The 72,089-nt window shown below is 41.8% G+C and overlaps 3 protein-coding genes and 1 long non-coding RNA gene across 4 annotated transcripts; 3 read left to right on the top strand and 1 right to left on the bottom strand.

Annotated features, from left to right (window-relative positions):
• Nucleotides 1–27,637: 27,637 nt before the first annotated feature.
• LOC135513833 (uncharacterized) lies at nt 27,638–47,204 on the bottom strand. Its single transcript, XR_010451582.1, has 3 exons — nt 47,016–47,204; nt 29,475–29,582; nt 27,638–29,371 (listed from the first exon to the last, which is right to left on the bottom strand). It is a non-coding gene; the product is annotated as an uncharacterized LOC135513833 (long non-coding RNA).
• LOC135513832 (serine/threonine-protein kinase NIM1-like) lies at nt 28,841–44,062 on the top strand. The gene is made up of 5 exons (XM_064936788.1): nt 28,841–29,203; nt 29,457–29,569; nt 40,852–40,973; nt 41,215–41,361; nt 42,219–44,062. Exons 1-5 carry the CDS (start codon nt 28,983–28,985, stop codon nt 42,972–42,974), a joined length of 1,359 nt encoding a protein of 452 aa, XP_064792860.1. The 5' UTR covers nt 28,841–28,982; the 3' UTR covers nt 42,975–44,062.
• Nucleotides 47,205–47,295: 91 nt separating the features above from the next.
• On the top strand, nt 47,296–55,317 carry LOC135513831 (cyclic AMP-responsive element-binding protein 3-like protein 3). The gene is made up of 10 exons (XM_064936786.1): nt 47,296–47,444; nt 48,611–48,748; nt 48,997–49,387; nt 49,855–49,961; nt 50,235–50,327; nt 52,163–52,269; nt 52,460–52,528; nt 52,655–52,739; nt 53,430–53,523; nt 53,742–55,317. Exons 2-10 carry the CDS (start codon nt 48,611–48,613, stop codon nt 54,149–54,151), a joined length of 1,494 nt encoding a protein of 497 aa, XP_064792858.1. The 5' UTR covers nt 47,296–47,444; the 3' UTR covers nt 54,152–55,317.
• Nucleotides 55,318–58,477: 3,160 nt separating this feature from the next.
• On the top strand, nt 58,478–60,206 carry LOC135513508 (growth arrest and DNA damage-inducible protein GADD45 gamma-like). Its single transcript, XM_064936386.1, has 4 exons — nt 58,478–58,654; nt 58,784–58,885; nt 59,012–59,222; nt 59,437–60,206. Exons 1-4 carry the CDS (start codon nt 58,596–58,598, stop codon nt 59,548–59,550), a joined length of 486 nt encoding a protein of 161 aa, XP_064792458.1. The 5' UTR covers nt 58,478–58,595; the 3' UTR covers nt 59,551–60,206.
• The last annotated feature ends 11,883 nt before the right edge of the window (nt 60,207–72,089 follow it).

Genomic DNA, 72,089 nt, shown 5'->3' with positions numbered 1-72,089 from the left:
GGATTTTCCCAAGGTTACTGTTGACGCATATTCCACGGTAGTTATTGGGGTCAAATTTGTCTCCATTTTTGTGGATTGGGGTGATCAGTCCTTGGTTCCAAATATTGGGGAAGATGCCAGAGCTAAGGATGATGTTAAAGAGTTTTAGTATAGCCAATTGGAATTTGTTGTCTGTATATTTGATCATTTCATTGAGGATACCATCAACACCACAGGCCTTTTTGGGTTTGAGGGTTTTTATTTTGTCCTGTAACTCATTCAATGTTATTGGAGAATCCAGTGGGTTCTGGTAGTCTTTAATAGTTGATTCTAAGATCTGTATTTGATCATGTATATGTTTTTGCTCTTTATTCTTTGTTATAGAGCCAAAAAGATTGGAGAAGTGGTTTACCCATACATCTCCATTTTGGATAGATAATTCTTCGTGTTGTTGTTTGTTTAGTGTTTTCCAATTTTCCCAGAAGTGGTTAGAGTCTATGGATTCTTCAATTACATTGAGCTGATTTCTGACATGCTGTTCCTTCTTTTTCCGTAGTGTATTTCTGTATTGTTTTAGTGATTCACCATAGTGAAGGCGTAGACTCAGGTTTTCCGGGTCTCTATGTTTTTGGTTGGACAGGTTTCTCAATTTCTTTCTTAGAATTTTGCATTCTTCATCAAACCATTTGTCATTGTTGTTAATTTTCTTCGGTTTTCTATTTGAGATTTTTAGATTTGATAGGGAAGCTGAGAGGTCAAATATACTGTTAAGATTTTCTACTGCCAAGTTTACACCTTCACTATTACAGTGGAACGTTTTACCCAGGAAATTGTCTAAAAGGGATTGAATTTGTTGTTGCCTAATTGTTTTTTGGTAGGTTTCCAAACTGCGTTCCTTCCATCTATAGCATTTCTTAATGTGACTCAGTTCCTTTGGCTTTGATGCCTCATGATTGAGTATTGCTCTGTTTAGGTAGACTGTGATTTTGCTGTGGTCTGATAGGGGTGTCAGTGGGCTGACTGTGAACGCTCTGAGAGACTCTGGGTTGAGGTCAGTGATAAAGTAGTCTACAGTACTACTGCCAAGAGATGAGCTATAGGTGTACCTACCATAGGAGTCCCCTCGAAGCCTACCATTGACTATGTACATACCCAGCGTGCGACAGAGCTGCAGGACTCTTCTTCTTACCACCACAGCAGAAGGACCTAGAGAGGGCAGCAGACAGACGGGTACTAAATGAGGGTCTCCTGGGCTTTCCTGTGACTGCAGCAGAATCATCTGTGCTTCTACGTCTGCATTGCTTGCTGTTTGGGGTTTGAGGCTGGGTTTCTGTATAGCACTTTGTGACATCTGCTGATGTAAAAAGGGCTTTATAAATACATTTGATTGATTGATCTGAAATGACACATTAACAACAGGGCCTGTAATCCACTGTATGCAAAAGATGCAGATGACCTTTCACTATTTACAGCGATAAAGGATTTCATCAAGAATGTTGACTTTTGATCACATTTAAGGAAACCCGCATTTTTGTTTTGTGAAGAGCTGCAATTGAAGTCGGAAGTTTACATACATTTAGGTTGGAGTCATTACAACTCGTTTTTCAACCTCTCCACAATTTTTTTGTTTACAAACTATAGTTTTGGCAAGTCGGTTAGGACATCTACTTTGTGCATGACACAAGTAATCTTTCCAACAATTGTTTACAGACAGATTATTTCACTTATAATTCACTGTATCACAATTCCAGTGGGTCAGAAGTTTACATACACTAAGTTGACTGTGCCTTTAAACAGCTTGGAAAATTCCAGAAAATGATGTCATGGTTTTAGAAACTTCTGATAGGCTAATTGACATCATTTGAGTCAATTGGAGGTGTGCCTGTGGATTTATTTCAAGGCCTACCTTCAAACTCAGTGCCTATTTGCTTGACATCATGGGAAAATCTAAAGAAATCAGCCAAGACCTCAGGAAAAAATGGTAGACCTCCACAAGGACGGTTCATCCTTGGGAGCAATTTCCAAACGCCTGAAGGTACCACATTCACCTGTACAAACAATTGTACGCAAGTACAAACACCATGGGACCACGCAGCCGTCATACCGCTTAGGAAGGAAACGCGTTCTGTCTCCTAGAGATGAACGTACTTTGGTGCAAAACGTCAATCCCAGAACAACAGCAAAGGACCTTGTGAAGATGCTGGAGGAAACAGGTACAAAAGTATATATATCCACAGTAAAACAAGTCCTATATCAACATAACCTGAAAGGCCGCTCCAAAACTGCCATAACAAAGCCAGACTACGGTTTGCAACTGCACATAGGGACAAAGATCGCACTTTTTGGAGAAATGTCCTCTGGTCTGATGAATCAAAAATATAACTGTTAGGCCAAAATGACCATTGTTGTGTTTGAAGAAAAACGGGGGAGGCTTGCAAGCCGAAGAACACCATCTCAACTGTGAAGCACTGGGGTGGCAGCATCATGTTGTGGGGGTGCTTTTCTGCAGGAAGGACAGGTGCACTTCACAAAGTAGATGGCATCATGAGGATGGAAAATTATGTGGATATATTGAAGCAACATCTCAAGATATCAGAAAATAAATTAAAGTGAATGGATCTTCCAAATGGATACTTCCAAGCATACTTCCAAAGTTGTGGCAAAATGGCTTAAGGACAACAAAGTCAAGGTATTGGAGTGGCCATCACAAAGCCCTGACCTCAATCCTATAGAAAATATGTGAGCAGAACTGAAAAAGCATGTGTGAGCAAGGAGGCCTACAAAAATGACTCAGTTACACCAGCTCTGTCAAGAGGAACGGGCCAAAATTCACCCAATTTATTGTGGGAAGCTTGTGGAATGCTACCCAAAACGTTTGACCAAAGTTAAACAATTTCAAGGCAATGCCACCAAATACTAATTGAGTGTATGAAAACTTCTGACCCACTGGGAATGTGATGAAAGAAATAAAAGCTGAAATTAATCATTATCTCTACTATTATTCTGACATTTCACATTCTTAAAATAAAGTGGTGATCCTAACTGACCTAAGGTACGGAATCTTTAATGGGATTGAATGTCAGGAATTGGGAAAAACTGAGTTTAAATGTATTTGGCTAAGGTGTATGTAAACTTCCAACTTCAACTATATGTAGCTATAAAATATGAAACATCTTAATTAATGGGTGTCATTTGGCTCTGTACTTGTGCCCTCTGCAATGTCTTCAGTGCACCATTAGCTGGTCTCCTGAGCCATCGTGCTCCCATTCCCTTTGTGGACTTCTGTCGCCTGGCTAGCCAGAGAGGCTACGTTTCTTGCCAGCGATGACGTTACAGCCTTGAAGGTGCAAGCTGTGCTCTGGCTGTCAGTGATGGGAGCCATCAGCTGTGATAGCCCTACATCCAGCAGAGCTGTGATGTCTTTACACACAGCGATCACTATGGCACCCAGGGCTTTCTCCCCTCTGAAAACTTTGCTTTCTTGATGAAAACAGATTATTTTAAGTTCCTTGTATGTGGCCAGATGCTACAGCAACTGATCATAGATTGTTACCGAGACCAGAATATGGCTGGGGTACTTCGAGCTGAAAATAACGATTAGGATCTTTCTAATGATCGTGCGTAAAGTCTCTTGACTCATGACACTGGAGCTGTCCTCCTCTGATCCGCTCTGTGTGCTTGATCCTGGGGCCTTCACCCCATACCTATCTAGGTTTAGCCTGTACTGCGATGAAGTCCTCCATGTCTGGGAATATTGGCAGGTCCGCTACTGCCTCTACTGCACAGCTAAGGGAGCTGGAGCTGCTCTCCACAGAAAGGTCAACGCTTCCTATCTGCTCTACTGTGGTAGAGTACAGCTGAGGTGTCGCCTAGATAGCCAGATATGCATTGTTTCTTGCCAGGGATGATGTTATGGTTTTCATAATGCTGGCTATCTTTTTGCTGTCAGAGATGGGAGCCTCCAACTGCTCCAGCCCCAGCCCAAGCAGGGCTGAGTTGTCCATATCAACAGCAGTGATAATGGTGTCAAAAACTCTGTCCCCTCCTAACACTTTGTCCTCAAAGGTTAAACTAGTCCTTTTTCCTGACCACACAGTAAAACTCTAGTTGGGTCACATGTTTTTCCTGGTCAGGTCACGTGGTCAGAAACAACTCATGGGCTGCTGTCCAAACACTTAAAAGACACACCATATCCCCTCAGCAGTGAAACCAAACATGAAGATATCCCGTGCTTGATATAGTGGACTGATATAGATGCCATCAGGCTATTCATTTTGGGTACCGTTAGGGATTATTTTTAGATCCCAGAACCCAGCAATATTATAAAGCCAATATTCTATAAGAGGTGTTGGAACTCAAGCAAAAGAACATTTGAGGTGCCCAAGTCAAGCACTGACGATAGCCTATCTAATAAAGTTAAGGCACTGCTGCTCTTTCTGATTTAATCTCCTCCTTTTGTTACAAAAAAAACAAACCTTATTTTTATTTTACTGTTACTGTTTTTATTTTACCAGGTAAGTTCTATGGTCATCCCTGTGTGGCTCAGTCGGTAGAGCATGGCGCTTGCAACGCCAAGCGTCGTGGGTTCGATTCCCGCTGGGATCACCCATATGTAAAAGTAGTGGCCCCAGCCGACTTGTAAGTCGCTTTGGACAAAAGCGTCTGCTAAATGGGATATATTAAATGGGATATATAAGTTGACTAACAACACTTTTTCATTTACAGCAACGACCTGGGGAATAGTTACAGGGAGAGGAGGGGGATGAATGAGCCAATTGTAAGCTGGGGATGATTAGATGACCATGATGGTATGAGGGACAGCTTGGGAATTTAGCCAGGACACTGAGGTTAACACCCCTACTCTTAAGATAAGTTCCATGGGATCTTTAATGACCTCAGAGAGTCAGGATACCCGTTTAACGTCCCATCCGAAAGACAGCACCCTACACAGAGCAGTGTCCCCAATCACTGCCCTGGGGCATTAGAATATTTTTTTAGACCAGAGGAAAGAGTGCCTCCTACTGGCCCTCTAACACCACTTCCAGCAGCATCTGGTCTTCCATCCAGGGACAGACCAGGACCAACGCTGCTTAGCTTCAGAAGCAAGTCAGCAGTGGGATGCAGTGGGATTTATCCATAGCAATGTAAGCAATGTGAAGAGGGCATGACAAAACCTATTCCCCCTCAGGAGACAAAAAAGATTTGGCATGGGTCTTCAGATCCTCAAAAGGTTCTACAGCTGCACCATCAAGAGCATCCTAACTGGTTGCATAACTGCCTGGTATGGCAACTGCTCGGCCTCTGACCGTAAGGCACCACAGAGGGTAGTAGGAATGGCCCAGTACATCACTGTGGCCAAGCTTCCTGCCATCCAGGACCTCTATACCGGGCGATGTCAGAGGAAGCCCTAAAAATGGTCAAAGACTCCAGCCACCCTAGTCATAGACTGTTCTCTTTGCTACCGCACGGCAAGCAGTACTGGAGCGCCAAGTCTCGGTCCAAGAGGCTTCTAAACAGCTTCTACCCCCAAGCCATAAGACGCCTGAACATTCACACACACACACACACACACACACCACTGCTACTCTCTGTTGTCATCTACGCATACTCACTTTAATAACTCTACCTAAATGTACATACTACCTCAATTAACCGGTGCCCCCGCACATTGACTCTGTATCGGTACCCCCCTGTATATAGTCTCCCTATAGTTATTTTACTGCTGGTCTTTAATTACTTGTTACTTTTATCTCTTATTCTTATCTATAAACTGCATTGTTGGTTATGGGCTCGTCAGTAAGCATTTCACTGTAAGATCTACAACTGTTGTATTCGGCACATGACTAATACAATTTGATTTGACATATGTTTTCTGTAAGAACAACTAACCCCCAAGCGCTACACCAAAGAGAATTAGCTTAAATAGTGTTTACAATATGTGTGTTTGTTTTTAGTTGATCACTTCTGTCAGATAGGTAGCCTACAGATAAATGAAACAACTAGGAGAGAAGCATTACACAGTTTAATTGCAATATTGGGGTGAAAAATTGGGGTGAAAACCAAAAAGCCATACATTAGATAATAGTGAATAATAATGCCAAGACAAGTGTTATGATATGGTAGCCTAACCAACCTGATGGTGAATACCTATCTATAGCCTACCATCACACTTTGGCTCCTTTGGGCAAGTTCTGTAGTACCATGGAGAGGCAAGTTCTGTAGTACCATGGAGAGCTCCCGTGGTGCTAAATCTATCCATGAGCTTGCATTCCAGCCAGCGTCCTGGTCATCACTTGTTACTACAGCCACAAATGTCTAAACCCCGCCTATTTCAACTATTTATTTTCTTGAAATACGATTTTAAACCTAACCCTAACCTTAACCCTAACATTAACCACACTGCTAACCTTATCCCTAACCCTAACATTTAATCAAGACCAAAAAAGCAAATTTTCATGAATTTTGTTTTCATGAATTTCGGGGATTTAGACCATTTTTACTTTGTGGCTGTGGTAACAAGTGACAACTGACGTTCCTCGATCGTGTTTTATGCACAGTTCCCATTGGTTAAAGAGAGCACAGGTAACACCCCATGCCGTACCTAATTCTTAACAGAAACTGTCACTCATTGGGATTCCTATGTTGCGAACTGGCTGGTGGGGAAGCGAAGTGGCAATATAGTCATCTGTGACAACGCTACAGGGGAAAATAAATTAATTATTTCGGGGATTTTGCACATACGCTCATTGAATCGCCGTCTGCATGTTGTCCAGTCAGAAAGGTAAGGGGATATGGGTGTTTCGTTGTGTCTTATGCAAGTGCATAGATGACAGGTTGTCCAACAGGCTTATGTAGCCTATGTAAATTGAATAGCAATATTCTGGGGAATGCATTCTCACGATGCTTATATCTAGATGACACCGCTTCTGGCTGGTTGGTTGCCTATACACTACTGGGAATTTAGCTAAAGCCAGAAGTTATGCCTATGTAATAGCATTGACTTGAGGCACACTGTGCCTTAGATAACGAAGATTAACTGAGCATTACTGATTAGACTGATGCTCCAATGTGGAGGAAGACTTTGTGTGTAAAATATGATGATGGGAATATTTGATTCAAACCGACCTCATGTGGAATCAGGAATGAGGATGGGGTAAATGATTTGTGTGGTCTTTATACCTGATTTGTGAACAAAATAGTGCAACTGCCCTGGTAGCAAACATGGGTTGTTTGAGAAATCTAAGAATGCCTTATTCATCCTGCTGAGCTAAAGCTTGGTTGTTAGGTCTGTGAAAAAGATGCTTCTGATCCACCCCATTATAAATACATAACCACTGCAGTGAATAGGACTACTATAAACACTAACACCTAGGTAGCCTATACTGTCGTGTGACGTAGAGGGAAATTGTCCACCAGACTGTGTGTACTGTTGTGTGTCTGTTAGGCAAACTGTCGGCTGTTTCCTTTGCCTTTGATGCTTCATCAGTCGGAGCACATTAAACATTTCTCTGACATGTCTTGGATAAAAGCTGCTTTGAAGTGTTCAGATTAGATAATAGAGGAGGCACAATGCAGCGGAAATGGCTCTTGTCACTGTTCAAAGAACGTAATGGGCCAAACGTCGGCTTCGTCCTGGATTCATCTTTTATCCATACGCAAAGCACTATGAAATCAAGGCACCTCATCATTTCTTAATCCTTTTTCTTTTTTTCTATTTTGTAGATCATTGCATTTATTCAAAAAGATGCCCCAATGAGATTCATGGTGAGGTATAGACCATAGAGCTGAATAGAACATGTGTATGTGTAACAGTATAACTTTAGACCGTCCCCTCGCCGGGCGCGAACCAGGGACCCTCTGCACACATCAACAACTGACACCCACGAAGCATCGTTACCCATCGCTCCACAAAAGCTACGGCCCTTGCAGAGCAAGAGGAACCACTACTTCAAGGTCTCAGAGCAAGTGACGTCACCGATTGAAACGCTATTAGCGCGCACCAGCGCTAACTAGCTAGCCATTTCACATCCGTTACATATGCTAAATGTAATGTAGAATATCATCTTCTTTAATCTGTTTTCATTGCCCTGGCTGGAAGTCACTACCGAATTTATGCTTTGCTGATGCATCATGTATAGGATACTGTTTATTGGACTTACTTGGTACAATGAATGTGTCACTAGTGATATCTCGTCCAAGTGATTTTATTTGGTGTGTGTGTGCTCCCCGGAGTAATTATAGCGGTGTGAAAACACCTCTCTCCATTTGTACAGTGTCATGGTAACTTATTTGGCGCCCTGAGGATATGTGTGTGTGTGTGTACACATGTAGGCCAGAATATCAGACTTGATGTCTTGCCTCTTACAGAGGGCTTTTTCTTTTTCTTCCATCACAAACAGGGCACAAAACCAGTGTTTCCCCTAGGAGTTTCTTTCCAGCAGTGGTAGCAGAATTAGGCTACTAAATGTATATCTGGGAAACACTGAAAGAACATTTGTATTTGTATTTATTAAGGATTTCTATTAGCAGCTACTCTTCCAACATTAAGGCAGTTATATACAACTTCAAATATTACATGGCATTACAATTCAGAAAACTTTACCCAATACATTTAGAATGTTCCTTTTAGGCCACTACTCCACTATCACATATGTACAATACAACATTTACAGTGCCTTGCGAAAGTATTCGGCCCCCTTGAACTTTGCGACCTTTTGCCACATTTCAGGCTTCAAACATAAAGATATAAAACTGTATTTTTTTTGTGAAGAATCAACAACAAGTGGGACACAATCATGAAGTGGAACGACATTTATTGGATATTTCAAACTTTTTTAACAAATCAAAAACTGAAAAATTGGGCGTGCAAAATTATTCAGCCCCTTTACTTTCAGTGCAGCAAACTCTCTCCAGAAGTTCAGTGAGGATCTCTGAATGATCCAATGTTGACCTAAATGACTAATGATGATAAATACAATCCACCTGTGTGTAATCAAGTCTCCGTAAAAATGCACCTGCACTGTGATAGTCTCAGAGGTCCGTTAAAAGCACAGAGAGCATCATGAAGTACAAGGAACACACCAGGCAGGTCCGAGATACTGTTGTGAAGAAGTTTAAAGCTGGATTTGGATACAAAAAGATTTCCCAAGCTTTAAACATCCCAAGGAGCACTGTGCAAGCGATAATATTGAAATGGAAGGAGTATCAGACCACTGCAAATCTACCAAGACCTGGCTGTCCCTCTAAACTTTCAGCTCATACAAGGAGAAGACTGATCAGAGATGCAGCCAAGAGGCCCATGATCACTCTGGATGAACTACAGAGATCAACAGCTGAGGTGGGAGAGTCTGTCCATAGGACAACAATCAGTCATATATTGCACAAATCTGGCCTTTATGGAAGAGTGGCAAGAAGAAAGCCATTTCTTAAAGATATCCATAAAAAGTGTTGTTTAAGGTTTGCCACAAGCCACCTGGGAGACACACCAAACATGTGGAAGAAGGTGCTCTGGTCAGATGAAACCAAAATGTAACTTTTTGGCAACAATGCAAAACGTTATGTTTGGCGTAAAAGCAACACAGCTCATCACCCTGACCACACCATCCCCACTGTCAAACATGGTGGTGGCAGCATCATGGTTTGGGCCTGCTTTTCTTCAGCAGGGACAGGGAAGATGGTTAAAATTGATGGGAAGATGGATGGAGCCAAATACAGGACCATTCTGGAAGAAAACCTGATGGAGTCTGCAAAAGACCTGAGACTGGGACGGAGATTTGTCTTCCAACAAGACAATGATCCAAAACATAAAGCAAAATCTACAATGGAATGGTTCAAAAATAAACATATCCAGGTGTTAGAATGGCCAAGTCAAAGTCCAGACCTGAATCCAATCGAGAATCTGTGGAAAGAACTGAAAACTGCTGTTCACAAATGCTCTCCATCCAACCTCACTGAGCTCGAGCTGTTTTGCAAGGAGGAATGGGGAAAAATTTCAGTCTCTCGATGTGCCAAACTGATAGAGACATACCCCAAGCGACTTACAGCTTGATTCTTCACAAAAAAATACAGTTTTATATCTTTATGTTTGAAGCCTGAAATGTGGCAAAAGGTCGCAAAGTTCAAGGGGGCCGAATACTTTCGCAAGGCACTATGTATATGTGTGTGAATAGTGAGTGTCTTATCATGTGTAGTGTAGCACCCCGTATTATCGGCATATTCGGCATATTCAACTACATTGTTGGTTAAGGGCTTGTAAATAAGCATTTCACTGTAAGGTCTATCTATACCTGTTGTATTGGGCGCATGTGACAAATACAATTTGATTTGTTTATATTATATATTTCATATATATAATATATAACCTTCAACAGTGTTATCTTGTGATCAAGCCATCAAATTTTTGTGATTATTGGTATTGTTGATTAATAATAGTGATTATTGGTTAAAATGTTAGCGAATGGGTTAGTAATTAGCATGCTTGACATTTCAGTGGAAATACTACTACTATCCGCTTTTTGATAAGCTGATTAGCACAAACAATAAGTCCCGTATTATCGGCATACGGTCACCATTTATTGGCCACCTTACTATTTTGTTCAATTACAAGATATACCCGTTTAATTATGTTACCAACCTCATATCCAAAGTGTTTACTAGATAGTTGACTAGTTGGCTAGTCTTCTGGTAAAAACATATATACTTGCCTGAAATCCTTTATTTCAGAGGTAAAAAGAGGTAAAAAGTTGGATATTAAATGATGATGTCGATTTTTACAATATAGAGCGTGTCCCACAAAATGTGTATATATATATAACTTTTTGAAAACTCCCAAAACCTAATTTTGCAATAAAATTGATGGTCAGCTATCTAGAAGGGTTTATTTAGTCACAAAACTTCCTGTTATTTTCCAGTCCATTTAAATGTTGAACTCGAGGTGATTTAATTCTCTAACCGCTAGAGAGGTTCTGAAGTTAGGGGTGTCTGATGTTGGGGGAAAATTAGCTATGTGTGTGTCTGTGCCTGTGTGTGTGTCTTCGCAGTCCCTGCTGTTCCAAAAAATCTTCTTAGGGATAGCCCCCTTTTTTTCAATTCATGCCTTAATGACATACCCAAATCTAACTGCCTGTAGCTCATGCCCTGAGGCTAGAATATGCATGTTCTTGGTACCATTAGAATGGAAAACCCTTTGAAGTTTGTGGAAATGTGAATTGAATGTCGGAGAATATAACACAATAGATCTGGTAGAAGAAAATACTAAGAAAAAATCAACCTGTTTTTTTCTACCACCATCTTTGAAATGCAAGAGAACGGTCATATTTATAGCCGGTTGTAAATCCGATAGTGTCCACAAGATGAAGGCAGTGTATGTGCAAAGTGTCAGATAGATAACTTAAAAAATGACTGAACAGCAAGACGTTTAGTGTCAAGTCCTCAGGTACATTTGGGCAAATCGTGAATGAGACATTCACATTCATATTACATTATTACATTTTTCTGCCAGAATATCATCAAATTTGTCTACTTGGACTTTGATTTAGCTTTCCAAGTATTAGTAGCCATATTATAAGTTTAACATTTGCAAAAAAAACAGTTTTTATAACTTCATTACTCTGAATATTCTTCTACGTTGTGTCCAAAAGGAAAAGGCATGCTGTCGCAAAAGGTTAGCGCCTACATTTTGAGACGGGGTTTCCGGATACTCCTGTAAAGCCCAGCTCATTGGCTATATAGCTAGCTTTGTTTGACCCCGATTAGTGCTTATTTGACAAAGATACAGTCCTTCAAGTGATGGCTGCCCGCGTCATCTACGTGCCATGAAGGCGTCGCTCTCTGACCAAATATGGTGTCCTATAGGATATACTACAGCCCTAATGAAATAGTGAAATCTTGTTACCTTCTAGGATCTCTCAGGAATAAATACGGATGTGATTTGACTCGTTCAAATAACGTTTAGGGTGAGATTTTCACAGATTCGTTTCTTCGCAAATTGAACGAGTGGAAATACAAAATCGATCACACGTGCTACATGGACCTTTATAGGATATGAAAAATAATTTTATCTAACAAAACGACACTTCATGTTATCTCTGGGACTCTTTGGATTATAAATCAGAGAAAGATTTCAGAATGTAAGTACACATTTCACCTTCAGACCTGAAAAAGCTTTGTTCTTAGGAGCTCTCCTCAAACAATAGCCTGGCATTTTTCCTTACAGTAATAGCTACTGTAAATTGGACAGTGCAGCTATATTAACAAGAATATAAGCTTCCAGCCAATTTAAGACACTTCTATGTACCGAAATGTGTTGTTACTCTAAGATCTGCGATCTTGATATAACGTGCTGCATGAGTTACAACTGAACGCCAATCCTTAAATAAGGTGTATTTGTATCCGTTTTTTACATCTGATTTTACTGCTTGCATCAGTTACCCGATGTGGAATAGAGTTCCATGTAGCCATGACTCTATGTAGTACTGTTTGCCTCCCATAGTCTGTTCTTGACTTGGGGATTGCGAAGAGACCATGGCATGTCTTGTGGGGTATGCACGGGTGTCTGAGCTGTGTGCTAGTTGTTTAAACAGACACCTCGATGCATTTATCATGTCAAAACTTCCTACAAAACAAGTATAGATGAAGTGAATCTCTCCTTCACTTTGAGCCATGCAAGATTTACATGCATTTTGTTTATGTTAGCTCTCCGTGTACATTTAAGTGCCAGCCCTGCTGCCCTTTTCTGAGCCAATCGTAATTTTCTGAGGTCCCTCTTTGTGGCACCTGACCACAGGGCTGAACAGTAGTCCAAGTGTGACAAAACTAGAGCCTTTAGGACCCCTGCCTTGTTGATAGTGTTGTTTAAAAGGCAGAGGAGCACATGGACAGACGTCTCCCCATCGTAGCTACTGTTGTATCAACATGTTTTGTCCATGACAGTTTACAATACAGGGTTACTCCAAGCAGTTTAGTCACCTCAACGTAAATAAGTTAAATAAGTGGCCAAGACCACTGCCCTGGGGAATTTCTGATTCTACTTGGATTATGTTGGAGATACTTCCATTAAAGAACAACTTCTGTGTTCTGTTGGACAGGTAACACATTAATAACAATATAGCAGGGTGTGTAAAGCCATAACAAATACATTTTTGATTGATAATGTCGAAACCTGTACTGAAGTCCCACAATCTTCTTATCATCAATTTCTCTCAGCCAATCATCAGCCATTTGTGGAACTGCCGTGCTTGTTGAATTCCCTTCCCTATAAGTGTGTTGAAAGTCTGTTGTTAACTTGTTCACAGTAAAACAGCATTGTATCTGGTTAAACACAATTTTTTCCAAACATTTTCTAAGGGTTGGTAACAGGCTGATTGATCAGCTATTTGAGCCAGTAAAGGGGGCTTTACTATTCTTGGGTAGCGGAATTAAGTCAAATAGGAGTGGCAATATTGTCCGCTTTTATTCGTTTTTTCACTTCTTCCACAATAACTTCACGAAATCCAAAATTACAATGCTTGTCTTTCATAATTTAATAAATTATACTTGGATGTGTAGTGCCAGCGTTTGTTGCTGGCATGTCATGCCTAAGTTTACTAATCGTGCCAATGAAAAAATCATTAAAGTAGTTGGCAATATCAGTGGGTTTTGTAATGAGTGATCCTTCTGATTCAATGAATGATTGAGCTGAGTTTGCCTTTTTGCCCAAAATGTCATTTAAGGTGCTCCAAAGCTTTTTATTATCATTCTTTATTTATATTTGTTTCATAGTATAATTCTTCTTTTTTTTATTCACTTTAGTCACATGATTTCTCAATTTGCAGTACGTTTGCCAATCGGTTGTGCAGCCAGACTTATTTGCCATTAATTTTGCCTCATCCCTCTCAACCATAATATTATTCAATTCCTCATCAATCCACAGGGATTTAACAGTTTTACAGTCATTTTCTTAATGGGTGCGTTGCTTACTAGTAACTGGAATAAACAATTTCATAAATGTGTCAAGTGCAGCATCTGGTTGCGCCTCATTACACATCACAAACCAACAAATATTATTTACATCAACAACATAGGAATCATTACAAAACCTTTTGTATGACCTATTATACACTATTTTAGGTCCAGCCTTTGGAACTTTGGTTTTCCTAGATTTGGCCACTCTATTGTAATCACTACGTCCAATGGATTTGTATACTGCTTTCAAGCACATTTCTGCAGCATTAGGAGAGATGTGATCAATACATGTTGATAATTTAATTCCTCTGCTGTTTGTAACTACCCTGGTAGAATGACTGATAACCTGAATCAGATTGCAAGCACTAGTTACAGTTTAAAGCTTTTTCTTGAGTGGGCAGCTTGATGAAAGCCTGTCGCTATTTAAATCACCCAGGAAATATACCTCTCTGCTGATATCACATATATTATCAAGCATTTCACACGTGTTATCCAGATACTGACTGTTAGCACTTGGTGGTCTATAGCAGCATCCCACCAGAATTGGCTTAGGTGAGGCAGATGAACCTGTAGCCATATTAGTTCAACAGTATTTAACATGGGATCCTCTCTAAGCTTTACAGGAATGTGGTTCTAAATATAAACAATAACACCTCCACCTTTGGCATTTCTGACTTTTCTGTAGATGTTATAAACATACATTGATACTACTGTATTATCAAAAGTATTACCTAAGTGAGTTTCAGAGATTTTCAGAATATGAATGTCATCTCTTACTAGCAAATCATTAATTGTATGAACCTAGTTTCTTAAGCTACATATGTTAATGTGGGCTATATTTAGCACTTCTCTGGGATGCTTGATTGTATTCATTGCTTTACTGGGAAGCTTAGCAGAAGTAGACATGCTCATGTTCTGTATGTTAGTGCAGGGTGAGCTGCTCACAGTGGACTTCCTACTAAGGCACACCGCCTCAGTGCTAACAGTATAACTCTAGTTCATAGGCACATGATTACTGTGTGCAATAGCTGTAGAATCAGCAGAGGCATTCAGGGCATTTAGAGGGACATAAATTAGGTTACTTATGCTGTGTCTTTTAATGCTCCTGGGATAATGTACATTTTTATAAAGCATTATAAAACTCAGCAACACAATGGTAGGGATTAACTGAGCTGGGCTTCATAATGGCTTCATAAACTCAGCCTCATAATGCTGTGAAAGGATACAGGAACCCATTTTTTGGGGGTGGATCCCATCCTCCTTATAAAACAAGCTTTGTTTCCAGAAGGTATATCAAAATTGTCAATAAATGTTACACCCACAGAGCTGCAATAGTCTTGTAGTCAGTTATGGAGGGATAAAAGTCTGATGAAACATACAATGCCACGATTGTTGGTGTCAAGCAGAGACCCAATCAGTTCTTTAAAATCCATCTTTAGCTGTTCTGAGCTGCCCTTCATAATGTCATTGAATTCCACATGAACTATGATAGACTCAATTTCCTGTTGCAGGTCTAAAATGTTTGGGAGCAGCTTATTGATGTCCTGTTGCAGGTTTAAAATGTTTGGGAGCAGCTTATTTATGTCCTGTTGCAGGTCTCAAATGTTTGGGAGCAGCTTATTGATGTCCTGTTGTAGGTCTAAAATATTTGGGAGCAGCTTATTGATATCCTGTTGCAGGTCTAAAATGTTTGGGAGCAGCTTATTGATGTCCTGTTGCAGGTCTCAAATGTTTGGGAGCAGCTTATTGATGTCCTGTTGCAGGTCTAAAATCTTTGGGAGCAGCTTAATGATATCCTGTACTCGTGATCCTGGATAGCACAGCGTTTTTGCTCCAGTGACTGAGGCATTTCTCATCATCGAACTGCCCAATACAATGGCCGGAGAACAGAATGGAGAAATCTGCCCATTTCTAACCCTCACACAATTCGTTGAACCCTTCACAGGCCAATGAGAAGAAGGACAGCATAAATCCTCTGCTCCTGACAATAGGTCTACAGCAGGCATTTGATCACAAATAACGATGAAACAGCCTATAGAGAGGAGGTCAGAGACCTGGTTGTGTGGTGCCAGAACAACAACCTCTCCCTCAACGTGATCAAGACAAAGGAGATGATTGTGGACTACAGGAAAAGGAGGACCGAGCACACCCCCATTCTCATCGATGGGGCTACAGTGGAGCAGGTTGAGAGCTTCAAGTTCCTTAGTGTCCACATCACCAACAAACTATTGTGATCCAAACACACTAAGACAGTTGTGAAGATGGCACCACAAAGCCTATTCCCCCTCAGGGGACTGAAAAGATTTGGCATGGGTCCTCAGATCCTCAAAATGTATTACAGCTGCACCATTGAGAGCATCCTGACAGGTTGCATCACTGCCTGCTATGGCAACTGCTCGGCCTCTGACCGCAAGGCACTACAGAGGGTAGTTACTAAGGCCCAGTTCATCACTTTGGCCAACCCTCCTGCCATCCGTGGACTTCTATACCAGCTGGTGTCAGAAGAAGGACCTAAAACTTGTTAAAGACTCCAGCCACCCTAGTCATAGACTGTTCTTTCTGCTACCGCACAGCAAGCTGTAACGGAGCGTCAAGTCTAGGTCGAAAAGGCTTCTTAACAGCTTCTACCCCCAAGCCATAAGACTCCTGAACAGCTAATCAAAGGGCTACCCAGACCCCTCTATGTATAGTCACTTTGTCTCTACCTACATGTACATATTACCTCAATTACCTTGACTAACAGGTGCCCCCGCACATTGACTCTGTACCGGTGCCCCCTGTATATTGCCTCGCTATTGTTATTTTACTGCTGATGTTTAAATATTTGTAACTTTAATTGTAAAATTTTTTACTTATCTATTTTTACTTCACTTTTTTTCTTAAAACTTCTTAAAGCATTGTTGGTTAAGGGCTTGTAAGTAACCATTTCCCTGTAAGGTCTACACTTGTATTCAGTGCGTTACAAATAAAATTAGATTTTATGAAAAAGAATATTTAACCTTTATTTAACTAGGCAAGTCAGTTTTTGATTTGACTTGATTCAAGTTCAAATCTTATTCTGATCAGCTCTTCACCCCATCCTGCGGGGACGGGAACTGGGTTTAAAAATAAAAATAATATATAAATATAGGACAAAACACACATCACTACTAGAGAGACAACACAACACTACATAAAGAGAGACCTTAGACAACATCGTAGCAAGGCAGCAACACATGACAACACAGCATGGTAGCAACACAACATGACAACAACATGGTAGCAACACAACATGGTAGCAGCACAAAACATGGTACAGACATTATTGGGCACAGACCTCAGCACAAAAGGAAGGAAGGTAGAGACAACAATACATCACGCAAAGCAGCCACAACTGTCAGTAAGAGTGTCCATGATTGAGTCTTTCTGATCCTAACTGATCAAACTCCTCTATCCTCTGAAGGTGTTTCATATGATTGTTCTAATCAAGTCTGCTGGGTTATTGTTTACGTCCTCTGTTCTTTATCTGGAATGTTCACAGAGATATGGTCATTCTGATGGTGTGGATGACTACTTGTGTCTGTCTAGTCTATATCTCTACGTTCATTTGTCAGTAATGCTTTATTTTACAGTCCTGATTCAGATGGAATTTATTTGTTTTGTGGATACTTTCTGAGACTTACTTCAAGCCTGGCAGTGAGTGTATAATAAAAGTAATAATACTGTAGTTTCTGAATATGTATACCAGGTGTATGCTATTTGTCTTTACTTGGTCACATTTACATAGCCTATGGATGATCTGTTCTGTTGACAAAGAGTAAAAACAGCACTGATAACATCCCCGGGCCTCGTGTACCTCACAAGGCCTGTAGAAATGCCCATATAATGTTGCTTTGGCCGGGACTCCGTGACTCAGAGCAAAGGGTTGGGGATTAGAACATTGTATGTGTGTATAACCCCAATAGGTGTGTGTCTTTAACCCCAATAGAAGAGGTTATAGCAGTAGGGGGATTGGGGTCAGTCCTTTTTGGAAATGTGAAATATTTGTCCAACAGATTCCAGAGAGGCCTGTCTGTCTGTTCCTCGGGCCCACAGCCCCTATTGTCCCTGTCCTTTCACCACTCAGCTCTTTATTCTCCACTACTTTGCGTCTCAATTAACACACAGGGGAGCTTTGTGTGGCCAGAGTGCTGTGTGTGTGCGTATGTCTGCTAGTGTGTGTTTGTGTGTGCGTGCGTGTGTGTGTGTGTGTGTGTGTGTGTGTGTGTGTGTGTGTGTGTGTGTGTGTGTGTGTGTGTGTGTGTGTGTGTGTGTGTGTGTGTGTGTGTGTGTGTGTGTGTGTGTGAAAGAGATAAAATGACAGTGAAAATTACAGACATACACAGGCAGACCAAGAGAGAGAATGCAGAGAGAGGGAGCGAGAGAGAACTCAGAGAGAGAGAGAGAGAGAGAGAGAGAGAGAGATAAAAAGAAAGAGAAAGTGAGGGAGAAGAGAGAGTGAGAGAGACATGGAAAGAAAGAGAAAGTGAGAGAGAAGAGAGTTTAACCGAGAGGAAGAGGAGCTACCTGGCATTGTGAGCTGCAGTACCAGTGTCCCTCTCAAGTAAAGGACATCCTCTCATACAACTGGTAGCCTACATGTAGGTAGAGTGCAGTGCACTTCAGATCTGTGTTACGTGCTCTATATCGATTCTTATGTTATGGTTATCATCATTGTTATTGCAGAATAAAGGAAGAGGATATGATGCTAAGAGCCTGATCAGCAGAGTTTGGACCAGCTCTCTACCACTAATCACCTTAAAGGATCCTTAGCCACTGTCTGCTGCTATTGGACTGGTGAGTTGACATGTAGCCTCCTCTCCACATGGCTTGTGAATGTCCATTGCCGTGCTGATTTCATCCGAAGTAGGTAGTACCATAAAAAAAGGTAACATCATTTAGCTAGACAGTTCTCTCTCTCTCTCTCTCTCTCTCTCTCTCTCTCTCTCTCTCTCTCTCTCTCTCTCTCTCTCTCTCTCTCTCTCTCTCTCTCTCTCTCTCTCTCTCTCTCTCTCTCTCTCTCTCTCTCTCTCTCTCTCCCTCCCTCCCTAACAGTGGATGGTTCATTATCATGGTCCAGTCAACAAAGTTGTTGTGAAGATGGGGAGGGGTAGCCTATGTCTGTTATAAAAAGATTTCTGCGTTTTTGTTGTTCAGGCTCTGGTCTTGTCCCATCTTGATTACTGTCTGGTAATATGGTCAAGTGTAAAGAAAGACCTAGCAAAGCTGCACCTGGCTCAAAACAGAGCATCACGCTTTGTCCTTAACTGCACATACAGAACTAACATCAACAACATGCATGCCAGTAAAAACAGCACTGATAACACCCCAGGCCTTGTGTACCTCACAAGGCCTGTAGAAATGCCCATATAATGTTGCTTTGGCCGGGACTCCGTGACTCAGAGCAAAGGGTTGGGGATTAGAACATTGTATGTGTGTATAACCCCAAGAGGTGTGTGTCTTTAACCCCAATAGAAGAGGTTATAGCAGTAGGGGGATTGGGGTCAGTCCTTTTTGGAAATGTGAAATGTTTGTCCAACTGGTTGAGGGTTGACAAGAGATAAACTACTCCTCTTCTATTTTTTCATGAGTATTTTCAGAGTGTCTGCAACAACTTACAGCTCAGACACCCATACATACCCCACAAGACATGCCACCAGGGGTCTCTTCACAGTCCGAATTCATGGCAACGAACAATATTATACAGAGCCATGATCACATGGAACTCCCTTCCATCTCAAAAACTCAAGCAAACCTCAAAATTACTTTTCATTTTCAATTTAAAGTTTGATTCAGTTTTCTTGTTTTCAAATCAACAAACTAAACACATTCGACATTCCCAGAGGTGGCAGACATAAATAATATAATCCAATAAAAAACAAACAAACAAACTTGCAGCAGCACTATCTGTGATCAGGTTATCTGTGTCCTGCTTTAGCTGAGACAATGAGCAAATACTTAGTTTTACAGCACCTTACACAACATGTATGTACACACATATTTCCTTAGTCACCCCATTCACTCTGTCGTTTGAAATATAGTTGAGTAGTGGAGACCAGAGTCTATCAAACCTGAGATGTCTGTTGTGGAGGTCATAACTGAGCTTTTCAACGGAAGAAAGTCAACAATCTGTTCAATCCACATTTTAAATGTAGGAGATGAATTAGAAGTATGTGATAGTCATAAACAAATGTTCTCTGTCTGAATCAAGAACAAAGTCCTGCTGGGCATTAAGAAGATAGATACACGGGGTCATATAAAACTGTACATTCAATATTTTCTGTGCAGCAGTATGTATAGATCTCCAAAATACATGCATATAGGTTCCACTTTCAGAGGTACATCTTTTACAAGCAGGATAAATGTCTGTATCCATTCTATGGAATCTCACTGGGGTATGATAACATTTTTACAAAAATGTGTAATTATAATCTTTCATTTTTATATTAGTAGAGGAGCAGTATATCCTGTCGCAAAAACATCCGCCCATAGCTAATCACTGACAAAGGTCCAATTTCCAGATTACTTTCAAAGGAGTAGCCCATATTCTCAGAAAGGAGTTTGTAGATATATGAGAATTTGCCTTTGATGGATTGTGCTGTAGCAAGAAGGGTCTCAACTTCATTCAGCTGAGCTCTAAACCTCCCCTTGGAAGTGAATGAGGAAATTACGTGTGTAATTTGAAGATAAATATTATTTTTTTATCCTGGCACATTGAATTCACTGCAGAGCTCTTGAGAGTATTTCAGTGTAGTTATGTTCTGATGAAACAGGTCTGAAAAGGTCCTGATCCCTAGAGGATGCCAAAGATGAAAGTTGGCATCACTCAGGGTTTTTGGCAAGTCTGGCTTGCATTCTATAGGCAAGTGAGAGCATATCTGGGAGGAAATGCCAAGGAAATTGCCAAGGAAATTTCCTACAGTCCTTCCATGCTACTAGGTTCTTGTAAATCACAAAGGTTTTGGGTATGTTTCCCACTTCACTAAAGGTATTAATGAATATAATTGAGCATAGGGGCAATGAACCACAGGATTGGGTTCTGAATCTACTTTGAATCTTGCAGCCGAAACGCGTCAGAGTTTTTGAACGTTGTTTCTATTGAACATGTCATACAAACAAAGGCATGTTAATTAAATATATGAAGAGTGCTTTGGTCCGCCTTTCTTTTTGATGACCACATTGAATCTTGTCTGTTTGTGATCCATGTTGCAGATTTGGGCAGACCTGTAGTACAATTGAAAGCAGGCAAGACCACCATTAGTTTCCGGTTTCGATAGAGTGTAGAACTTGATCCTAGGTTTTTTATTGACCCATATAAATTTGGTGATACTTCAAATCAAATCAAATTTTATTTGTCACATACACATGGTTAGAAGATACCAAACAAACTGGTTGTTTGTTTTGGAAAAAGAAACTGGGAGATACCATGGGAGCATCTGAAATAAATAGTTAAATCTAGGGAGGATGTTCATATGGATGACATTGATTCTTTCCGACTAAACTAATTGGGAGGGAGATCCAGGTTCGGAGATCATTCTTGATTCGATCCAGGAGTGAGAGATATTTTTTCTTGAAAAGCCAATTCAGATCTGGTGTTCCAATTCCAAGGTATTGAAACCCCTGTGTCTTCCATTGGAACAGCCAAAGCGTCTTCATAGAGCTGGTGAGGGGAAGATTGATAGGGCAAACAATGGACTTGTTAAAATGTATCTGAGCAATTGTGTCTGAATTGGGAGGGATTTCTCAGGGTTGGATATGTAGAGCAAGACATCATCCTCGTTGAGCGACATCTTGTGCTGAAGGCCGCCTGCAGAAACCCCTCAACTCTGCTTAAGGCTCTGCCCCCAACAAGTAGAGCAGGGGGGACAGCGAGCATACTTGTCTTGTGCATGTCCCAAAGGGAATCTGTCAGAGTTCAGTCCGTTAGTAGTCACCATGGCATTTGGATGAGAGTATAGTGATTTGATCCATTTAAGAAAGTTTGTGCCCATATTGAACTTTTCTAAGACTGAGAACAGAAAGCTCCACTCCATCCTGTCGAACGACTTCTCAGCATCCAGTGAAGCCAACAGGACAGGGGTCTTCTCTGCGTTTACTTGATCAATAATATCAAAAGACGGTGAATGTTTTCAGAAGAGTGTCTGTCTCTAATAAATCCAGTTTGGTCCACTTTTATTATTTTGGGAAGAAGAGTGTTTTGTCTTTTGGCAAGCAATTTGGTAATTAATTTGTAGTTGAAATCCAACAAGCTTATGGGCCGGAAGGATGAACAGGATAGAGGGTCCTTGTCTTTTTTGAGCAACACTGTAATGTGGGCTGTGTACATAGAGTCTGGGAGAGCTCCGTTTTAGCAAAAATCCTCCAGCATTGGCATGAAGATAGGGCTGAGCTGGGGCCAAAAAGCTTTGTAGAACTCTCTGGGGAATCCATCTGGGCCTGGGGACTTATTAGGTGACATGGAGGTATTTGCCTCCAGGATCTCCTCAGGAGTGAAGGCGGAGTTGAGATATTCTCTATGAAGGAATGGAGTTCTGCATCTGTATGTTTTCTCTCAGAAGTATAGAATTTGCAGTAAAAATCATGAAAAGTTAAATGTATCTTATTTGGATCAAATGTGACGTTGTCATCTGCTGTTTGGATTACCCATGATTGTACGCTTTGATTGCTCTTTTTTGAAACGGTATGCAAGCAATCTGCTAGGCCTACTGCTATACTTATGCTATTTCTGTTTCGCAAAGAAAACGTTTTATTTTATGTCTCGAGTATAGTCCAGGTTTTGTTTGGCTGGCTGCTTTAAGTTGCCTCCAGGAGGCGCTGTCTGGGGATTGATTATTTACATTTTTGCAGCGTTCCAGCTCCCTCTCAAGATCGAACTGGTGCTTTTATTGCTTTTCTTAGAGGAAGCATATTGTGGCCAGAGAAACAGGAGAGTCTTTGTTGTTTTGTGTGTAGTTGTCTAACCATGTTGTGACCAATGTACAGAATGGTTCATTTGATAAAATGAAGGTGTAGAATTTCCAGCTCTTTGACCTTGGTTGTTTTTACAGTGGACAAAGGCATGTTCTGAAAGTGCTATGGGTCCAATTGTACAAGTGGCAGAATTTATGAAAATGTTTGGGATGAAAGTGTAATTTATACGAGAGTAGGTTGTTATGGATATTTGAGTAGTGTTTATAGTCCATAGATAAGCCATTAGTCTCTCTCCAGATATCTATCAGTCCCAATTTTTTGTAAGAGAGTTCAACATCTTTGCCGATCTAGGGTTTGTGGTGGGGACTTGAGATGATTTGTCGAGAGTTGAGTTGAAGGTACAATTAAAATCTCTAGCCAGCACTCCAAAGGAAGCACACAGGGCTATATTTTTTTTGACATGAAGGCAGCAGTATCTGTGTTAGGGGCATATATATTTAAGATAGTAATTTATTATTTGAGTAAATCTCCCCTCTGGAATTAAAATAAATGGTGTACATAAAATAGCAATCTCTGAACACCCCAGCCGAATTCTCAACAACTCAGTCACAATTCGGTGTTCCAAAAAACGGGAACAGTTTGCAACGCACAACGTCTCCCGAGAGAGAGAGTAAAAAAGTCTCATCCTCTCCATTAAATGAGTGACAATGTAGCCCCCGTCCAGACCACATGAAAAAAGAGAGGGAGGAATATACATAAAATCAATATCCCAGCCTACAAATACATCCCCCCATATGATATAGGCCGAATTATTTGGACTTAAAACACAGAAATTTGTGAGCAAATGTTTAATAGAACAAAGTTATTCCTTAGCTCCTATATTCAAGGTCCTCTGTTTTCTCATCCATATGCTCTATTTGCTATTGTTTCCATGGCATTGTCAGGCATATGTGTATAGGTGGCAGAGAAGTCAGGCGCAGGAGAGTCAAACGGAGTGTAAAATGGAGTCTTTTAATAATGTCCTAGTAACATGCTACATAACACTAAATAGACAAATAAATATGGGTACGAACACCCGTCGCGCACCTATACAAAACCACTACACTGACAATAAACAATCTCTGACAAAGACATGAGGGGAAACAGAGGGTTAAATACACAACAGGTAATGAATGGGATTGAAAACAGGTGTGTGGGAAGACAAGACAAAACCAATGGAAAATGGATCAATGATGGCTAGAAGACCGGTGACGTCGAACGCCGAGCACCGCCCGAACAAGGAGAGGCAACGACTTCGGCAGAAGTCGTGACAGGCATCTGCCAGTGAGCCTCATCTAGGTACTCCACGTGTATGGTTATCGTGTTGTTGATGTCAGGCAAGGCATTTTCCAGGGTTGTCACCTTGCCCCCAATCACACTGAGCTGAGAGTTAATGCCATCTAGTTTGATGTTGAGTTCTGTACGTTGGGATCTCAGCTCAGAAAGGATGTCTTCAAGAGAGGATTTTTTTTAAAGGCACACGTAGCCTACATCTCAATATATACACACAAACTATCTAGGTCAAATAGTGGAGAGGCGTTGTGCCGTGAGGTGTTGCTTTATCGTTTTTTTTTAAACCAGGTGTGCTGTTTATTTGAGCAATATGATATTGAACGGAGTTCCATGCAACAATGACTCTATATAATAACTTAATCCAGAATAGAGATTAACATGCTCACTGTCCATCGCCAAGCAACCAAGTGGAGTTGTCAACCATACTCTAAACACAAACATTTCCAATTTATTTACTGAGGTGACTTTTTATATAATCTGTACTCTCCGGTGTATTAGCTGCTAAATAAAATGCAAAACAACTCATTTTCAGTGTGTGTGTGTGGGTGTGTGTGTGTTTGCGTGTCTGCCTATGTTTTGCACCACATATGCCGTGTCTGCGCGCTCACATAAAAGGCTAATTTGCAGAACAGTGTTTGCTTTGTGCTGTAAAAGCGAAGGCCTCTTCTCTCTTGGCGAGTCCTTTTAGCCTCCCTCAGATCAATGGCTAGATATTCATGCCAGAGATACACAGGAAGGCAGGGAGGTGTTTGAAGGTTGGGCAGACGGGAGAGCTCACAAAGGGAATCACTTTGATTTGCTATGCTCCACCTCCACTACTCCCCTTCAGTAGAAACAAGTGATATCCTGTATTGCGATATCACTCATTATAATGAGGTGTTTATATAAGATTATTATTATTTAGATTGGTTATGGCTGCGGAATTGTATGACAGTTGTATATCCTCGAAATTCAAACTAAGATCGTCAATGCCGAGGATTGGACTGAAAACCTTCATATACAGGCATCCCTCATCTATTGACTTGGTGATTCCGCTTTATTTTGTCTGTGAAGGTGTATGGCTGGTCATGTCTGAGATACATCAGTGTTGTATTAGAGACCACCAGTCTGGTTGTGTGGTGCTTAGGCTGATGATAGAGGAACGAACCCCCACCTATGGTGGAGAGCGTCAGGCTGCATTACTTCAGGATGCATTACTTCTGCTCATTTAGAAGCTATAGGGGTTATAGATAGTGATGGGGGAAAAATTGATTACATGACATATCACAATATTATTAGGGACAATATTATATTGATACTGTGACTCCATGTATCAAAAACATGTTTTGCAAAGCTTTGTTAGCTAGTGCTAATCAGATGTACCTGAATGAAATCTGAATGAGTTACATTTTTGAATGAATGAATGAAATTGTATTTTCGTGTCAAATCTCCAATTGGCAACCCATCCCTTATGGGATTAATTTACACATAAACAAACATTACAATAATCCACTATGGTAATTAAATGATCATTCTTATTCCGGTGTTCTCTGCTTTCGCATTGCATAAAGAGTAAAACATTTAAAAATTAAATAAAGAAAAAGTAAGGTAAAAATCAATACATAATAGTAAATGACATCCCCAGAGCAGTGAAATAATATACTGTACATACATAGATATAACGCAACGCAACGAAAAAAAAAGAAACAGAGGTCACTTGAACCCAGTCTGGCACAAAGACAAGTTTCATGTGGGAAACAAGCCTATACACATTCTATATACACATGCCATTAACTTCTGAGGGCTAGGTGTTCTGCTAGCGATGGGAAACAAGCCTATACACATTCTATATACACATGCCATTAACTTCTGAGGGCTAGGTGTTCTGCTAGCGATGGGAAACAAGCCTATACACATTCTATATACACATGCCATTAACTTCTGAGGGCTAGGTGTTCTGCTTGCGATGGGAAACAAGCCTATACACATTCTATATACACATGCCATTAATTAACTTCTGAGGGCTAGGTGTTCTGCTAGCGATGGGAAACAAGCCTATACACATTCTATATACACATGCCATTAACTTCTGAGGGCTAGGTGTTCTGCTAGCGATGGGAAACAAGCCTATACACATTCTATATACACATGCCATTAACTTCTGAGGGCTAGGTGTTCTGCTAGCGATGGGAAACAAGCCTATACACATTCTATATACACATGCCATTAACTTCTTAGGGCTAGGTGTTCTGCTAGCGATGGGAAACAAGCCTATACACATTCTATATACACATGCCATTAACTTCTGAGGGTTAGGTGTTCTGCTAGCGATGGGAAACAAGCCTATACACATTCTATATACACATGCCATTAACCACGTAGAAGAAAGATGTTTTTTACAATTGAATTACAGGTAGCCCTTTTTCTTTTATTCCTGGCTTTATGTAAATATTAATCAAACGGAAATACACAATACATTTTCTCATGCTCTCTCTTGTCTCTTTGCAGTAGACATAATAAAATCGCAGTATCGAATCGCAATACATATAGAATTGTGAGAATCACAATACATAACAAATCAAATACATTTTTCACATGCGCCAAATACAACAGGTGTAGACTTTATCATGAAATGCTATCCTACGAGCCTTTTCCCAACAATTCAGAGATAAAAAGTAAGAACAATTAGCAAATAAGACAAAATAGTAACACAATAACATAACAATAATGAGGCAATATACATGCAGTACCAGTACCAAGTCAATGTGCAGGGGTATGAGGCAGTTGGGGTAATTGAGGTAATATGTCCATGTAGCACAGGAGGTTGGTGGCACCTTAATTGGGGAGGAAGGGCTCGTTGTAATGGCTGGAGAGGAAAGAGAGTAATGGTATCAAGTACATCAAACACATGGTCTCCATGTGTTCGATTCCATTACATTAGCTCCGTTCCAGCCATTATTATTAGCCGTCCTCCCCTCAGCAGCCTCCACTGACATTTAGGTAAGGGTAAAAGTGACTAGGCAATCATGATAGACAATAAACAGAATATCAGCAGAAAATAGTGAAAATAAAGAAAATCCCTTGAATGAGTAAGTGAGTCCAAACTTTTGACTGGTACTCTATGTACACATAAACAAACTAATTATGCACATGCACTTATACTGTTTTGTTTGCTCAAACAACCCACCCCTGCTCACACACATGATTAACAAAGCCGGGATTTAAAGATGTAGTAATTGTCTTCATTAATCCCTCAGTAAGTGTGTCAGAGCGAAGAGAGGAGAGAGTGGGAGAAAAGTTCATTATTCGACTGACTTCATTGTTCAAGAGAGGGACAACCTCATGGGGCATTTAAGGCAGTACCCCATGACAGTACCTTAACGTCAGTCATATCCCCTTACTCCATCCTCCCCCCTCCTTCCCCTGCCTCCCCACTATTCCCCCAAAAGTGGGCTATATATAGAATCAAAGAGCCAATTAAAATGCAGCAGCACTGATGTGAGGGCCAGTGGACTGAGAAACTGTTGCTCGCTCTCGAACAACTAACAGTCTTTATTAAGCCATCCTCTGTTTCAAGGAACTGTCAGGGGTTCACCTTGAGGTCATGATAGGGGCTGTACCAAATGTTTGATGTATTATAATAATTGATTATGCTTAACTTGTATTAATAGAAGGGGAGGGGGTAAAAGACACCTCCCTCCGTACATGTATAGGGTCCTAGACTACAGATTAACAATATATATATTCATTATAAAGGTTTAATATTGTTCCACAGTCTTTTCTAATCTCTGCCTCTTATAAAGAAACTATCTGAGAAATGTGTGACTGTGAGACAGAACTCTGCAGGGAGTGTAAGAGATAAGAGACTAGTCAGACATTCACTATAAATCAACTTGGACATTTACTGCTGAGCTTTTAGATAACACTAAAACTCTTGTTTATATAGCTGTGTAGGCATGATTTTGGTCTCATGAGTGGAAGGTAATGACGTAGGCAGTGACATCACTAAGTTATATGACTGTTAGAATAATAAAACAACTCGGACCCTTTTCTATTTTGCAGAACTTACTCGGAAACATGCGTGCTATGTTCCTGTTGTCATCTTCTGCCTGCAATTGCATAAATAAAGGTTTTTGAATGATTTAATTAAAGATATTGTCTGAATGCTAATTTCACCAATGAGCCAATGATTGACAAGGAACAAGTAACGAACCCCAAAAGAATGATATTGAGGAACAAGCTGTGCTTACAAACATTCTTGAGATACCTTCCTTGAACATACTTGAGCTACGGATCAAAAACCAACATCAACTGCCTTGGTTAAGGCAGTATTTTCATACTGCAGTCCATTGAAGGTCTGGAGAAAGAGACTAGTAGCCTGTTTTGGGTTGGACCCTGGCTGTGACCCCATTCACCCTAGGGGTTCTTCGGGAGAGTTGGGATATGCAAGAAACACATTTCCAATTCACACATGCATGAAATAGGACAAATATAAGCACCCACCAAATTATCATAAATTATTTCTTATCTGTCATTGTATGGACACTCGGTGAAGCAGCAAAGCTCTCTACATGGACCCTATGTATAAAGGTGAGATTCCCACATTTAACATGTTTTTGGTGCGATTGTGAATACAATACAAGACATTTGCATTTTGTAGCGCAGATAATGGGTTTGACAGGATGAATTGAACAGGGCTCTGGGAATTTCCCTCATCAGCACAACAAGTTATTGTCTGTGTCTTCATCCATAGGTGGTGCCTTGCACCAGAACCCCTTCCAGCCATGAGCTAAGCCTTCCCTATCCTAGGCATCCTGGGTAGGATGACGGCTGTGTGCCCCACTGGGGTGGGACCTGCTGGGGCTACAGTGGGGTGCTCCAGGGGGTCTGGGGTTTTGACTGGGAGCACAGCGGGTCAGGACAAGAGATACGCACGCTGGAGCCGCATGGAGAGCTCGGACATCACTACAAATGACCAGGGGGTCCCTGGCCACCGCATCACCCCCCTGGAGAGGCTAAACCTGGACATGTGCCAGGACGACAGGTAGGACAAGGATGACAGGTAGGGCCAGGACGACAGGTAGGGCCAGGACAACCGGTAGGAGCAGGATGACAGGTAGGAGAAGAATGACAGGTAGGAGAAGGACGACAGGTAGGAGCAGGATGACAGGTAGAGGAAGGATGACGGGTAGGAGCAGGATGACAACGCTCTCTAAGAAAAAAACATGAAAGAAGATGAATTACGACATGTATTGTTATTCTGGATCATTTGTAAGTGCTGTTTATTTTATTAACAGGGTGGTCCGTGAGCTTACCTTGGGCCGGCGTATCAGCTTCTACAAGGTCCGTGGAGAGATCGGCTGTGGAAACTTTTCCCACGTCAAACTGGGGATCCACGCCCTCACAAAAGGTAAGGAAGACACCTGCCAGGCAGGAAACACATTAACTGATATTTAACATAACACACACAGCCCTGCTATACTACAGATGCTCACCAAACCTTTGAATTATGCATTCATGGACAATAAAAAAGTGAAAAGATATGTAGGCCGCCTGGCCAATCTTCACTAAATATGCTGGCTTGAGTTAAATATTTATTGGAAAACCCAGCTCCTCTGCTGCAGCAAAATCTCAAAGCGTAGTGATGACTGACAAGCTGTTTTCATCAATGAGCTAATAATACATTTCCTTGGATAGCTGTTTGCTATTGAGCCAGTGGTTTGCCACTGGGCACAGACGTCATTTCAACATCTAGTTTTGATTTAGTTTTGGTTGAGTTGTCTACTAACGTGTATTCAATGTGAAATCAACAAAAAAAATCTACGGATTTGGGTTAAGAAGTTTAAAAAAATACTAAATTCCCTTATGTTGATAACTTTCCACATTGATTCCATGTCATAACATTGATTTTTTTAATGATGTGGAAACACTTGATTCAACCAGTTTTTGACCCAGTGGCCTGTAGTCTGAATCTGCCACAGAAAGTCAGCCTGTCTGACTGCTGCCCTGGAAAATATGGATTGATTAGAGATCTTGTGTTTGCCTAGCGATGGATGGAATTCCTGCCTGCTTCATCAAAGACTGAAGTGTGTTTTGTGTGTGTGCGTGTCACGACTTCCGCCGAAGTCAGTTCCTCTCCTTGTTCGGGCGGTGTTCGGTGGTCGATGTCACCGGTCTTCTAGCCATCACCGATCCACCTTTCATTTTCCCACACACTTGGTTTACATTCCCTCATTACTTGTCATGTATTTAAACCTCTGTTACCCCATGTCTGTGTATGAAATTGTTTGTTATATAGTGCTTGTGCACTTTGACTGGTTTGCGACGGGTTATTTTGTACCCATATTTTGTTGTTCTGTGTGCTGTTGGTTTTGCTTATTAAACTGCTCCGGTTAGTGCCCAGTTCTGCTCTCCTGCGCTTGACTTCCCTGAAGCCAGTCACGCACCCCTTACAGAATTTCACACCGAATATGGAGTCAGCAGGAGCTAACTACCCACAAAACTCATGTGGGCAAGACATACCTAAGTATGGTTCCCAATCAGAGACAACGATAGACAGCTGTCCCTGATTGGGAACCAATCACACCCTGGCCTAACCAAAATAGAAAATAAAAGCCTCTCTATGGTCAGGGCGTGACAGTACCCCCCCAAAGGTGCGGACTCTGGCCGCAAAACCTGACTCTCAAGGGGAGGGTCCGGGTGGGCCCTCTTTACGGCGGCGGCTCTCGTGAGGGACGGAGACCCCGCTCCACCTCTGGCTTGGCCCTCTTAGGTGGTGCCTCTGGAGCGGGGACCCTCGCAGCGGGCCCCGGACAGAAGGGCGACTCTGGCTGCTCCGGACAGGAGGGCAACTCTGGCAGCTCCGGACAGGTGTGCGACTCTGGCAGCTCCGGACAGGACACAGACACAGGACTCACCAGGCTGGGGAGACCTACTGGAGGTCTGGTCCATGGAGGAGGCACAGGATAGCCCGGGCTGTGGGGGAGCACTGGAGATCTGGTGCGTAGCCTTGATACCACTCTTCCAGGCTGAATGCCCACTCTAGCCCGGCACGTTCAGGGAGCTGGAACAGGCCGCACTGGGATCTCCTGGCGAGCTGGAGAAACCGTGCCTAGAGTCGGTGCTGGATATCCTGGCCCGAGGAGACGCACTGGAGGTCTGGAGAGCAGGGCTGGCACCATCCGTCCTGGCTGGATCCTCACCCTAGCCCGGCAGATGCGGGGAGCTGGAATGTAGCGCACCGGGCTAAGAACGCGTACTGGAGATCTGTAGAGCCAAGCTGGCACAAGACGTGCAGGGCTGGGGAGGCGCACAGGAGGCCTGGTGCATGGGGCTGGCACAGTCTTCACCAGACGGCTAGCACGCACCTCAGGACGAGTATGGAGAGCTGACTGAGGTGGCATCAAATCGAGGAGACGCTCCGTCGGGTGGATGTCGTGCCTCATGCACCAACACAGCAACTCTCTCATTACTCTCTCCTCCAATCTCCCCATCAACTCCTTCACTGTCTCTGCTTCGCTTCCTTCGCTTACCTCCAATTTCACCCTGGCTGGCTCTGGTTCCATCCTCGGCTCCGCCGACCGTCCCGTGTGCCCCCCCATTTTTTTATTGGGGCTGCCTCTCCTGGCCACGCTGCTTGGTCCTTTGGTGGTGGGTAGTTCTGTAACGGCTGTTCGAAGAAGAGGACCAAGGTGCAGCATGGTACGTGTTCATGATTTTTAATAAAACTGAACACTTGAACAAAAAATAACAAAGCGGCACAAACTAAACAGTTCTGTCTGGTGCAGACACACAAAACAGAAAATAACTACCTACAAAACCCATGTGGGCAAGAGCTACCTAAGAATGGTTCCCAATCAGAGACAACGATAGACAGCTGTCCCTGATGGAGAACCATACCCGGCCAACAACAAAGAAATACAAAAACATAGAAAAAGAACATAGAATGCCCACCCTAATCACACCCTTGCCTAACCAAAATAGAGAATAAAAGCCTCTCTATGGCCAGGACGTGACACAGTTCAACACATACAACAACACAGAGTTACACATGGAATAAACAAACATACAATCAATAATACAGTAATACACACGATGTCGCCAGTGTTGTGATTTCGATTCAACTAAATCGTTGGTCATATGAGTAATAGCCACATCCGGTTGTCAAGTCCACAGCTGTAAACAATGGAACCGGAAAAGTTGACTACGTTTCCCAAACTTGTGCCTATTGAATACAGATCGCTCCGTGATCAATTTGATTGTTTATTAACGTTTAGTAATACCTAAAGTTGGATTACAGAAGTAGTTTGAAGTGTTTTGTCAAAGTTTATAGGCAACTTTTTTAATTTTAAAAAACAACGTCGCGTTTAAAAAATGTGTTTTTCCTGGATCTGATGGTCTTCATAAATGGACATTTTGGGTACACAAGGACCGATTTAATCGAAAAAAGACCCAATTGTGATGTTTATGGGACATATAGGAGTGCCAACAAAGAATCTCGTCAAAGGTAATGAATGTTTTATATTTTATTTCTGCGCTTTGTGTAGCGCCGGCTACGCTAATTCCTTTGTTTACGTCCCCTTCTGGCATTTCGGCGTGTTGCCTGCTATCAGATAATAGCTACTCATGCTTTCGCCGAAAAGCATTTTACAAATCTGACTCGTTGGCTAGATTCACAACGAGTGTAGCTTGAATTGAGTACCCTGCATGTGAATTTTAATTAATGTTTGAGTTTTAACGAGTGCTATTAGCATTTGGCATAGCGCATTTACATTTATTGTTGGCAGGGGGTGCGGTTGCGTCCCGGGTGGGCCAGACAGGTTAACTAGCAGAGACTTGTAGATGACCTGGAGCCAGTGGGTTTGGCGACGAGTATGAAGCGAGGGACATCCAACGAGAGCGTACAGGTTGCAGTGGTGGGTAGTGTATGGGGCTTTGGTGACAAAACGGATGGCCCTGTGATAGACTGCATCCAATTTGTTGAGTAGGGTGTTGGAGGCTATTTTGTAAAAGACATCACCGAAGTCAAGGATCGGTAGGATGGTCAGTTTTACTAGGGTATGTTTGGCAGCATGAGTGAAGGATGCTTTGTGGCAAAATATGAAGCCGATTCTAGATTTCATTTTGGATTGGAGATGTTTAATGTGAGTCTGGAAGGAGAGTTTACAGTCTAACCAGACACCTAGATATTTGAGGTTGTCCACATATTCTAAGTCAGAACCGTCCAGAGTAGTGATGCTGGATGGGCGGGCAGGTGCGGGCAGCGATCAATTGAAGAGCATGGATTTAGTTTTACTTGCATTTAAGAGCAGTTGGAGGCCACGGAATGAGAGTTGGATGGCATTGAAGCTTCTCTGGAGGATAGTTAACACAGTGTCCAAAGAAGGCCCAGAGGTAATCAGAATGATGTCCTTTGCATAGAGGTGGATCAAATAATCACCAGCAGCAAGAGCGACATCATTGATGTATACAGAGCAAAGAGTCAGCCTGAGAATTGAACCCTGTGGCACCCCCAATGCTGATGGCAAATGCAACATGGACAACCAGGCCACTTCAACCAGAGAAAAATCTGCAGATACTCTCCATTGCATAGGCTTGCTACTAGCTATGTCAATCAGGGTCTGAACATTTCCCAGGATATTGAACAACATTCCACATCAACTGAATATGGAATACAAAAATGTCATTACCATAGTGACAGAATGAAAAAGAAGTTTGGAAAGTTTCAGTCACTTATTTTGTATTTTTTAAATTTAATTTAACCTTTAACTAGGCAAGTCAGTTAAGAACAAATTCTTATTTAGAATGCCGGCCTACCAAAAAGGCAAAAGGCCTCCAGCGAGCACGGGCTGGGATTAAAAAAAAAAATCATATAAATATAGGACTAAACACACATCACGACAAGAGAGACCGAAGACAACAACATAGCAAGGCAGCAATACATGACACCACAGCATTGTGGTAACACAACATGACAACAATATGGTAGCAGCACAAACATGGTACAAACATTATTGGGCACAGACAACAGCACAAAGTACAAGAAGGTAAAGACAACAATACATCACGCAAAGCAGCCACAACAGTCAGTAAGTGTCCATGATTGAGTCTTTGAATGAGGAGATTGAAATAAAATGGTCCAGTTTGAATGTTTGTTGCAGCTCTTTCCAGTTGCTAGCTGCAGCGAACTGAAAAGATCAGCAGCCCAAGGTTGTGTGTGCTTTGGGGACCTTTGACAGAATGTGACTGGCAGCACAGGTGTTGTATGTGGATGATGAGTGCTGCAGTAGATATCTCAGATAGGGTGGAGTGAGGCCAAAGAGGGTTTTTTAAATAAGCATCAACCAGTGGGTCTTGCGACGGGTATACAGAGATGATTAGTTTACAGAGAAGTATAGAGTGCAGTGATGTATCCAATAAGGAGCATTGGTGGCAAATCTGATGGCCGAATGGTAAAGAACATCTTTCCGCACCCTTACCTGCCAATCTATAAATGATGTCTCCGTAATCTAGCATGGGTTGGATGGTCGTCTGAATGGCGCCAGAAGAAATGGTAGCCATTTTACTGGCGCCTAACCAATTGTGCTATTATGTGTTATTTTTTTGCATTATTTGTTACTTATTTTGTACATAATGTTTCTGCCACCTTATCTTACAGCAAAAAATATCTTCTGGATATCAGGGCAGTGATCACTCACCTCGGATTAGACAAAGATTTTTTCTTCAACAAGCAGGACGCACAGGATGTAGTTCAGACACTCGACAAGGCCAAAATCCCTGTCATTGGGAAGAGAAAGAGACACAGGTATAGAGGACACAGGGCGGGGTGCCTCGTAAGGATTCGTCGACGGTGAGTGGGAAATCTGCCTTTACCATCAATATTACTTGTCAACGTACAATCATTGGACAATATATTAGACGAGGTACGATCACGAATATGCTAACAACGGGACATCAAAAACTGTAATATCTTATGTTTCACCGAATCATGACTGAATGACGACATGGAAAACATTCAGCTAGCAGCACAGGCTAGACAGAACAGCACACTCTGGTAAGACGAGGGTTGGCTGTCTGTGCATATTTGTTAACAACAGCTGGTGCACAAAATCTAAGGAAGTCTCTAGATTTTGCTCGCATGAAGTAGAGTATGTCATGATAAGCTGTAGACCACGCTATTTGCCAAGGGTTTTCATCATTTTTTTTGTTGATGTTTTTTTTACTACCACAGATGGACGCTGGCACTAAGACGGCTCTGAGTCAGCTGTATAAGGAAATAAGCAAACAGGAAACTGCTCACCCAGAGGCGACGCTCCTTTTGGCCGGGGACTTTAATGCCTGGGAAACTTAAATCAGTTTTACCTCATTTCTATCAGTATGTTAAATGCGCAACCAGAGGGAAAGAAATTCTAGATCACCTTTACTCCACACACAAAGACGCGTACTAAGCTCTCCCTTGCCCTCCATTTGGCAAATCTGACAATAATTCTATCCTCCTGATTCCTGCAAAAAATGAAAGCAGGAAGCACTAGTGACTCAGTCTATAAAAAAGTGATCCGATGAAGCAGATGCTAAACTACAGGACTGTTTTGCTAGCGCAGACTGGAATATGTTAAAGGATTTTTCCAATGGCATGGAGGAGTACACCACTCAGTCACTGGCTTTATCAATAAGTACATCGAGGACGTTGTCCCCACAGTGACTGTACGTACATACCCCAACCAGAAGCCATGGATTACAGGGTAGAGGGTATAGCTGCCACTTTCAATATGTGTCACTCTAACCTGGAAGCTTATAAGAAATCCTGCTATACCCTCCAATGATCCAACAAACAGGCAAAGCGCCAATACTGGACTAAGATTGAATGGTACTACACCGAATCCGACGCTCGTTGGATGTGGTAGGGCCTGCAAACTATTTCAGACTACAAAGGGAAGCATGGCCGTGAGCTGCCCAGTGACACGAGCCTAACAGATGAGCTAAATCACTTCTATGCTCGCTTCGAGGCAAGCAACACTGAGGCATGCATGAGAGCATCAGCTGTTCTGGACGACTGTGTGATCACGCTCTCCGAAGTGAGTAAGATCTTTAAACAAGTCAACATTCACAAGGCCGCTGGGCCAGACGTATAACCAGGACATGTGCTCCGGGCATGTGCTGACCAACTGGCAAGTGTCTTCACTGATATTTTCAACATGTCCCTGATTGAATCTGTAATACCAACATGCTTCAGGCAGACCACCATAGTCCCTGTGCCCAAGAGCACTAAGGTAACCTGCATGAATGACTACAGACCCGTAGCACTCACGTCCATAGCCATGAAGTGCTTTGAAAGGTAGGTAATTGCCCACATTAACATCATTATCCCAGAAACCCTAGACCCACTCCAGTTTGCATTCCGCTCAAACAGATCCACAGATGATGCAATCTCTATTGCACTCCACACGGCCCTTTCCCACCTGGACAAAAAACACCTATGTGAGAATGCTATTCATTGACTACAGCTCAGTGTTCAACACTATAGTGCCCTCAAAGCTCAGCACTATGCTAAGGATCCTGGGATTAAACACCCCCTTCTGCAACTGGATCCTGGACTTCCTGACGAGCCGCCCTCAGGTGGTGAGGGTAGGTAGCAACACATCTGCCACGCTGATCCTCAACACTGGAGCCCCTCAGGGGTGCATGCTCAGTCCCCTCCTGTACTCCCTGTTCACCCACGACTACATGGCCAGGCACGACTCCAACACCATCATTACGTTTGCAGACGACACAACAGTGGTAGGCCTGATCACCGACAACGACGAGACAGCCAATAGCGAGGAGGTCAGAGACCTGGTGGGTGGTGCCAGAATAGCAACCTTTCCCTCAAAGTAATCAAGACAAAGGATATGATTGTGGACTACAGGACAAGGAGGACCCAGCACGCCCCCATTCTTATCGACGGGGCTGTAGTGGAGCAGGGTGAGAGCTTAAAGTTCCTTGGTGTCCACATTACCAACCAACTAGAATGGTCCAAACACACCAAGACAGTCGTGAAGAGGGGACAACAAAATATATTCCCCCTCAGGAGACTGAAAAGATTTGGCATGGGTGCCCCTGCACATTGACTCTGTACCGGTACCACCTGTATATAGCCTCGCTATTGTTATTTTCACTGTCATTTAAACATTTATTGTTGTTGTTTTCTTTACTTATCTATTGCTTCCGTAATACCTATTTTTTACTTAACAATTGCACTGTTATTGCACTGTTGGTTAGGGCTTGTAAGTAAGCATGTCACTGTAAGGTCTACACCTGTTGTATTCTGCGCATGTGACAAATAAACTTTGATTTGATTTTATCTGAATCTGGGTTAGTTTGGCAGCTGGGGTAAAAAAGGTGCGATTCCGATAGAGGAAACCAAGTCTAGATATAACTTTAGCCTGCATCATTGATATGTGCTGAGAGAAGGACACTGTACCATCTAGCCATACTCCCAAGTACTTGTATGAGGTGACTACCTCAAGCTCTAAACCCTCAGAGGTAGTAATCACACCTGTGGGGAGAGGGGCATTCTTCATACCAAACCATAGGACCTTTATTTTGGAGGTGTTCAGAACAAGGTTACGAGTAGAGAAAGCTAGTTGGACTCGAAGGAAGCTTTGTTGTAGTGCATATATCCCGTTGACGCGAGGCGTTCCTCTCGGGGAACGCCATCTCCCCCCGTTCAGGGGAACGGTGGCGCATGGAATGCAAAAATATTCTTAGAAATATTTAACCTCCACACATTAACAAGTCCAATAGCTCAAATGAAAGATAAACACCTTGTTCATCTACCCAGCGAGTCAGATTTCTAAAATGTTTTACGGCGAAAACATAGCACATATTTATGTCAAACCACCACAAAGACACAAACGATATGCAGCCATTTTATCAAACAAAAGATGCCATCACAAACGCAGGATTAAAATAAAAATCATTCACTAACCTTTTGAAAATCTTCATCAGATGACAGTAATATGACATGTTACACAGTACATTTATGTTTTTTTCAATAATATGCAATTTATATCCATAAATCTCCGTTTACATTGACGCCATGTTCAAAAAATGCTAAAAAAAATGTCCGGAGAAATTATAGAAAGCTCCGCCAGATAACGCCAGATAACAGAAATACACATCATAAACTTTGACTAAATATACATGTTCTACATATAGTTAACACAATATCCGGACTGTATCATCTGCATATAAATGGATGAAAGAGCTTCTTACTGCCTGAGCTATGTTGTTGATTGAAACTGAGAAGAGCGTGGGGCCTAGGATTGAGCCTTAGGTTACTCCCTTGGTGACAGACAGTAGCTGAGACAGCAGATTTTCTGACTTTATACACGGCACTCTTTGAGAGACGTAGTTAGCAAACCAGGGCAAAGACCCCCCAGAGACACCAATACTCCTTAGCCAGCCCACAAGAATGGAATGGTCTACCATATCAAAAGCTTTGGCCAAGTCAATAAAAATAGCAGCACAACATTGTTTAGAATCAATGGCAATGGTGACATCATTGAGGACCTTTAAGGTTTCCATAACCTGAACGGAAACCAGATTGCACACCAGAGAGAATACTATAGACATCAAGAAAGCCAGTCAATTGATTATTGACAAGTTTTTCCAATACTTGATAAACAGGGCAAAATAGAAAGGGGCCTATAACAGTTAGGATCAGCTTGATCTCCCCTATAAATTATTGATGAACCGTGGCTGCCTTCCAAGCAATGGGAACCTCCCCATAAAGGAGAGACAGGTTAAACAGTTCGGAGATAGGCTTGGAGATGATATTGGCAGCAACCTTAAAGAAGAAAGGGTCTAAACCATCTGGCCCAGATGTTTTTTTAGGGTCAAGATTCAGGAGCTCCTTTAGCACCTCGGACTTAGTGACTGCCTGCAGGGAGAAACTTTGTAGCGGGGCAGGGGAAAAAGAGGGAGAAGCATCGGTTGATAGTTGCAGTAGAAGGGGTGGGAGATGAGGAAATGTTGGACAAGCAAGGAGGCATGGCTGAGTCAAATAGGAATCCTGACTTCATGAAGTGGTGATTAAAGAGCTTAGCAATGTGCTTCTTGTCAGTAACAACCACATCATCAACATTAAGGGACATGGGCAGCTGTGAGGAGGGTTTATTCTTCAGGTCTTTAACCATTTTTCTAAACTTCTTGGGGTTAGACCCACAGAGAGGGAACTGCTCCTTAAAGTAACTAGCTTTGGCCTTCCGGATAGCCTGAGTGCACTTATTTCTCACTTGCCTGAACGAGAGCCTGTCAGCCAGAGTATGCGTGTGCCGAGAGGGGATCAAGCTGATTCTATACCATTTTACAGAAGCCAGTTCATGAACGAAGGCTTTCTCATTCAAGTTTTTTATCAAGCGTCTATAACAAATCAGGACAGTTTCACTGAGCAGCCATTACGAACACAGGCTAAAACAGTGAGCACTATGGTCATTACAGAAAACACCAGACTGATATATATCAGGATTATTTGTGAGGATAACATCACAGGCTCCCGAGTGGTGCAGTGGTCAGAGGCACTGCATCTCAGTACCTAGAGGTAGGTGTCACTACAGTACCTGGTTTGAATCCAGACTGTATCACATTGGGCTGTGATTGTGAGTCCCATAGGGCAGCGTACACTTGGCCTGGGTTCTTAACTGGCTTGCCTGGTTAAATCAAAAAAGGAGATTAAAACCTTTGGAGTTATATCTTGTGGGATTGGTAATAATCTGAGAAAGATTTTAGGGCGTCCCATTGCTCTAGGACTTGGTCAGGTGGTTTAAGCATGTCCCAGTTTAGGTTGTCTAGCAGGACAAATTCAGACTTAGTGTAAGGGGCCAGGAGAGAGCTTAAGGCGGGTAGGGTACAGACCAGAACTGATGGAGGATGATGGCACCCAGCAACAGTCAACAAAGAGCTATTTGAAAGTTTAATGCTTAAAAAGAGCAAATTAAATTGTTTGAGGACAGACTTGGTGGAGATAACCAAGCACTGAAGCTGATCCTTGGTAAAGATTGCCACCTTTGGAAGATCTGTCTTGCCGAAAAAGTTTATAACCAGAAAGGTTCAAATCAGTATTCAAAACACTCTACCACGTCTCAGTAATGACCAACACATCTGGATTGGAGCTGTGAACCCACACTTTCAATTGATGCATTTTAGGTAATAAGCTTCTAGTGTTATAACATGCAGAAAACCCAGGTTTTTACGAGAGCAAAAATCAGTGAAGCAGATATGATAACAAGTCAGAATTGGGGCTAGCAACAGTAGATGGGCCAGGGTGTACATGCACATTTCCAGATATCATCAACAGTAATATTATGACGTGTTTATTTATGTTGGGCTTGAAATGTTATAGAATGGACATGTTTTATCAGCCACATAGCTTGCTCATGCATAGAGATATATAAATATGAAGTGTGTTGACATCCACCAAATATTGCACCGTTTTATCTATAGAGAATAAAACACCATAAGCTAAAACAGGAATATCTCTTTATTTTTGCCTAACTCTTCTCTCAACGTCTGCCTTTTATTTCTACATTCTATGTTGACCTCAGGTATATAAGAAAGGCTTAACGCTGACCCCAGGGAGAGTAGCTGCTGCATCAGGAACAGCTAATGGGAATCCTAATAAATAAATTAACATTTCCCTTTGTCCTCCCTCAGACAAGGTGGCCATTAAAATCCTGGATAAGACCAAGCTGGACCAAAAGACCCAGAGGTTACTATCCAGAGAGATATCCAGCATGGAGAGACTGCAACACCCCAACATCATACGCCTTTACGAGGTGGGTCACACGCACGCGCGCGCACGCACGCACGCACACACACACACACACACACACACACAGCCTCCCAGGCCTTGTTAAACATCTATTACTGATAAGTAATGAGTTACACAAAGCATGGTCAGAAACTAATGTCATCAGTGCAGTGCACTATTAAACAGAGTAGTGTAATTAAACAGAGTAGTGTAATTATCAGTAGATGCCTTGACCATCCTCTCTGTTTCTTCCTGGTGGGTGGCAGGTGGTGGAGACATTGTCACGGTTACATCTGGTGATGGAGTATGCAGGCGGAGGCGAGCTCTACACCAAGATCAGCTCAGAGGGGAAACTGTCCGACATAGACAGCAAGATCGTCTTCTCTCAGATCCTCTCAGCTGTCAAACACATGGTATTTTCCTGGCCCAGGGCTACAGTCCTGCTCACATACGCTTTAATATAGCTTATTATGTGTCCATACTGTATGTGTTTGAGTCAGTAATATCTCAAGGCTTCCTGACCTCATTTGCTTTCTTTGAAACGTGTGTCATCATTTCCCAAATAAATATTATGCTGGGGTCAGACGAACAATTCAGACTCCACATCCGTAGATGAAATGTGCTTAAAAACATTGTCTATTTTCTGTGGTGCAACATTTAATGCAGTGGAGGCTGCTGAGGGGAGATCGGCTCATGATAATGGCTGGAACGGCGCAAATGGTAAAGCATCAAACACCTGGAAACCACGTGTTTGATACCATTCCACTGATTACGCTCCAGTTATTACCACAAACCTGTTGTCACGACTGCCACCGAAGTTGGTTCCTCTCCTTGTTCGTGCGGCGTTTGGCGTTCGGCATCACCGGTCTTCTAGCCATTGTCAATCCACTTTTAATTTTCCATTTGTTTTGTCTTGTTTTCCTACACACCTGGTTTTCATTTCCCTCATTAATTGTTGTGTATTTAACCCTCTGTTCCCCCCATGTCTTTGTGTGGAATTGTTTGTTGTAAGTGCTTGTGCACATGTTAACTGGTGGGCGTCGAGTTTTGTACCCATGTTATCTATTTCTTTATGCCATTGGTTTTGCGATTAAACTGTTCCGGCTATTACCTCGTTCTGCTCTCCTGCGCCTGACTTCCCTGCCACCGGTTACGCACCCCTTACACCTGTCACCAACCTCCTGTGATTGAATGTCATTTAAAGAGTCTGAGATGTATTTACAGTATATACCGGTGTATTAACCAGATACATCTTTGACCTGCCCCACAGCATGACAACAGCATCATCCACCGTGACTTGAAGGCAGAGAACGTCTTCTACACCTGCAGCACCTGTGTCAAGGTGGGAGACTTCGGATTCAGCACGCTAAGCCGCCGCGACGAGACTCTCAACACCTTCTGTGGCTCCCCACCCTACGCCGCGCCAGAGCTCTTCCGGGACGAACACTATCTGGGCATCTTCGTAGACATCTGGGCCCTGGGCGTCATGCTGTTCTTCATGGTGACAGGAAGCATGCCCTTCAGGGCGGACACGGTTGCCAAGTTGAAGCGCTGTATCCTGGAGGGGGCCTATGTGCTGCCCTCCTGGATACTGGAGCCCTGCCAGAGGCTGATCAGAGGCATCCTCCAGCCTCAGCCCTCAGATCGCTGCAGTGTAGAGCAGATAATGGGCTGTGAGTGGCTGCTGAGTGTAGACTTCCCCCGGGCCATGGAGCCCTTTAAACTGGACCCGTCCTATCTGGCCGAGAGCACACCTTCAGAGTTGGAGGAGGATGAGGCTGAGGTGAGGGGGGCACTGGAGACACTAGGGATCACCACGGAGCATATCTTGAATAATCAGGGGAAGGACTGTAGGAGTTCTATAACAGGTGTTTATAGGATTCTGTTGCACCGTGCGCACAAGCGGCGGGTAGTGGAGAGCATGCCTGCGGTTACGCATGTGGTCGGGGCCAGAGTGAGTAAAAAGGACCGGCTAAAGGCGTACCGCAGCTTACGGCACACCTCCAAGCTCTGTGTGATTCTGTGATGAAAAGCCTTTACTCCTATAGTTGAACTTTATTGTATTTTTTGTCAAACGATTAGAATGTATGTTACTGTGAATGAGGAATGAGATGGTGAATTTTAAATCAGTTTGATTTCTGCCTTGAATGTTGATCGGCAAAACGTTCATCGCAGATACACTAAGAAAAAAATATATAAAAAGAAAAAAAAAGTATTAAAATTGAGATTCAAGTGAGTATTTGTCTTTGTGAGAATATACTTTAGCCTGGGTGCCAGTCTTTCCCTAATTTATCTCACCAGAAAAGGTAAACATGTAACATATGGTTATCCAGCAGACATTTTTCTCCAAAGGAACCTGGGCGATTCCAGCATTATGTTCATAATACTTGCTCACAAAAGCACAACTTAAATGTCTCACAGAATGGACAAACTAAATATAAATACAATTTTGATGTGTGTGTCTATAGTACCCACCAGGGGGAATGTAATCCCCCCAAAATTGACTTCTAAATATTAACATGTTGGAGAAATAAAGCAAATAAGAAGTGTTCTGGATGTTACATGAAATGCACAACCCACTGGGTACAGACATCAATTCAACATTTATTCCATGTTGGTTTAAAACCATTTCTTTGAAATGATGTGGAAACAACATTGATTCAACCAGTGTGTGCCCAGTGGTAAGCTTATTGGAAAGATTAAACACATTAGCAAAATGATGTGAGTTTGTAAGTCTTCTGTCAAAACATGGATGGCCATTTTGAAGGAAAGGTTTGGCTGAACATAAAAACAATAATTTTTAAAAGATTGCAATTTTCATGATTACCTTAGGGTGGAAAACTTATCATTATGGATGTTACAGAGTCTGAAGAAGACATTCAAATCTTAAAGATTTCTTGATCAAAATCTATCCCAACACATTTGTTGTCATTTGGAATGTTTTTAAAATGTCAGCAGAAGGCATAGTACATTGGGATTGCGTAATTACAGGTAGCTTGAATAGTATAGGCAGCACCACACCCTAAAGGTAATTATTTTAAGGTAGTTTAAAATAATTACCTTTCTGGTAATTGTGTATATATATATATTATATATATATACAGTACCAACCAAAAGTTTGGACACGCCTACTCATTCCAGGGTTTTTCTTTAGTTTGACTATTTTCTACATTGTAGAATTATCATGAAAACTATTAAATAACATATACGTATTGACTCATGTCGTAACTTAAAACAATTTTAACAAATCAAAATATATTTTATATTTGAGATTCTTCAAAGTAGCCGCCATTTGCCTTGATGACTGTTTTGCACACTCTTGGCATTCTCTCAACTAGCTTCATGAGGTAGTCACTTGGAATGCATTTCAATTAACAGCTGTGCCTTGTTTAAAGTGAATTTGTGGAATATCTTTCCTTCTTAATGTGTTTGAGCCAATCAGTTGTGTTGTGAGAAGGTAGAGGTGGTATACAGAAGATAGCCCTATTTGGTAAAAGACCAAGTCCATTATGGCAAGAACAGCTCAAATAAGCAAAGAGAAACGACCGTCCAAGGTCAGTCAATCTGGGAAGGTTTTTTCAAGTGCAGTCTCAAAAACCATCAAGCGCTATGATGAAACTGTCTCTCATGAGGACCGCCACAGAAAAGAAAGACCCAGAGTTACCGCTGCTGCAGAGGATACGTTCATTAGAGTTACCAGGCTCAGAAATTGCAGCCCAACTAAATGCTTCACGGAGTTCAAGTAACAGACACATCTCAACATCAACTGTTCAGAGGATACTGCATGAATCAGGCCTTCATGCTTGAATTGATGCAAAGAAACCACTACTAAAGGACACCAATAATAAGAAGAGACTTGCTTAGGCCAAGAAACACGAGCAATGGACATTAGACCGGTGGAAATATGTCCTTTCATCTGATGAGTCAAAATTTGAGAGTTTTGGTTCCAACCGCCGTGTCTTTCTGAGTAGGTGAACGGATGATCTCTGCGTGTGTGGTTCCCACCGTGAAGCATGGAGGAGGAGGTGGTATGATGTGGGGGTGCTTTGCTGGTGACACTGTCATGATTTATTTAGAATTCAAGGCACACTTAACCAGCATGGCTACCACAGCATTCTGTAGCGATACACCATCCTATCTGGTTTGCGCTTAGTGGGACTATCATTTGTTTTTCTACAGGACAATGACCCAACACACCTCCAGGCTGAGTAAGGGTTATTTGACCAAGAAGGAGCGTGATGGAGTGCTGCATCAGATGACCTGGCCTCCACAATCACCCGACCTCAACCCAATTGAGATGGTTTAGGATGAGTTGGACCACAGAGTGAATGAAAAACAGCAAACAAGTGCTCAGTATATGTGGGAACTCCTTCAAGACTTTTAGAAAAGCATTCCAGGTCAAGCTGGTTGAGAGAATGCCAAGAGTGTGCAAAGCTGTCAACAAGGCTACATTGGCTACATTGAAGAATTTCAAATATAAAATATATTTTGATATGTTTAACACTTTTTGGTTACTACGTGATTCCATATCTGTCCAAACTTTTGACTGGTACTATATATATATATATATATATATATATATATATATATATATATATATATATATATATACACACACTACTGGTCAAAAGCTTTAGAACACCTACATTAGGTTACTACCTAATTCCATATGTGTTATTTCATAGTTTTGATGTCTTCACTATTATTCAACAACGTAGAAAATAGTAAAAATAAAGAAAATCCCTAGAATGAGTTGATGTTTTTGACCAGTAGTGCATATCAAAAGTAACCTTTACCAGTTGAATGTAGAATATTTTCTGAAATATTGCAATACAATATGCAAATGTAACAATATACATGTGCCAATCCACTTTTCTGAACACTTGATAAAGTAAGTATTTTTAGGTGACTTTCATTTGAAAAAGACACTTCAAGACTATTCATAGATTTTTGCTAAATACTTCTCATCTTTCTATCTAGAAAACAGTACTGAAATGTATGAGAAATGCACTTTAGAATATATTTTCAGAGAGAATCTTAGCTAGAACACATCATTTTCAAGATAATTTTCGACAACGATTGCTTCAGTAAAAATCTGTGGGATATGCACAAGCTTCTGAAGCTAAGACAATGTACATCAATATTCATCACATCCACAACAGTTACGTATATCACATAATGCTAAAAAAGGATACTGACAATGATGCAGCAATCAACCCCATAAATCTGATGCTGCAATTTCATAAATATATATTTTTACTTAACTAGGCAAGTCAGTTAAGAACCAACTCTTATTTACAATGATAGGCTACCCCAGCCAAACCCAGACTCCCAATCACAGACAGATGTCATACAGCCTGGATTTGAATCAGGGACGGTAGTTACACCTCTTACACTGAGATACAGTGCCTAAGACCACTGCGCCTATCGGTAGCCCAATCACTACATGAAGTGACTGAGCCTTGGTAACCCAGATGTAGCATTGTTGAATGCAGAGAGTCCAAGCGAATGAGAATGAAGAATGTGATGATTTCTGTCTTGAATGTTCTATTGCACTTTTCCATGCCTTTGTTTGTCTATCCAGTTACATTAAGCCAGCACCATGACTCAATAGAAAATGTGATCTTCTATTTCATAAATGCATGTCAATATAATGCTTTGTACTCATTTTCCAGGAATCATGATATAGCCTGAGTGCCGGTCTGTTTGCGCTAAAATGCTTTGGCTTGACGATGAATAATGTAGTTGCCAAGAGCACAAACAGATCTGGGACCAGGCTAGAGAACTCCAGGTCAATGGTTGAAATTAACACATTGGCCTATTGGGTTGAAAGTTACTTCGTATACCATACCTGTCAACTCCAAGGATTAGATTTTTTTATTGTCATTATGCCATATTGTTGCCCTATATGTCTTGTTAAAATATTAAATACATTTATGAAATGCTACGTTTGTTCTCTTGTAATGTTTTGATAAACATTACTTGTGTTTTTTTACTAAACCTTTTGTATTTTGTAAAGATCATCTGGGGTTAATGGGTTTATATTATGGAAAATAAAGATACGTACCGAGATAAGAAACGACCCTTGTCTTACTTTCACTTTAATAACCACAACAGGTCTTAGTCGAATTATGTCCGCTGTAACCTGTGAATGAAACTGAGGAGGACATGAAGTGTAAGCCTAATTTGTATGCCCTCTTCACACATTTCAATATTTTCTGAAGAAACTAAAATGTCGAACATGAGAAATGGCATTGTGTCATATCAACATCAACTTCATGAGCAGCACACACCATACTACATTTCCCATAAGGACAAGGGCGAAATTTTACACACGCTAATTTGTCTTTACTGATGACGCAATATCTGTCTTGTTGGAAGGTGATTTTATCTGGAAGAGTGTGCGAGACAGAAATTTGGAAGAGACAACAAGAAAAATCATTGCACTGACTCACACGAATGCTATCCTACCTTATCAGGCTGTATATTGAGAAAGGTAAGAGCATTTGAGGCATGAGAAATGAATGCGTTTTATTTGATTCGTAAACATACAACGACCACGCCCTCTCAGCAACATTTGTTCATAGGAATCTATCGTGTTTGCTATCTAGCGAAATTAACGCGTTAGCTGCTGTCTGATTTTTTATTTTTTTTTCTCAAACAAACCATTTCATTGTTATATATGTGGCGGAGGTGTGCAGTTAATTGTGACCATCGATTCTTCATATTTAATGGAGATATAATTTATCGAATTGGTTGGCAATGGAGCATGTATTGCATTGGCTGGTCAGCTATGCAGAAAATCATATTTTTTCAAACAAACTCTTGATTAGCTACATTAGCTATCTTGCTAGTTAATCTGATTTCCCAGTGCCTACCTACTAGCTAACTACTCATCCTTGTGTCTGTCACTGTCAGTGCATCTGTCTATGCAAACAATGCTCTTGTAGCTAGCTAGGTAGCAAGATAAACTACCAGGACATTGACAATGTAATGTAAACTGGATACCCAGCAAGCTAACTTGCTAAGCTCCAGCCTAATGAGCACAGAAACTGGTGTTACAATAGTTTACTAGCTCGATTGACAGCATTATGGTATGTAGCTAATTAACTTGAAATGTAACTACTTTATCTATATTTGAAGTGCAATGTTTGTCTTCTATACTAACATTTGTGAGCTCACTCGGGCTTGTTTCGTTGATTCTCGTGTGACAAAAGGGGAAAGTGGGCGGGGCGAAGTATAGGAATGAGCTCGTTCATGGCGTGATGTCTAGAAGGGATACAGCTTTTGTCAAAATGTACTTTTCGTAGCAGGTTTAGGAGAATTTACGCAGCAGGTTAGGAAAAGGGTAAAGAGTTAGCTAAAATGTATAAAAACAACGTTTGACGTCAAATTTGACAAAAGCTGTATCTCATCTAGACATGACCCCTTCATTCATCTGCTGTATACTGTGTGGTAACTGCCAAACGCTAGGACGTGGTAACTCTCAATGCAATCTCTCTTAAGAATACCTCCTGTCCAGAAATGACATGTAACGATAGTTATAATTCATTTATATGGTTTAGGGTATTCCTATTTACCTATTACTTTAACAAATAAATTAGTTCTGTCTCACATTGTTTTTCCAGAATTGATGTATTTATTGCTGGTTGTGTTTGCCAGATGTCAGTCACTGAGGATGTTCCTGATATGGATGGGGCGGATCTTCTGGGGATCCTGTTCCAGGAAGGAGAGACGGGAGCTAATGACCCCTTCCTCCCATATGGAAGTGGGCTAGAAAACTGGCTCTCTGAGCAAGATGTATGTCTCCCACTCAGGAATAACACTGTTTTATGTTTACTAACCGATAATAGTTTGATGATTGGCAGGAAACAAACCTTTAATTTCATGTCGTACTAGTAAAGCAGAAGTAGTTTAATATCGAATTACATCAAAATGTGACATACTTCCTTATTTTATAGCCGGTAAACTCTATTTCACAATGGTTCTTTGTGGGATAAACAAGTAATCTTGAATAGAATGGACACTAACTTCCTGCTGTATTGTAGATGCTGACAGGCATGGACACTGAGGACTTCCTGTCCAGCTTGCTTGAGGGAGAAAACAACATTGCCACCTCCTGTCCCTCCAAATCTCCACTGGGCAGCGATAGCGGCATCTCTGACGACAGCAGCACTGGCGGCATAGTCGGACAGAATTTCCTGGCCTTCACCAGCTCCCAGGGGAGTGACGGTGACCCTGCGCCCAGCCCAGGGTACTCCCTGTCCAGCCCAGACTACTCCAACAATCCCCTGATGGCCCTGGAGCTCCAGGCTGAGTACCCTCAGGCCCTGACCGTGCAGACAGACCACAGCTACTATCTGCTCCAGGAAGAGGACGTGGATGCTCTACAGAGCGTGAGGGCAGAGAAGCTGGATATGGATGTCTTTATTGATCTGGGTAAGTGTTGATCTAGACCTTTACACTTGGCTAACAGTTTCATAGCTTTGGGTGGTATGAAGGAGTAGTTGCATGACAATAAAATGTGTGTTGACAGTTCAATTAATTGAATAGTTTGTTTGTAGTTTGAGCATCTGCAGACTAACTCTAGGGGGCTACACATGACATATGAAGGGGTTCCCAGGTGTCTAACCTTACACCGCCCCCAGCCCAGCTGGTCATGAATCCTGAAGAATGTAGCACGCCAGCCAATCAGCAATCAGATGTTCAGTTAGGTGGAATTAGGTGGTGCCGGTCTTTATTATTGTCCCCATGCTTTTGAGATTAAGTTCAGACGATTTGAGTTCAGAGTCACTTGACTCATCCTTGGATTAGAACATTTCACAGAAATATCCTTGTAAGGTTCCATAACTTTACTGTTCATGTGTGACCATAAAGATCTGGTGTTGTTCTCTCGTGTTCATCAGACGACCTGGACAGTGAGGGGATGGAAATGGAACAGGATTATTCCAGTGAAGAACTACCCTGCGCTTTTTCCATAGAGGACTCTACACAGGACAACCAAGCGGATCTGGTGAGTTTCACATCATCAAATGGGTATTATAGATGAGAAAAGCAGAAGCACTATTGTCAAACCCAAAGATCAAACAAGTATTTAATAGGCTTGTCAAACTTATTCTCATTGTTTTAATAAGAATGGCATTAACTGTGATTGAGTTCATGAACAATAAAAATTTCACAAGACATAATCTTAGTTTTGTTGGCACCCAGTGGCAAAGTTATGTAACTGTGCTGAAGATCTGTTGAAGGCCTTGTCTCTTAAAAATGTCTGTTTTCTTTCCTTCAGTTCCAGTTCAAGAAGATCATCCTGACTGATGAGGAAAAGAGACTTCTTGCTAAAGAAGGAGCAGCCATACCTTCTTGCATGCCTCTTACTAAGGTAATTTGGTTGTTGACACTGTGGAGACCACCGAAACCATTGAGAACTTTGGTCCAAATGCCATACACTCCTTAAGAATGACGATGCCAGATTCTGGTGTTATCCAAGGACAGTGATTGCCTCGCCTCACCTCAAATGATGGCCTCGCCTGGTTCACCAACTACTTCTCTGATAGAGTTCAGTGTGTCAAATCGGAGGGTCTGCTGTCCGGACCTCTGGCAGTCTCTATGGGGGTGCCACAGGGTTCAATTCTTGGACCGACTCTCTTCTCTGTATACATCAATGAGGTCGCTCTTGCTGCTGGTGAGTCTCTGATCCACCTCTACGCAGACGACACCATTCTGTATACTTCTGGCCGTTCTTTGGACACTGTGTTAACAACCCTCCAGGCAAGCTTCAATGCCATACAACTCTCCTTCCGTGGCCCTACAATTGCTCTTAAATACAAGTAAAACTAAATGCATGCTCTTCAACCGATCGCTACCCGCTCCTACCCGCCTGTCCAACATCACTACTCTGGACGGCTCTGATTTAGAATACGTGGACAACTACAAATACTTAGGTGTCTGGTTAGACTGTAAACTCTCCTTCCAGACCCATATCAAATATCTCCAATCCAAAGTTAAATCTAGAATTGGCTTCCTATTTCGCAACAAAGCATCCTTCACTCATGCTGCCAAACATACCCTTGTAAAACTGACCATCCTACCGATCCTTGACTTCGGTGATGTCATTTACAAAATAGCCTCCAATACCCTACTCAACAAATTGGATGCAGTCTATCACAGTGCAATCCGTTTTGTCACCAAAGCCCCATATACTACCCACCATTGCGACCTGTACGCTCTCGTTGGCTGGCCCTCGCTTCATACTCGTCGCCAAACCCACTGGCTCCATGTCATCTACAAGACCCTGCTAGGTAAAGTCCCCCCTTATCTCAGCTCGCTGGTCACCATAGCATCTCCCACCTGTAGCACACGCTCCAGCAGGTATATCTCTCTAGTCACCCCCAAAACCAATTCTTTCTTTGTCTGCCTCTCCTTCCAGTTCTCTGCTGCCAATGACTGGAACGAACTACAAAAAGCACTGAAACTGGAAACACTTATCTCCCTCACTAGCTTTAAGCACCAACTGTCAGAGCAGCTCACAGATTACTGCACCTGTACATAGCCCACCTATATTTTAGCCCAAACAACTACCTCTTTCCCTACTGTATTTAATTTATTTATTTTGCTCCTTTGCACCCCATTATTTTTATTTCTACTTTGCACATTCTTCCATTGCAAATCTACCATTCCAGTGTTTTACTTGCTATATTGTATTTACTTTGCCACCATGGCCTTTTTTTTGCCTTTACCTCCCTTATCTCACCTCATTTGCTCACATCGTATATAGACTTGTTTATACTGTATTATTGACTGTATGTTTGTTTTGCTCCATGTGTAACTCTGTGTCGTTGTATGTGTCGAACTGCTTTGCTTTATCTTGGCCAGGTCGCAATTGTAAATGACAACTTGCCTACCTGGTTAAATAAAGGTAAAAAAAACAGTGCAGACAATGACTAATGAGGTTCACAAGGGAGATGTGACACTAGCTACTTTGTAGCTACCTTAGTACTGAGGCTGCTAATATCAAGGGATAGCCAATGACTAGTGAACAGAATGTCTTTTAAATGATTCAAATGACTCCTGTCTCCTGCAGAATCAATTCCAATCAAACTAAATGAGAAACCTTCCCAGACAACTTGTTTGTCTCTAGCAGTGAGACTGCAGACTGCTCCTCAGCACTATATACATTACCATGTCAAGTGAGTAGTCTGTCTCCCGCTGTCTCAGACTGAGGAGAGGACACTGAAGAGGGTGAGGAGAAAGATCCGCAACAAGCAGTCGGCCCAGGAGAGTAGGAAGAAGAAGAAGGTGTATGTGGATGGCCTGGAGAACAGGTCAGAGAGAATGGATGGAGAGATCTCTGAAAATGAAATCAAAGGCACACACAGTGCATTAGTCATATGATTTAAACTATTTCACTTCACCAATGTTGAGCCTGCTGTGTCTTCATTGGGTCAAAGGGTGTTTGTTTTAAATAAAGTTTGGTTGGTTGGTTGACTGAGTGTATTGCTAATTGGTCCCTAGGGTTTCCATCTGCACTGCTCACAACCAGGATCTGCAGAAGAAGGTCCAACTGCTGCAGAAGCAAAACATGTAAGACGCCACTACTGCCATTACCATGATTATGGAACCACTATTATTATGTATGATGCTCATCTGAGGATGAATGAATGACGTTTGTAGATGTTTCTGATGGTTATTATTATTCCCCCTGTCTAGGTCTCTAATAGAGCAGCTGATGAAGCTGCAGGGCATGATGAAGATGTCTACCATGAAGACTACCACCACCAGCACATGTGTCATGGTAAGAGGACTAACACACAGAGTAGAGCTTAACCCTCACACCACTTCATGGCCCCTGTTTTGCATGCTGGGAATTAGAGCTTGTAGTAATTTACTGGTACTGAAAGAATCTCACACAAGTTTGTCTGCAGATGTATTTGGTTGTCAATCTTTTCCAAATTGAAGTTAAACCTTGTTAACACGGTGTGTGCTGAGGCAGCTTGCTACATCCTGTTCCTTCAGGGTGCCAGCCCAGCCTGTATGTTGACATTATTATAACTGATTTGAACATTATAGTAATATCAACCCTGATTGAGGCTTGATTATGTTTTCATATGGTGCTCCAGATGGTTGTAAGTGTCTCCCTCTTTAGGACCAGGAGAGCCTGTACTGTACTAGTGTACTATTGAGGCTAAAGCCATTATTGTCCCACTGCCAAATAATGGTATTTTGGAACAATAAACCAACATGTACTTATGCTTTAGTTAATAAAGACTGGAGCCCTGCTTGGGTCTCTAATCAGAAGAATGATATTCTTATACAAGGCAATGTTATTTTAGCATAAGAAAACTAATGGAAGATATAAAAAAGTTATGCAAATACTTCTTGCATAATTCATTGTAGACGGATGTATCTCATGTATTGGGTTTATAAGCCTAGGTTGCACACACACTTGTCAGCTTTCTTACAGTTTTCTCTTCTCTCTGCTCAGGTGTTCCTGCTGTCATTCTGCCTCATCGTCTTCCCCTCTGTCAGCCCGTTTGGCCGCAGCCCTGGACAGAAGGAGATGTACACCCCCCCCTCCGGTAAGTTACAAAAACAAGGATGGTCTGAAATGATAAAGCTATTTAAAAATAATAATAATAATATGAACCAAATATTATTCTTTTTTCTTTAAAGTAATGTTATGTATACAACAATAAATAACATATAAAATTCATCAAATATTCCCTGTCTCTTCCCGTTAAGACGAGTAATGTATTTAAGATTCGAGCAGATGTTAAACCTTTCTCCTCTGTTGTAGTTGTCTCCAGGACCCTGCGCTCTGTTGCTGTTGATGACACCCCAGACCCTCTGCCCCTGGATTACTCTGAGCCTGGGGAGGAAGTAGATGACGCTGAGCCTCGCAGTCTCCTCCTAGTGGCCAAGGTGGAGAACACTAAGGCCATGTTCACTGGCGGGCAGAACCACACACCAGACTACCAGAAAGTGGAGCAGTCTGAGAGTGGGTTCAACAGCAACTCGTCTGCAGACTTCCCCAGTCCTGGTCAGGCTGAGCTGAAGCCGGGGGCCGGGGCTGGGGGCCTGCAGGAGGGATCCAGGGATCCAGTGGGAACGACTGTGGCTTATGAGGTTCCAGGGACCAAGGAGAACTGGACCGACAGGGAGCCTACATCCATCATTATACAGCAACACCGCTCGGACGAGATGTAAACAGAAGAGCTGGTGGTGAATGAACTAAAAAAGGGAATGGTGGGAGAGGGTTATTTTAAAGGTTTCACTTATTGATCATGTTAATTGAAAGTTTGTGGATGAAGAGAAAGGGGTATTGGGACGTTTTGTTATTACAGTATCCTCTGTCTCTACCTGATTGGCCTACTTCTTGTAATACTACTGTTCTTCTTGAAGCACTTTGTTCTAATGCCTTGTTCAAGTGCTAAAATGGACTACTGAGATTTCCATTGTTATGCATAGTGTGCTTTTTCCCCTCGATGAGAGGATGACTATGAGAATGAGTAGTAATGTGTAGACATCCCATGATTGCTGAAGACTTTCTAAAACCTGAATTCTCTATTGAAAAGCAAAACAAACTGACAACAGTTAATTCTGTCCACCTGTATGGTGCATCTCCAGTAGGTGTTTGATATGTACCTTGCTAGCGATTTACCAGTTCCTTTCATAGTGTAGTTATGTTCTCTGTTAGTTTGAACAGTCAGCATCCATAGTATAAATGCATTCTCATGATTCTAGATGAAAACTGTTGATCTGTATACACTGCTTTAGCCATTGCAGGACATTTGGCCATTTTAGATTTTGTGTTAAAAATAATAATGTATTTCCCTTGTAACAAGGGTATTTGTGCTTTCTTTGATTTGTTTTGCGTACAAATTTGAATATGACATAGTGCTCTGTAATTAATCCCCATTTTCAGGAGCCAGTTGCTGAACCATTTTTCACTAGTTTAGACCTTTTTAGTTATGAGCTGTTTCAGTCCTTTATCCAGTGGTTCATAGTCTGGACCTGGATGTCTTTCAAGTCTGCGTCATATGGAGAGGTGAACATTTAACATGTTAATTCAGTGTTGCAGTTTATCTATACTCAAATGTAATGACCTGTCAGTCCATTCAGTGAGGCATTTATGTTAGTGTTAGGGTACATTGTGTATTTTCTGGGTTATCAGTGATTTATGAACTCTAAATGGTATTGGAACATTTGGTTATTTTTGTACCTATCAAAGAGATTTAATTTGGCTTAATCGGGTTAAAAGAAATCACTAATCCCGGTTTGAAATGTAAATCGGACAGAATGATTGTAATGTACATTTTCAACTCTTATTGTTTGACACTGATCGTCATTAAAAGTCCCTTTTTTAATTCAAATGATCTCCAGTTTCATGCTGAGTTGGGTGCTGTTCGGAAGGGCGCTGTTCAGTGGCAGTGGTGCTGAAACTGCTGATCAGGTAGGCCTACTGTCCATGGTGCTGCAACGTTGTTTAGCCTGTGTGTGCCGTTTTGTAGGGGAGAACTGGGTTACCACAGGTTAGAGATTTTGTCTTAATTAACTTGGGGCTTCCCCCAATGCCTAGTTGATTTTGTTGGATCTCTTCCTCGGGAGCTATGGTTTCTGCACAGGAGGACACGAACCGGAGTCCCCAGAGAGGAGTTTTGTTAAAATGTAGCTACAATAATTACGTTATGTACATGTTCCGATGTCACACCCACCGAAAGCTTTAAAAGGTGAGCGCACCGCTCCATTTGGTATAGTCTACGAAGATGCTCCTCAGCCTGTGCCGTCCACAGAATCCTCAGGTCTGCATGGCAGGCACCAGGACCCGGCTCTTGCCTTTTTTATGCAACCCACATCTCAGTAAAAAAAAAATGTAGTGGCCCCCTTTAACGGTGGAGAGAAATTTATATTTTACAGTTAATTTCCTGCAATTCTACTCATTTTGGCACTGGGTTTAGAGAAAGCTTTGCAGGTTTAAAGCCAGTTTCCTGAAATTCTACACATTTTGTAATGACTCATGCCAATGCATGTGTGAGAATGTTTAACAAAATCAATGAGGGCCCTCTGGAAGTCAGGGCCCCTGGGCATGTGCAGTATGGTATTCGGCCATAATTACAAGTTTACATAGCTGGCTCGACTAACTACCAATCCAAAAAAAAATGTTAGCTGAAATGGCTAATTGACTATCAGTTACTGACATAAGATTACTGCTGATGCAATACCACATTTTGAAGTTGCACCTGGTGTATACTCTTCTTACTCTCAATAGTATATTGAGATTAAGCCAACTGAACTCCATAAGTGACTGCTTATGCCTGGAACCAGGTGTGGAGGCAGGAGGAGACGTTATGTTTAACCTTCAGGCTACCTATCACCACCTTGCTTCTATTTGCTTTTTGGGCTGCTAATCTCAAATATGAGGGCTTTGAATTGACATCGACAAATTGTTATTATTTGATGGTTCCATTTTTGTTTTAGTCAATTGGGAAATAAGAGTTATTGGGCCAACTATGTTTTTAAGTTAGACATTCCATTCCATTTTTTAACCACAGTAAACATGTAGAAATTCTTTGAACAAATAGACTGATATTGAGGCTGATATCATGTCAACGGCTGCCATTCATCATGCCAGACATTTTCAAGTTTGGTTTGACCATGTCAGCAAGGGATTGCAAGAGCACAAACAGATTTTGGACCGCTAAAGCTGGCCCAATTTTTGACCTTTTTAGGCTACTTCACTTGAAAGGTGATGGAGTGATGAAAGGATCTATGATGGTGGATGGAGGGATGAAAGGATGTATGATGGTGGATGGAGGGAATTAAGGATAGTGTGTGGTAGCATCATTGATTCAACACTCATAACAAAAGAGAGAATAACAGCACCTGATTATCCCTTTCTGTAAGGGATATGACTTACAATGGAGTGTCATCTTGACTGGTTTTATAGGGGAATGGTCATTCTCATGTACTACCACCAAGGGGCGACTTCTGCACAGTTTTAGCATTATGCATCCTTTGACTAATACCCAACACCGTGTAAAGGGTGGCCTGTCCATGTTAGCTTATATTGTATATCAGATCTGATAATATTTACTGTGTTATAATAACACTTTATTATAATAACCATAAAATAATCCTATGTATTATCTAACTTTCTATTTGATGTGCGTTTGAGAAGCCTAATCAGACTAAATGTGCGTAGGCTTGTAGCGTCTGGTAGACTAAGCGTTTGGAGGCAATCGCAGAGACAACTGACGATGCACTCTATGAATAGGTTAGGCTAAATTAATATTTATAAAGAAAACATAAAAATAGTCCTAGTGGAGTCCCTATAGGATTAGCCCTGAATTGCATTCCAATTTCAGTGTGTGGTAGGCCAGAGCTACTAGTTTGGGGTCGATTCAATCCACAATGCTGATTATCAGCTTTGTAGCGTGATTGACATTTACAGGAAACGTTCCCGCATTAGCGGAGAATGCATTCACGGTAAATGCTGCATATGTCGGAAATTACCTTTAATTTTCAAGCATGCTATTAATGCTGAACTTTGGCGAGCCAGTGAGATTGGCCTGTCAAGTCTTTATTCATGCTCTGACAGATTACTGAAAAGAGTGTGGATAGGTAAAACGTATCAATCAAACAATCAATCAGAATGATAAAAAGTGAAGGGCGGCCGCACCACTCTTTATGAGCGCATGCATCTGTCCGCATCGGTTTCAGTTGCCTCCCACCACACACACAACACACACACACCCTGCCTCCACCGAGCCCCCGTCCTCATCTTGAAAGAACAGGAGGCAGGTGGGGCACGCGCCTATTATTCTGTCAGAGCCGCCTTTGTCTTGGCGATAAATCGCCACGCGCCAAGAAGGGCAATTATATGCTTGCTCCCTCAGACGCGAAACAAAACACACGCGTGTGCCGGGTGCAAGCTGTTGTCTTCGGCTTGTCATTGTCCAGTGAAAAAACACGTTTATTTTTCAGTAAGCGCCACTGCTAAGATTTGTCTTTGGAGCCAAGAACAACTTTGTGGAACTAGATATGGCATACTTTTATATTTGAAGTTGCTGTAAGTAGTCTATATCAACATCTTTACAACGTTTGGTTTTCGTGCAATCGTTTAAAAAAATTGTCCATGACCATTTGCATAAGTAAAAGCATTGCACATATAAAACAAGGTGGAGGCTAAGAGGCACTAAAATGCACACATGTCCAAGGAGTGCATACCATTATACAACTCAACAAAATATAACAGGTTAGAAGGTTGATGCAGTTACAGCTCATCAAGGCTAGTTGCTCTTTGCGGTGATATGATTTCAAATCGACAGAAAAGGGGGACTTTTAGTTTTTCACAGTACTGATGTTGACATCAAGCCAAGAGTGAGGTGGGGGAGATTTCTTGTAATCCTACCCCCACTTGGGATCGTCAAGAAACGCTACTGTAACACGTTGGAGTCGTCACATAGCCAAAGCACATCACTACAGTCAGGAGGGGAAAACCACGCCTCTTGCCGAGAAATTCCGCTGACCTGATATATAAGCATTGAAGCACTGCCATACCTCAGAATAACGCAAGAACTACTGGTGAACAACGAATCTGTATATATCTGTCTATTCTTTAACAATCCAGATACACACTTGGATTACAATCATGACACTGGAACTAGAAGATATCTTTGGACAGGAGAGCGCACTCGACGCCACAGATAGGTAAATACACATTTTAACATTCTTAATACGAATGCAAACCTAGGCTACTGTCGTCGGAAATGTTTGATAATGTGTTACTTACTATGTAATGAATTTATAATAACACCGGTGTCTTTTTTTCGTCTTCAGAGTGCAAAGTGCAGGCACAGCCCTGGAGGAGTTGTTGGTGTCTGCAAAGAAGCAGGACTACCTTACCGTTGGAGTCTATGAGTCTGCCAAAATTATGAATGTGTAAGTACACTCCTTTTGTTTTATATGTCATGCAGAATCATTATTCATGCACAGATATGCTACATTGCCAAGTCTACAATTGCATATGACCGGCTTCTAAACAGCTAATATTGTTTATGCCAACAGTGATCCAGACAATGTGGCATTCTGCGTTCTGGCGACAGACGAGGAGTACGAATGCGACATCGCTCTCCAGATCCACTTCACCCTCATCCAGGCTTTCTGTTTCGATAACGGCATAAACGTGGTACGCGTTAACGATATCGAGCGCCTGGCTGAACTCGTGGGCACAGAAGAGGCCGGCGAACCCAAGGACGCACATTGCATTCTTGTCACGGTACGTCCTGATCTACCGGTTTGATCACGAGTCATCCAGTCAGCATATTTTCCACATGCGCATAGTTATTGCGTATAACAGTCGCCCTGTGCGCTGTCAACGCAATCTGTCAATGCAATCATAATATCAATCATTCAATCTAATTCGATATTATATAGTTTAGCTCCCTATCTGATGTCATTGTCATGATTCTAAACATCTCTCTTTCTCACAGAGCCCTGGTGCTGAGTCATGGAAAGACCCTGCTCTGGACAAACTGCATCTGTTTTGTGAGGAGAGCCGCAGCGTGTATGACTGGGTTCCCACCATCACTCTCCCTGAACGCTGAACAACCAACCCTCTGCATGCTTCATTTGTTGATGATGAAGATGATGAAGAGAGCATAAAATGACCGCAACCTCAGGGTTTGAAGTCTGCCTATTGGAATACACGGCTGTGGCTGTAACCCAGGACTCACTGTGCAGTCTGGGATGGCAGTGCAGTTTCTGGATTACCCTGTGGAGGGGTCAGGGCTCACATGTGGACTGGCTCAGGTGTATGTGGACTGGGTCCATGTCATGTCATTAAAGCCTGGACCAGGGTGAGGAGTTGAACTGGACTGGACTCTGCAGTACATAGATCATGATCCTATAGCTGCTCTGACAAGGGCCAATGGTAAGGGGTGAACTGAGGAGATGGTCAGAGAAAGAAAGAGAAGGGAGAAGAAACGGATGAGTGAAAATGTGTAACATGACTGGATGTAAGGTGGTGGCACAAAGACACGTGAAAGAAGGTGAATAACACAAGAGAAAGGAAAATATTGGACTTTTCTAAAGCCAATGGGCAATGCTCGGATTGAAACTCAAACATTCACTTTCTTATCAGTATTATTTTCTTTATTATTTTTGCTGTCAAATGATGGAAAAACACATGCAACGTTGTTCTGTTCGTTATGAAACTGTAAAAGCATTTTACACAATTTCTTAATAAATGCTTTAAACTTTACTCAAGTTCTGTGCAAAAGTTATTGTCCTGTGCAGTCATCACCAGGGATGAGCAGTTTGCACTCATTGAACCCAGTCTCTGATAGAGTGGAATCTGATAGGATGAACCTGCTGCAGAGTGGCTTCTGATTGGACAGAGATAGCTGAGGCAGGAAGTGTGGCACAAAGAACCCCAGGCTGCAGCAAAGAAAGCAAGAAAGAGAGAGAGAGGGAAGGGGGTGGGGTGACAGAGAGAGAGAGTAACAGAAGGAGAGGGTAAGAATGGTAGAGGGAGGGAGTAAGGGAGCACGGTTGCAACACAATAGCAGTTCAGATACATGCTTTTTCAGACAGACTTTCAGACTTTCCCATCCCATATACCAGCTGCTTACTGCGACAGCTTGCACAACCGCCAGAGCCAGGAACCAGGGCTGGGGGCCAGCGGGCTGGGGGGCTAGAGGGCTGGGGGAAAGGGGCTTGGGCCCGGGCCTCTCTTTTGTCTCTAGACCATGGCTTCTGCACTGTCAGCGAGGGGCTGGTGGTGCGTATGTGTGTGGCTGGGGAGGATTGTGTGTCCAGGAAAGTGTGCAAACTGGATTTTGTGAAGAAATCATGTAGTTAACTTGCAAACACTATCTATAACCCGACAGGGATTGAATGCTTTTATGAAATAGCAACGCACACTTGTACATCCTGAGTGACAGGTTTCACAGACGCTGTAGCTATTGCAAAAGAAAAATGAAATCAAGGAAAGTTTCAAACTTTTTCAAGAGGGAAAGTGAGTGTAGCTCTGAGTAATCAGCACGTTGTTCCAGTAAAACACACACCTTGACATGACAGGAAATGGTATTTAGAGTCACGATTGGGGCTTTTTACTTGGAAAGCGGGCCAGGCGGTCACCGGAAAGGTAGTTGAGGTGTGGGCTTGAGCTGACGCTAAAACAATGTTCCACATCAAAGAGTCTGGCTATTTCGCGTTATATGCTAGGTAAACATAATTGCCTTGGCTAGTAGCATTTCATTGATTACTGTTGGAAAGCTCCCTGACCCAGTTTAGATGGGGCTGTATACGATTGCCTTTAATGAAATGTTAGATCCAAGGAGAATAAGCTACCTTTCTTGGAAATTAGACAGTATCTTAACAAGACCTATCAAGTTGAAATGAAAACAAAGGATCACTGCTACTGTTGTTGGCTGAGTGGAGAAACGGCTCCTTTGTGCCAAGAAGAAAAATGTGTCTGTTTACCTCCTCTTTTTACAGGTGCATCATGTGGCCAGTGTGGGGAAGAAGTGTCTGTTGGCTGGAATATAGAGCTCCAGCTGGAGAACAGACAGACAGGCTGTTTTTGTGGTTTACTAAAAGGTTCCCTCCTCGTGCTGCTTTCCGTTTTGTTCCACTAAACCCCCTGCAGCAACATGCACCCGTTAAGATAGACACATACTGACTGTCTATGCTGAAATCTGTGCTAGATGGAGAGGGAAAATGAAGAGAAAGTAAAACAGAGATGGAGAGCTATCTATCTATCTATCTATCTATCTATCTATCTATCTATCTATCTATCTATCTATCTATCTATCTATCTATCTATCTATCTATCTATCTATCTATCTATCTATCTATCTATCTATCTATCTATCTATCTATCTATCTATCTATCTATCTATCTATCTATCTATCTATCTATCTATCTATCTATCTATCTATCTATCTATCTATCTATCTATCTGCATGCTCTGGATATACAACATGCCCCAGTTTAGAATTCAGAAAACCCCCAAACCATTGTACATATCAGGGGTCAACTGTAATACTGGTATGTATTCTTGGCTAGGTAGAGCACCCTGGTTCTTCTCATATGTGCTTTAGCCAACTTTACTGACGATTGTTGTCATGCCATTCTTGTGAGATCGGTTAGGCTAAAGTACATAGACATCTGGGAGCAGGTAGGCAGACAGGTTAGAGGAAAGAGTGGCTTCCCACTCCCTGCTCCTCCTTCCCGACATTAAACACCAAGCCAGTGTCATTCCAACTGTCCCCTGATTTAATGCCATGAGGCTGAGCTCATGCTGGCTGGTTATGTGCTGCTAATCTACGCAGGTGTCACATACTGTAGAGAAGGGGCTGTACTCTGGAGCTTTGCTTACTGACATACAGGCCCTGGTTCACTCCCCTCCCTTGGATAGGGAATAATGATTTCACTGTTAACATGGTGGGGACTGGGGAGTCTACTTACTTTTCACTGGCTGGTTCTAAGTTGATATTTTCTTATTTAATACTACTTTTACCGGGTAAGTTTACCTAGAACACATTCTCATTTACAGCAACAACCAATTGGAAGCTGTGGATGATGCCCAGATTGGGAATTTAGCCAGGATATTAGGGTTAGCACTCCTACAATAAGTGCCATTGGCTCTTCAGTGACCACAGAGTGTCAGAACATCCATTTATCAGACAGCTCCTTACACGAGGCAATATCCCCATTCACTGCCCTCCAACACCAGAAGAAAGATTGCCTCCTACTGGCTCTCCAGCACCACCTGGTATACCAGCAAGGACCAACCCTGCTTAGCTTTAGAGGCAAACCATGAGTGGTATGCAGGGTGGTATGCTGCTGGTCAGATTTAAAGGTAGAGGTATAGGTAGAGTTAAATGTATAGATAGAGGTAGAGATAGAGGAGGAGTTGCAGGTATAGTTGGAGGTATAGATATATGTAGAGATATAGGTAGAGGTATACGGTAGTTAGAGGTGTATATATAGAGGTAGAGGTATAGGTAGAGGTAGATGTATCATTAGTGGTAGAGGTATAGTTAGAGATAGAGGTAGAGGTATACAGTAGTTAGAGGTGTATATAGAGGTAGAGGTATGCAGTAGTTAGAGGTGTATATAGAGGTACAGGTACAGGTAGAGATATAGGAAGAGGTATATGTAGAGGTATAGGAATACATAGTGGTAGAGGTTTAGATAAAGTTATAGATAGAGGTAGGGGTATAGTTAGAGGTGTATATAGAGGTAGAGGTACAGGTAGAGATATAGGAAGATGTATATGTAGAGGTATAGAAAAAAATAGTGGTAGAGGTTTAGACAGAGTTATAGTTAGAGGTATATATAGAGGTAGTGTTAGAGGTAGATGTATAGTTAGAGGTATATATAGAGGTAGAGGAATAGATAGAGGTGGGGGGGGCATATGAGAATGGACTCATTGTAATGGCTGAAATTGAATTAATGAAATGTAGGCAGACGTGGTTTCTATATGTTTGATGTGTTTGGTACCATTCCATTGATGCCATTCCAGCCATTACAAGGAGCCCACCCTCCTATAGCTCATCCCACCAGCCTCCTCTGGATGACACATACTGAAGGTCTTGTATTAGATCATGGTCTTTGGTCTAGTCTTCATTAGTGGTCACCAACTGTGGACAAGCAAACAACAAAATGCATGAAGAATGCACACAGCATAACACAACCTCAAACAATCTCATTAGCAACTAAACAGTACACGTTCACATTTGAAGTTTGTTGTATTGCATTTTATACATGGTCCCAACCCATTTAACAATTGTACAAATCTTAAACATTTAAAACAACTAAAACATAATGGTATGAAACACAATAAAATGTGAAGCATTAAGATAGACATGTCTTACTGTGAACCCAACCCAGCGTAGGCCAGGTCCTAGTACCTTGAGGTGCTGTCAGGCCAAACACATTCCCCTCCTGTTGATCACATTAGTCTGGGGGTCCAGGCCTCTTCCCTAACGTATGCTGACATGAGATAATTGTAAATGAGAGAGCGCTCCTTAAATATCCTAGGGAGGCCACACCGCCAAGCCACAGCCTGGTTTAGCCTGCCTCTCCTGGTATGGGCACACAGCTTGGCAGCGGAAGCATGGAGAGGTTCGGGGAAATGGAGACATAACTGAGATATACAGTATAGTTTTGCTAACTGAGTTTTATACTGTTCATGGGTGCTAATGGAGTTGGGTGGTGCAAACACGTAGTGGGCAAGCAGTTATATTGGTGAAGGAGAAAGCACCAGCCACAATGCAGAAAAAAGCAACCTTTTCCTTAACCCCACCCTACACCTCTCCCAACATGCAACCCATATTTGTCAGTTTATCGTGGATGCCAGTCATGCCTTGGCAGGGATATGCTAAGCATTCTCCCAGATATGGGATGCAGAGCAACACTTAGCATAAATCCTCACACATTACTGACATAGTTGACCTTAGCCCATCAGGAACACATGTCTCTAGGACATGCCAGGAATCCCCAGTCCCCAGCCACTCATGGCCATAGGTGTAGGTCCTGGGGTGTAATGCCATAGACTGCTGTTGTAACGGTTGACCATGAAATTGGCTCATCCACATACTGTAGAAGACAGCTGCCCTGCAGATGCACTCTGTTGATTCATTTGCATATTCATATGATGACAGGTTCTGGTGTCTGGGTATTCAGACTTACAGGCAGGCAGATTGGTTAGTTTAAAAACTGGTGGGATGGAAGGAAGGATAGATAGACACATTGCATTCGGAAACTATTCAAATCCTTTGACTTTTTCCATATTTTGTTACGTCGTTACATCTTATCAATCTACCCCATAATGACAAAGCAAAAACGTTTTTTTTTTTAGATATTTTTGTTAATTCATTTAAATTTAAAACTGAAATATTACATTTACATAAGTATTCAGACCCTTTACTCAATACTTTGTTGAAGCATATTTGGCAGCAATTATAGCCTTGCGTCTTCTAGGGTATGACGCTACGAGCTTGGCACACATTTATTTAGGGAGTTTCTCACATTCTCCTCTGCAGATCCTTTCAAGCTCTGTCAGGTTGGTTAGGGAGCATAGGGTCTCTCCAGAAATGTTCATCAGGTTCAAGTCTGGACTCTGGCTGGGCAACTCAGGGAAATTCAGAGACCTGTCCCGAAGCCACTCCTGCGTTGTCTTGGTTGTTTGCTTAGGGTTGTCCTGTTGGAAGGTAAACCTTCAACCCCAATCTGAGGTCCTGAGCACTCCGGAGTAGGTTTTCATCAAGGATCTCTCTGTACTTTGCTCCATTCATCTTTCCTTCGATCCTGACTATTCTCCCAGTCCCTGCTGCTGACAAACATACCAATAGCATGAGGCTGCCACCACCATGCTTCACTGTAGGGATGGTATAAGGTTCCCTCCAAATGTGACGCTTGGTATTCATGATCAGTGGTTTTAAGTTTGTGTCGGTAAATTTAATAGTGAAAGAGAAAATACTTCTGCATTTCCCGCTGTGTAAACACATTGCAAATAGGCTCAGGATAACTCCTCCTGATAAAGTTGGGTAGCTGATATTCAGAGCTTAAATAGTGAAACTGAGTAGTCACAGGAATCAAGACTAATTAAACCAGCGGCCTGTTTTACAAACAGTGGGCTTACCATGCGGGCCAACACGGTTGGCTCCACCCCAGTAAGGACGTATCAACACAGATGTCTTTTGGATGTCTTTTTTTGGTCCTGTCCGGACCGAACATCTTTTTTGTTGTTGTGTGTTTTACTAACGGTAGGCCTACCACATAGATGGGCATTCCTAAAATGTCATTTCAGTTGACACTGTAGGCCAGGGATGGGCAATTCCAGTCCTCTAGGGCCTGGTTGGTGTCACACTTTTGCCCCAGCCCCAGCTAACACATCTGACACCAACAATCAACTAATCACGATATTCAGGTTAGAATGCAGTTTGTTTCATCAGGTGTATTAACTAGGGATGGGGGAAAAGACACCACTCCGCCCCCGAGGACTGGAGTAGCCCATCCCTGCTGTAGGGAATTAGGGGAGCGGTGATGCACTGGCTCCTCACACAAACAGCTTATTTTTCATCAAGAGTGTGACAAGAGTGGACTGTGAAAGAGTGCAAAATAGATTGATGTAACACTGAGCCATCACATATTGTGTAACAAAGTGTGGAAGGGTGTATGATCTATAGAAGATCTATAGATCTATGATCTATAGAACCAAAAAGGTGAAAACATTCCCTCCTGAACCATGGTTACATGATTACATTAATGATGCTCGGCCCCACTTGCCACGTGAACAACTTCATCTCTACAGGTCAATCAACTTTCAGAACAATCCGTGGACTAACACAAAGTACCCTGAGAGGACAAGGAAACAGAAGCTGTGTTCATACTCACACACTTCTTCCCTAGGGAGAACAGTGGACTACAGTTATCACCACGAGCATGTGCACAGTGACGTTTAACAAAAACAGTAAACAAGTGTTGGCGCCAAAGACAATATCAAGATACATAGAATAAGTGTTTTTATTTGATAATTTTCTCCCATGCATGACGTAATAACAAAGTGTTTAAGAGTCTGCATGAAGACGTGTGAAACATTTAGATTTCCATTATCCCCCAAATGATAAACTGAGGGTTTTGCTTATAGGGTAAAGTATAGGAGAAATGTTTTTCAGATTTTTGGAGGAAATGATGCAATTGCCCCTCTTGGTTACACATGTGCTTTTTCCATAGCAACACATCACATTTGCCCTAGTAACACACCAAGGTGTCCCTAGCAACAGTGCTTCATATTTCTCTCTCTCTCTCTCTTTCTCTCTCTCTCTCTCTCTCTCTCTCTCTCTCTCTCTCTCTCTCTCTCTCTCTCTCTCTCTCGCTCCCTCGCCTTCAGATAGCACAGCTAGTTCAAGCAAAACAAGCCCGGTGTTTATGGTTTCTCTGCTGCTAATGAATAACAAAATAAGCTCTTTTTGTTTTGATGGTGTTACTTAATCTGTTGGGAAGGATAGAGAGGGGGAGGGGCTGAAGTGGTAGCAGCCAATCAGATCACAGAATCAGGCTCTGACAAACTCAAACACTGGTTGTTTGCTGTTGGTAACAGTGATGCGATTGGCTCAAAATGGTCTTGCACAATTGTATAGGTGTCCCAAAGTCTGTGGGTATTTTGAGCACTGTTATGATTGTTTTTATCTAATGCACTGGTGTTTAACACAACAATGACTTGCATGGCCTATGGAGCCAGAATGTCCTGTCAATGGCAAAAGCATTGGGCAGTCTGGAGAAGATGTGACGTTAGTGGTCGTGTGGGAGAGAGTGTATGTGTGTGCACGCGTACGTGTGTGTGTGCATCGACTGCATACTTCAACTGACACATGACCACGACTGACTTTTCATCTCTCTGCAACACAAGGTCATGTGGCATGGGGCCTCCCTCTAAACGTGATCTCTCGCGTTCGTGTTCCAGTTCCGTCAATATCCAACAACTTCGCACAGTCATTGAACAGGACTGGAACAACATTCCACAGGCCACAATCAACAGCCTGATCAACTCTATGCGAAGGAGATGTGTCAAATGGTGGACACACCAGACACTGACTGGTTTTCTGATCTACGCCACTACGTTTTTAAGGTATCTGTAAGCAACAGATGCATATCTGTATTCCCAGTCGTGAAATATATAGATTAGGGCTTAATTTATTTATTTTAATTGACTGATTTCCTTACATACAGTAGGAACTGTAACTCAGTTAAATAATTGGAATTGTTGCATGTTGCATTTATATTTTTTCTCAGTGTATGTATGTGACTCGTTTCAGGAATCTAGGCATATGTTGCGCATCACTACTTCACAGGAGAGGCATTTGAGCGCAAATGTCTTCTGTAACATTTGAACTTTCATTTTCCTTAATAACAAACTTGTATGCCATCTGTAAATACAAATACAAATTACGAATTGGTTTAGCCACGAAGAAAGTCAGGAACCTTCACACTAGCCATGATTGGCTGAGATCATGGGTGGGTTGGGGATGCCGAGAGATGAGTTTGGATTAGTCTGCTATGTAGGACGCTTCTGTCTATAACATAAGCTGCTCAGTATGTGTAGGTAATGCGGCTTTCTAACGCGGTTTCTTTGAAAGATATTATGAAGAACTGAGAGCAGCTGTGGCATCCATGACAGAGAGAGAAAAGCATGTATACGGGTAAAATAATCTAGCTAGTTACATTTTCAGTTATTGTACGTTTCTATTTTTGTCAGAAAGTCATTTACATTGCAAGTTAAAGCGTACTGTTAGCTAGCTAGCTAACATTAGCTGGCTGGCTGGCTCGCTAGCTAACATTATGTGTATGATCTTGTGTAGTAATATTATTTGTATCTCCATTTGCATTGCTAGTTTAGCCCAATGTCAGCTAGCTAGCTAATATTGAATCTAGTTGGTTAGCTTTAGCTACCTCTAGATTCATGCAGTCTAGTAACATTATGAATTGGCATTATAGTTAATTGTTTAGCTAGCTAGCTAGCTTCATGTCTAAAAATACTCCACTATGCAAGTAATAATTTCACTGTATCGTTTACACCTTCTTTATCCTGTGCATGTGACAACTTAGATTTTATATGATATAGTGTGTGTTTACCAGAGACGGTAATGTGAAGAATAACATGACGTTAGGCCAACGAGACAGTGTCTGTCACGGATCCCTCCAGAACTTTCATTACACACACCTGGCCCCTATTCCCACTGATTGTATTCGTATATATGTGCCCATTGGTTTCCATTGGGGGGTCGATTATTGTTACTATGTCTGTTGGTGCGTGCGAGTACCTGTGCTGTGTGTTTTGGCCTTTCGTGCCCTTGTGGATTGTGCAGATGATTACGGGTCTTGTCCTGTGTGATAATCATTGTGCGCTAGTGTTATTTACTCCCATGTCTTTACACGGCACGCAATAATTTGCGCTTAATAAAAAAAACTATTACGCATTCCTGCGTCTGGCTCCCCATCCTTCATGCCAACGTGACAGTGTCCAAGTTCTACAATTCTCCAGTAGAATGCCCTGCTTTTATTTCATCACACTCACAACCGTAAGCCATTTTCTGTAATTAGCTTGCCTTTAACTTGTAAATAATGATATTGTTGTGAGTTTCTTTTCCTGTAATAATCCATACAAATGAGCTAAAGTTAAGATGCTGTCAGCTATATGAAATGGTCATTATTTGAACTGGCTAGTCAGCTAACTTAAAGTTAGCTAGCTAACTAGCAAGCTAGAAACAAATGCAAATCTTTGTTTAGAAAGTGTTGTGTTCATGTTTTTGTTTTTATACAAGATTGATGACAATAGAATGTTCATGATGTAACTGGGACAGCTGGATTCAGACATCTTGATAGACGTAGTATAAACCAACCTTTAATCTTGATATATCTGGTTGTTTAGTACACTACAGTACTCACTCTGTTTAGCACATGGCCTCACATGTGAATCTTTAAAGAGATGGGTGGGGATAAGGCTTGTGAACAATGCTGAATGGGTGTAGACAAAGAAGAGCTCTCCAGTAGGTGTAGCAAAACATTCATCTGCATTTTCTCAAAAGCAGCATTACAGAACTGTAGTGTATGAAAAAACATTTTCTATCTCTGAGTATCTACTTTTATCCAATGTACAAAACACAATTTCAAATGTTTCTACATAGTACTGAATTGAGCCAGTCTGTCACATATTTAATAGTTTTTGTAGGTCAACTTTCTTTTGTTTTTATTCCGTTTTGATTGGTTTAAAAATAAGGTATTGTTTTATCGTCATATTACATCTTGTCTTCCAAATCTTATGGTTCCCAATGCATATTATTATCCACCATTATCCACCATAGACCTTTAGTATTGTCATCCATGTGAGTATCAAAAACGTGAGTATCAAAAACACAGTAAAAGACTGATTTATATATACATCAAAATCAATACTTCTCACCAGATCCCATATTTCTTTAGTTCTGGAGTAGTTCAATAAAACGTGTTCTAAATTCTCTTCATCACTACGATTTGGCAAAGGACAAAATGGACTTTTAACAAAACAGCTCCAGCTTCACTCCAGAACGCTCTGGTCATACAGAATGGTATTTTCTGACAATTGTGTACTTTTCTATACATTCTTTAGTTTCTGCTGGGGTCAGGTGCATGCATGCACTGTGTGCGACTTCGCCACCGTACATTTCATCAGATATCAATTTATAAATAGTTTCAGTTAATATTTAAATGCTGAAAGACGTCAGTAAAGTTGCCATAACACAACCTCTGATGAGGTACATTTTTTCGTAATTTTCTATGTATTTTTTCCCCCACAAAGACATCGCTGACACACACTGTATTTGAGACATGCACTGTTTGTTTACATATTTACACAGCGTTCCTTGCGTAGCCTAACTCTGCATTCCGATGATGCTTTGGAGACAGGGCTCTGACAGCGGCCAATGGGCAGAGAGGATTATAATGAGTGTGTGTGAATGGGTGGAGTGTGTGTGTGAAACAAACAGCTCTATCAAACAGCATGTTGACGGAAGCTGATTTTTTAAATCTGCTTTTATCTGTCACTTTCTCATTGAAATGGTGTAACTTTTTTCTAAATAAATCAATATTGTTAGTACAGCTGTCCCCAATAACCGTCCCCGCAAACTGTCTGTATATTGCCTATTTATCTCATGAACACACACAGTGAAGCCTTCATATTGACTCTGCAATAAGAAAAGAGGATATTACATACAACCCGTTAATCAAACAAGCAGCAAAACTTCCTTATGGGCAGAGTGGATTATTCATCTGACACATGGTAATCAAACAGTGTTATCTGTTCAGTTGTGATTTCACTATTAAGATTAAAATACTTGGGATCACCCAGACAAAGAGTGATCTGCAACTGAGGCTTGTCATGTCTGGGGATTTGCTTTGACGTCTTCTGAGCTAATTAATTATCACCTGTCAATCAAATTAAGATCTAGAACTGTCACGACTTCCGCCAAAGTTGGTCCCTCTCCTTCTTCGGGCGGCGTTCGGCGGTCGACGTCACTGGCCTTCTAGCCATCGCCGATCCACTTTTCATTTTCCATTTGTTTTGTCTTTGTCTTACACACCTGATTTCAATCCCCCAATTACCTGTTCATTACTTAACCCTCTGTTCCCCCATGTTTGTTTGTGAGTGATTGTTTCTATGTAGGAAGGTCCGTTATTGTGGGCTCTGTTTTTGTATTGCATTTATTATGTTGAGTAAATACGTTTATTTACTCATACCTGCTGTCCTGCGCATGACTCCTATACTCCAGCTACACACAGACTTCGTTATAAGAACTTTGATGTCTTTGTGTCTGTTGGTGTGTCTGCTCTGTGTTTACGTTTTGAGAAGTCTTCATGGCAGTTGTCTTGGTTGTGTTTTTCAGCTTTCTTAACAAGTGTAAACATGCAGTGTGTGAATATATCTGTATGTGTGTGTATATGTATGTGTGTGACAGGAGAGTCCTGTGGTTTCAGCCACACAGGATGCAGCTGCAGATAGTTTGAGTGTATGTGCAACTGCAGCATGTACTGTGTGTGTGTGTGTGTGTGTTTCTGTGTGTTTGTCAGCACGTCTTTGTGGATTTTGCCTTTCTCCAAATGTTGCTGTCAACATCAATGCCAATTGTTTTGTCTTGTCTCTCTATGCCCCATGCACTCTCTCCTCTCAATTGAATTCAATTCAAGGATTTTAATTGGCATGAAACATGTATTAACAATGCCAAGGCAAGTGAAGTAGAATTAACAAAAGTGAAATACACAATAGAAATGTACTATCAATATTGCACTCACAGAAGTTCCAAAATAATAAAGACATTTCAAATGTCATATGTCTATATATAGTGTTGTAATGATCTGCAAATAGTAAAATTACAAAAGGGAAAATAAATAAACATATGGGTTGTATTTACAATGGTGTTTGTTGCCCTGGTTGCCCTTTTCTTCTGGAAACAGCTCACAAATCTTGCTGCTGTGATGGCACACTGTGGTATTTCACCCAGTAGATATGGGAGTTTATCAAAATTGGGTTTGTTTTCAAATTCTTTGTGGATCTGTGTAATCTCAGGGAAATATGTGTCTCTAATATGGTCATACATT

This window comes from Oncorhynchus masou, chromosome 25 (assembly GCF_036934945.1).
Source record: "Oncorhynchus masou masou isolate Uvic2021 chromosome 25, UVic_Omas_1.1, whole genome shotgun sequence".
Taxonomy (NCBI): domain Eukaryota; kingdom Metazoa; phylum Chordata; class Actinopteri; order Salmoniformes; family Salmonidae; genus Oncorhynchus; species Oncorhynchus masou.
This window is presented reverse-complemented; position numbering and strand designations above follow the sequence as displayed.

Coding starts and splice junctions, on each gene's coding strand:
- LOC135513832 (XM_064936788.1), top strand. CDS start 28,983: ATGACGGCTGTGTGCCCCACTGGGGTGGGACCTGCTGGGGCTACAGTG. Junction 29,204..29,456: donor GACATGTGCCAGGACGACAG/GTAGGACAAGGA, acceptor TTTTATTAACAG/GGTGGTCCGTGAGCTTACCT. Junction 29,570..40,851: donor GATCCACGCCCTCACAAAAG/GTAAGGAAGACA, acceptor GTCCTCCCTCAG/ACAAGGTGGCCATTAAAATC.
- LOC135513831 (XM_064936786.1), top strand. CDS start 48,611: ATGTCAGTCACTGAGGATGTTCCTGATATGGATGGGGCGGATCTTCTG. Junction 48,749..48,996: donor ACTGGCTCTCTGAGCAAGAT/GTATGTCTCCCA, acceptor GCTGTATTGTAG/ATGCTGACAGGCATGGACAC. Junction 50,328..52,162: donor CTTGCATGCCTCTTACTAAG/GTAATTTGGTTG, acceptor CCGCTGTCTCAG/ACTGAGGAGAGGACACTGAA.
- LOC135513508 (XM_064936386.1), top strand. CDS start 58,596: ATGACACTGGAACTAGAAGATATCTTTGGACAGGAGAGCGCACTCGAC. Junction 58,886..59,011: donor TCTGCCAAAATTATGAATGT/GTAAGTACACTC, acceptor TTATGCCAACAG/TGATCCAGACAATGTGGCAT. Junction 59,223..59,436: donor CACATTGCATTCTTGTCACG/GTACGTCCTGAT, acceptor TCTTTCTCACAG/AGCCCTGGTGCTGAGTCATG.